The 72,089-nt window shown below is 36.6% G+C and overlaps 3 protein-coding genes and 1 long non-coding RNA gene across 23 annotated transcripts; 2 read left to right on the forward strand and 2 right to left on the reverse strand.

Annotated features, from left to right (window-relative positions):
* The first annotated feature begins 6,024 nt into the window (after positions 1 to 6,024).
* LOC149621458 (uncharacterized) lies at positions 6,025 to 7,634 on the forward strand. The gene has a single exon (XM_089853691.1). The coding sequence runs from the start codon at positions 6,025 to 6,027 to the stop codon at positions 7,300 to 7,302; it is 1,278 nt and encodes a 425-aa protein (XP_089709817.1). The 3' UTR covers positions 7,303 to 7,634.
* Positions 7,635 to 18,638: 11,004 nt separating this feature from the next.
* Positions 18,639 to 46,359, reverse strand: LOC149621459 (uncharacterized). 20 transcript variants are annotated; one of them, XM_089853720.1, is made up of 17 exons: positions 46,094 to 46,335; positions 39,853 to 46,024; positions 39,359 to 39,622; positions 39,196 to 39,289; positions 37,745 to 38,504; positions 37,514 to 37,687; positions 37,342 to 37,433; positions 32,987 to 35,721; positions 21,792 to 23,418; positions 20,993 to 21,037; positions 20,176 to 20,250; positions 19,961 to 20,012; positions 19,780 to 19,890; positions 19,577 to 19,685; positions 19,037 to 19,101; positions 18,842 to 18,936; positions 18,639 to 18,786 (listed from the first exon to the last, which is right to left on the reverse strand). In XM_089853720.1, exons 9-16 carry the CDS (start codon positions 21,931 to 21,933, stop codon positions 18,864 to 18,866), a joined length of 672 nt encoding a protein of 223 aa, XP_089709846.1. In that variant the 5' UTR covers positions 21,934 to 23,418; positions 32,987 to 35,721; positions 37,342 to 37,433; positions 37,514 to 37,687; positions 37,745 to 38,504; positions 39,196 to 39,289; positions 39,359 to 39,622; positions 39,853 to 46,024; positions 46,094 to 46,335; the 3' UTR covers positions 18,639 to 18,786; positions 18,842 to 18,863. The 20 variants fall into 20 exon arrangements, 1 of the variants encoding a protein (XP_089709846.1); XR_016375073.1 differs by lacking the exons at positions 18,639 to 18,786; positions 18,842 to 18,936; positions 19,037 to 19,101; ... (1 more) ...; positions 19,780 to 19,890; positions 19,961 to 20,012 and having other exon boundaries at positions 37,745 to 37,952; positions 38,167 to 38,193; positions 38,332 to 38,504; positions 46,094 to 46,332; XR_016375071.1 differs by lacking the exons at positions 18,639 to 18,786; positions 18,842 to 18,936; positions 19,037 to 19,101; ... (1 more) ...; positions 19,780 to 19,890; positions 19,961 to 20,012 and having other exon boundaries at positions 32,987 to 34,233; positions 34,304 to 34,369; positions 34,441 to 35,721; positions 46,094 to 46,331.
* Positions 27,323 to 30,900, reverse strand: LOC149621460 (zinc finger MYM-type protein 1-like). The gene is made up of 3 exons (XM_089853679.1): positions 30,758 to 30,900; positions 28,815 to 30,667; positions 27,323 to 28,609 (listed from the first exon to the last, which is right to left on the reverse strand). Exons 1-2 carry the CDS (start codon positions 30,898 to 30,900, stop codon positions 30,022 to 30,024), a joined length of 789 nt encoding a protein of 262 aa, XP_089709805.1. The 3' UTR covers positions 27,323 to 28,609; positions 28,815 to 30,021.
* Positions 46,360 to 59,144: 12,785 nt separating the features above from the next.
* Positions 59,145 to 62,333, forward strand: LOC149621461 (uncharacterized). The gene is made up of 3 exons (XR_016375053.1): positions 59,145 to 59,852; positions 59,943 to 60,104; positions 60,165 to 62,333. It is a non-coding gene; the product is annotated as an uncharacterized LOC149621461 (long non-coding RNA).
* The last annotated feature ends 9,756 nt before the right edge of the window (positions 62,334 to 72,089 follow it).

Below are 72,089 nucleotides of genomic sequence, written 5' to 3' on the forward strand. Positions count from 1 at the left end.
AATAATTTTTTTTACGGCCGTGTAGGGCCGCCACTTTTTTACAGAATTACAGAAAGTGCCTACAAGTGCCCTCGGTAGGAAAACTACTATAGCAGTAGTTTTATAGAAAAAGACTTATAATTAAGTTAATTAACGGTGAAACTGGTTCAAAATAGCATATATATAATAAGTAAGCTATGATCTATATTATAAACCATTTTAAAACTTAATTCCGAACTAATTTACTTAAATTTAAGGGTGCTAAAACTATTATCTCACTTAAATTCAGGGTGTCTACAACACACTATTTTACAGAAAATGCTTATATATAAGTTAATTACCGATAAAATTAATTCAAATTACCTACATCTACTAAGAATATTACGCTCTATAATATAAACGCGTTTAAAAATTAATTTCTATCAAATATACGTAAATTTAAAGGTGCATACAGATTTTGTACTCGGGAAAAGATGACTTACAGGAGGCACTATTTTACAGAAAATGCGATTATTGAAGTTAATTATGGGTCAAATTATTTCAAATTTGCAATAAATAATCAGAAACGTGTTTGGTTTAATATACACTACTTAAATAGTTAATAACTAGCTATTATCTCACTTAAATTCAGGGTGTCTACAACACACTATTTTACACAAATTGCGATTATTTAAGTTAATTACGGGTCAAATTAATTCAAATTTACTCTACATAATCAGAAACGTGCTGGGTGTCTACAGCTTTTGAATTTTACATAACCTGCGTGCCTACAAGACACTATTTTACCAAAACGCTTTCATTTCACTTAATTTGGATGGAATTCAATCTAAGTTGGTACATATACATTTATGATTGCGCTGATTAATGTAAACGCGATTTAAAGTTAATTCTGAGCAATTATTCTCAAATATAAGGTGCCTACAACTTTTGAATTTTACATAACCTGGGTGTCTACAACTTTTGAATTTTACATAACCTGGGTGCCTACAAGACACTATTTTACCAAAACGCTTTCATTTAACTTCATTTTGGATGGAATTCAATCTTAGTTGGTACATATACTTTTACGTAATAATTTTTCTGAGTTTGTTAATGGTTTTGATGTTATTTTATCAATTTAAAAGAACAGCACTCTTCCGTTTTGAACCATTAAATTATTAAATAACAAAAGAATTAACACAACTATTATCTCACTATTTAAGTAGTGAATATTAAACCAAACACGTTTCTGATTATGTATAGTAAATTTTAATTAATTTGACCCGTAATTAACTTAAATAATCGCATTTTCTGTAAAATAGTGTGTTGTAGGCAACCTGAATTTAAGTGAGATAATAGCTAGTTATTAACTATTTAAGTAGTGAATATTAAACCAAACACGTTTCTGATTATGTATAGTAAATTTGAATTAATTTGACCCGTAATTAACTTAAATAATCGCAATTTCTGTAAAATAGTGTGTTGTAGGCACCCTGAATTTAAGTGAGATAATAGCTAGTTATTCACTATTTAAGTAGTGTATATTAAACCAAACACGTTTCTGATTATTTATAGCAAATTTGAATTAATTTGACCCGTAATTAACTTAAATAATCGCATTTTCTGTAAGATAGTGCCTCCTGTAAGTCGTCTTTTCCCGAGTACAAAATCTGTATGCACCCTTAAATCCAAGTATATTTGATAGGAATTAATTTTTAAACTTGTTTATATTATAGAGCGTAATATTCTTAGTAGATGTAGGTAGTTTGAATTAATTTGATCGGTAATTTAACTTAAATATAAGCATAAGTTGTCTTAATAGAAAATCCTCAGTGGTCGCGAAAATATCAATTGCCTTAATGTTTTGGCTATAGGGTGTAAATCCCAGGCCTTTAGCTAATATGTTAGTTTCAGTATCGGTAAGCTGGTGTTTTGAAAGGTTGATTACGTTAGAGGTATCAACGGTTACTGGTTTGTTATTTTGAGATTTGATAAGGTCTAGATTTAACCGCTGGAATTTCCGAATCAGTTTTTCTTTGCATTTATTGAACTCACAAGTAAAGTTATCTTCAATCACTTCTAATAGGTAGACAGCAGTGGGATAATCAACGAATTTTAGTAGATCATCTTCAAGGGTGCGGCGTTCGGCATGTAGGGTTTTGTACTTGTAGTGGAGGTCGGCAATAGCCTTGCGGTTTATGGAAAATTCAAGCTGGCGTTGACGATTTTTTATGGTCCTATTCTTCAGTAGTCCGGCACTCAAATTCAATCGTAAGCCTTGGGGTGTGATGCCCGCTGATTTACATCTATGCAGGAACGTCATCTGATTCTTGACCGAGGCTTGTTTTTTCCTGATGTGTCGTAGGCGATAAAATGTTGTAACGTCTCTTCGGTCGTTCAAATGTTCATAAATATTAAACTTTACTTTTGCCATGGTAAAAATATTATAATAGAAGACTAGTTTACGAAGAAATACTCATGGTAAACAATGAAACTTTATTAGGTGTAAAAATTTCTAATAAAGGTGGAGAGCTTTCGACCCGAGGGTCTTCATCAGTCCAAGCCAACTGTTGGCTCTAAATTATCACAGAAATAAAACCTATGACGTCATCTCGGTTTTTTGTTAATCAGATTGCGCCCTCTTACGGCTAAGATGTTTATCATCGATCACACCCCATAGTGTTGATTCACTACTACCCTGATTTAAATTAAGTGTTCCAGATTTTTTGATAAATAGACCTTCGATAAATTTTCTTTTTCGCCAATGTTTTTCATGATATAAAATTTTTGGTTCTTTAAAGTCTATTATGTGACCTTTCGACTCCCAGACGTGTGTAGCTAAGCCATTCTCCTTATCAAAATTTTTTATACATTGTTTATGTCCATTAAATCTATTTTTTAGTGTTACAATAGACGATCCCTATCCGGTGCCACGCATCGAAGATATCATAGATTCCATGGGAAAGCCCAAATATATTACTAAGCTTGATCTAAAGTCCGGTTACTGGCAGGTAGAGATGCACCCGGATGATATTGAGAAAACGGCATTTGTCACAAGGGAAGGGAAATTTGAATGGCTAGTAATGCCCTTCGGGTTAAAGAATGCCCCTTCCACTTTTTCCCGGTTAATGAATAAGGTTTTGAAGTATGCAAGACGATTTGGAGTTGGAGTATACTTGGACGATATTGTTATCGCTAACGCCACCTGGGTGAATCACCTGGAAGCTCTTCGGTATGTGTTTTCGCAGCTGAAACACGCCGGTTTAACACTTAATTTAAGAAAGTCGAGCTTCGGAGTTTCTAAGGTCTCGGTACTCGGCTATGTTGTAAGCGCACAAGGGGTACAAATTGATCCTGAGAAAGTAGAAGTGATTCGGAACTCTCCCAGACCCCGAACCATAAAACAGGTTTCATCCTTCTTGGGAATGTGTGGGTTTCACTCCCGGTTTATCCCTCACTTCGCCGATCTTACGGCCTCGCTTAATCGTCTAAAACGTAAACACCAGCGATGGCGGTGGGGAGATGATGAGGAGAAATCTTTTCAGGGTTTAAAGCAGGCTATAGCAGAAGCAGCTATGCTGCAGGCCCCAACCCCTGGGGGGAAGTTTATTGTTACCACGGATGCTAGTGGCATCGGTATCGGGGGTATGTTAACCCAGATCCAGGGGGATGTTGAGGTACCTCTTGCATATACCACTCGCCTTTTACGACCTACTGAATTAAAATATAGTACCCCGGAACAGGAGGCGCTGGCAGTAGTAGAAGCCGTACGTAAATTCAGGCATTACATTGAAGGGCGAGAGTTTGCAGTTCTATCAGATCACCGGGCTTTATGTTGGTTGTTGAGGTTAAAAGATAAAAAGAGCAGGCTAATGCGAAGGGCTTTGGAACTACAGGAGTTTATGCCGTTTGAAATCTTGCATAAATCCGGCAGGGAAAATGTAGTTGCCGATGCCTTGTCTCGATGCCCGGTATCAGATTTGGACACGGTCATTCCAAAGGTTTTAGAAACGGACGACACAGATCAGTCGCCCGGTCCGGAAGACCAGGAAGTCCGGGTCAATATGGTATCGTGTAACCCGGTAGTGGTAGGTCTCCCGTTAGACGTAGCAACTAAGGCTGATATTAAGCTAGCACAGGCTAGTGATCCGTACTGGCTGTCTGTTAGACAGGACTTGGAACGTGGAAAGGCGTCAAAATTGTATATACTTAAAGAGGATATGTTATACCGGATAGCCCAGGGTTTTCAACCGGAAAAGGTAGTTATTCCAACCGCGATAGTACCCCGGGTATGTCAAGCCTACCATGACCATCCGCTCTCGGGTCATAGAGGTCGCACCGCAACTTATAAACGGGTGCAAGCTAAATACTACCATCCTAAGTTGTATTCCCTGGTTAAAGACTATGTCCGGGGATGCGAAACTTGTCAGAGGTATAAGAGTAGGAACACTAAGAGACCAGGTTTAATGATTCCCTCCCATAAAATCCATCCCGGAGATCTAGTGGGGATTGATATTATGGGTCCTTTACCAGTAACGAAATCCCAGAATAGGTTCTTAGTGGTAATGGTAGATTATTTTACCAAGTATGTAGAGCTATTCCCGGCACGAAGTGTTACCGCCCCTATATTATGTAAGATTCTATTACAGTATGTTTCACGTCATGGTACGATGACTGCTTTATTATCGGACAATGGACCTCAGTTCATATCTGTCTTATGGAAGCGCTTATGTCACATGTTAAAAATTCAGTTAAAATTCACATCCCCTTATCATCCCCAGGCGAATATGACAGAACGAGCAAACAGGGTTATAGGTGAAATAATGAGTATTTATACCGGGAATGTCCATACGAAGTGGGACGAAAGCTTGCCCCTTATTCAGTTGGCCATTAACAGTGCCATACATACTTCCACTGATTCATCTCCGTTTTATTTACATCATGGTTATGAGCCGACGTTACCCTGGGATGAGCGTACATTTGCCGGAGTCCCTGAGGACATAGAAGGAGAAATAAGGGGTTATGAGGATGGGCCACTCCGGGAATGGCAACTGTCCATTGACTTTGCTCAGGAGATGAATGAGCAAGCGAGCGCTAAACAAAAACGCTTTTATGATCGGAACTATTCCGATGGTGAACTAGAAGTGGGGCAGTTAGTATGGAAAGTAGGACATAGCTTGTCGAACACTGCAGCTAAGTTCTCGGCTAAGTTAGCTCCAGCTTGGGAGGGTCCCTATAGAGTAGTCGAAAAGATATCCCCAGTTTCCTATGTTATCATGGATTTAGAGTCAGGCGCCTTGGCCGGTACTTGGCATATCAATCAGTTAAAACTGCTGTTGACCTCGGTGGTTCTAGAAACTCAAGAAGCCACAGAGATAGAAATCCCACCGGTAACACAGGAAATGGAGAACGGCGTCGACCCAGATGAGGGACAGGGACCGGAGATGGTTGTCACGCAAGATGAAAGGTCCTTTGACGAGGCCAATTCCCGGGAAGGACAGGAGAATGTCTGGGATACGGTACCCGTTAGAGTATATGACTTCCGGCCCCGTCAAAGCCAGGCTGAAGGGATCGATGATGGGCCACCAACATCAGACCCGGATATACCCGATCCGAATCATAGCTTTTCGGTAGTAGATGACTTACTTCCCACCCCGACCCCACGGCGGGAATATAACCTCCGTCGCCGGATTCGAGATCTGGAACAGGAACAGGAAGGGGTAGACCTAGCTGTGGCAGGTCCTTCCGGTGAGGGTAGGCGGAAACGTGGTAGTCAAAAGGACCCGGTGCCGGAGATAGCCCCGGAGGATGAGGACAATGTGTTGATGGCTCCTTTTCGGTATGGGTGGAAAAGGGAAATAGTTTTGAGAAATGATACCGGGGTCGCATTGGGGATGTATATTATTATACACCGGAACCAGTTAGGGAGAAGTTACGATCGTACAAACAAATTGCGGCTTTTCTCGGTACTCATCGCGACCAAGCCCGACTCTTGGGCATGCGCAATTTCAGTATGAAGCCCCAGCCGTTTGCGTACCCCCCGTTTGAGATTGTTCGCCATGCCTTATGGTGAAGCACGTGATGAGACTAACTGTCTACAGTCCACTTTTTACTTTTCAGACTATGGCTAGCGCATTCCCAAAAATCTGTTCGGGGCAACTTTTTGGTGACAGGGAGGCGGCGTCAAGTGACGACGATGACGTCCCGGGCCACACCACAACTCAACCGTTGTTAGCAGAAAATATCGAGGCGATTATACAACCAGAAGTAGTTGAAATAATCGAAGAACTTGAGAACGTAGACCTTCCCCAAGCGTCAGCAACGATGTCAACATTGGAAGATGAGATCACCGAGGAAACTGAGGAGGTGGCAGGTGATCAGGCGTTAGGTATCGGATCAACCGAAAATCCGGGTTCGGCGGCCTCCCTTACCCCGGTAGTGGAGGAGCAGGCCTTAGCCCTCCCTACTACAGCTGATCATTCAATGAACGAAGGAGATGAAGAGGGGCTACCTCTACGCTACGTGGATATCTTTTGCTCGCTTCCATGTTACGCATCCCGGACTGGAACGGATTTAAAACATTTTTCCCGGCACGTCCGCACCCTCCCGGAACGTTTCCCGGGAAATTTTAAAGGATGCATATCCCATTTCGGCGCCATTCCGGATGAACTCGATATCGATTTCATTCAATCCGTATTAGCAAACCCCGGGGTTCTCGGTGCAGTGGGCATCCCGCCCCTGTACGCTAAGGCGTACTTGCAGGACGAGCGCATTGAACGCGATTTAATTAAGGCCTTGGCCTTTTCTAAAGTCCGCGCGATTGGCGCGATAGGCTTGGACGCATCCCGGGTCATCGACCTATGTCCCCCGGAGCTTCAATGTCAGGCATTTCGGCGCCAGCTGCGTCTAGCGGCGCTTTATGACTATCCCGTCCTAGTCCAATGCCGAGAAGGACGTCAGGAAAAGGACGTTTTTCGCACATGCTACCGCCTGCTAGGCGAGGAGCTCCCTCCCGGGCACGTTATAATACTGTTGAACTTCTCCGGCGGCCGTGAAGTAGCAAACAAGTTCCTTGCCAGGTTCCCACGCCTATATCTGGCGCTATCCCCGGCCATGGATCCTCAGTTCATGACAATATTCCTGCATGGTATCCCGGTGGAACGCCTGTTGGCGCAGTCAGGGGCGCCAATGTTTTCCCTGGTCCGAGCTTCCCCAGCTGTACCATCCCCTGGATTGGCATTGACTGTAATTAACAGGATTGCGCAGGCCAAGGCGTTACCGGTCGCGGAAGTGGCCACTATTTTGTGGTCCACCTCTCAAAAGTTATTCCGTTATTCAGACTAAGCGTTGTTTTCCCGGATTTTCCGCTTTGTTTTCTTTTCATATTTTGTAACATTCCTTTTTTTTGAGTGGAACCCAGTGTCGTTCCCTCTTTACGTTTAAATAATCAATTTTCCCGTAAAACATGGTTTTTGCCACCATTATTATTACTTAAGACTAACAAAAAAAAAAACAAAAAAAAAACAACGACAACATTAACACATATAGTATTCTTTGTCTGTTTTGGTTATTTGTAGGCCATACTGGCTATTTTCTTGGTTTCCCTCCCCAAAGTGGACATGTCCCCTTTTCCCCCGTTGGGATTCAATAAATATGTTTTTTTCCGTAACTCCTTATCTGTGGTCCACCTGTGTAGTTGAATTCAGTTCCCTGGCTTTGGGTGGGGTTTCCCCTCCCTATATTTCTTTTCAGATACTCCCTGCGGCCTTCCACTGCTGTTTCCCCTTTTACCGGGGGCCGCTGCTTCTTTCTTGCAGAGGGGGAGGATGTAACGGGGAGCCCGTTACCAGGGTTCACCACCAGATGGAGCAAGGTACAATAACCCCAGGGATCCCCGCTAGACGGCGCCCATTCCCGGAGTACTGAACCTTGGACCTGTCGTCTGCTCGAGCCCCGGATTGGACGATCCCCGAGGCCAGAGGGGATAAATTCAAAGGTAGCCCGGGAATCAGGGCAGTTGGAAGATGACCGGCATCAAGATCAATTTAATACCTTTTGTTATATAAATTAACTTTATTTGCTTGTTTATATGTTTTTTATCGGATTGTAATAGATATATATTAACTTTACTAACGGATTGTAAATATAAATTAACCGGCTTGCTATACAAATAAATGATTAATTAACTGAAACTACGTAGTCGTGTGTTTTCTGGACTCAGTGAAAGCGCGCGATTACAATGTTTCGCCTATTCCTAAATATTGTTCTTTATCTTCATGTACGTTTCGAGATAATATTACGCCTTTTCCAAAATATTGTTTGCTATCTTCATTTACTTCCCAAATAATATTTTACCTCTTCCAAAATTTGACATTTTCATTTATTTAGTTTTCTAAATAATATTACGCCTTTTGCAAAATATTGTTGTTTACCTTCATATATTTCCCAAATAATATTACGTCGTTTCCAAAATATTGTTGTTTATCTTCATATATTTCCCAAATAATATTACGCCTTTTACGCCTTTTCCAAAATTTTGTTGTTTATGTTAATTTATTTCCCAAATATTGGTATACCTTTTCCAAAATTTTGATTTATTCATTTGTTTAGTTTCCCAAATATTATTACACCTTTTCCAAAATATTGTTGTTTATCTTTATATATTTCCCAAATAATATTACGCCTTTTCCAAAATATTGTGGTTTATCTTCATTTATTTCCCAAATTTATATTACGCCTTTTCCAAAATATTTTTGTTTATCTTTATTTATTTCCCAAATAATAGTATGCCTTTTCCTAAATATGGATGTTTACCTTAAGTTAGTTTTCCAAATAATATTATGCCTTTTCCAAAATATTGTTATCGTCATTTACGTTTCGAAATAATATTACGTCTCTCCAAAATATTGTTTACTTTTAAAAGTGGAGCTTTCTTCAAATATTTTTCAATCCTGATATGAGAATTGTAAATGTTTCCGCTGGTGTTTAAAATTTCATAGCTATATTTCCGTCGCGAGCCCTTGTTATTATGTTTTTCCCCTAGAAATTGAGTGCAGAACGCGTTTAGGCGGTCAGCGGTCTCAATAAGCAATTTTCAAATTTTTCAAAACTTTTTGACCAACTTGCGGAGGGTTTGGAATGTTTTCACAATTTCTGTCGAACTCCCCGTGGTCTAATTAATCAGAATCAAGTGTTGGTTGGGTTAGAATTCTACCAAAGAGGTACAAGTTGGTATTCTAAAACCCTACACAGAGGGAATTTTTACGCTGAAAAAATTGATTCGGACAGTGGTCGTGAAAGCTTACTTTTCATTGATGAGCAAATGTCAAGTATTGGCTTATTTAAATACAAATCTTTTCGATACTAATCTCATTCACATAAATTTGACGATTTCCTTTCGCCATTAAGGGGGAGGACAACTGACCTAAAGTTCGAGTCTTTTTCAAACGATGGCGCTCAGATCTGCGGGGAATAACACAATTATATCCCCCGTGTAGTAGGTATTATAGTGGATATTTAGAAGTTTTCCTTCTATAAACCATCCCTGTACCGGAATTCAGTTAACCATTTATTATTATTCGACGCTATACTAACGCCGATAGAAATGACTGTCATGAAGGCTTTAATGTATTGAACATTAGGTGAGACGAACCTAATCTCGCATCTTTGAAAATGGGGAATTTTATTTTTTTTTCCAAGCGCGGTTAAGATTACCAGTGAAAAAGAAAGGGCGTGCGTTACTGATCAGGGATAGATAGCGACCTGAACAAGAGGGGATGTTAACCTCGACATTTTTCATTAAGGGGGAAGACCACTGAAGACAACCCAAAAAAGTTCGAGTCCAGTGTTCAAAATAATAGCCCCATACGGATAAAATTTACTCACTTATAGTTTTAACCCTCTCCTAGCGATTAAAATAGTTTTCATTATTTTTAACTCAATATTTAAGTCAGAATATTTTTTCCCGCTGGTGAAGTTTTGGCTTTAGTTATTCAAGACCAGCTCTTACAATTCAATACCTAATTTTTTGCCTAATATGTCATTCGAAAGACAATTTTGAGCTGTATCGATTAAAAAAATTTTCAATTAAATCCGTCCCCCTGACCTGTGAACACCTGAGAATGTTACGGGAATTTTATCTTTGGATAGCACAATTTCTTTCATTGACCACCATTACGCGAGTGGTTTGCCCCTCGCGTGACACCGTTACCCCTTTTTCAATAGAAACGCTTGTAATATCTGTAAAGTTTTTTTTTATTGAAACTACAATACCTATAAAACTAGAGCTGTACTTCTCTTCCCTATTGAAAGTACATTTAGTATAGCTTAGAAAGCACTGAAGTATTCATCTGAAACATGGTGACATTTAAGAGGGTCTGAACTAGGTCTAATGCACAATAAATGTAGCGCTATTCGAAAAAAGGGATAATTTGAGCGTCAGATAAGGTGCGAGTCTTGCTCCTAAAATGTACACGTAGTTTACGGTTAGTGAACCTTTGCATCATTTTAATACAGTAATGGCAGTGCTGCGTATGCAAACGTCATACTCTTCTCTCTTAGCTCAGTGTCATCCCCCTACTGGGCGCGTACAAGAGCGAGCCCGGATGGAGGGATACACAGTCTACGCCCCTCTCTACCGCCGCGTGTGCCATCTCTCCTAGGGTGCTACAAAAATATTAGTCTTAATTTAAATCTACCCATTCTTTGTATCATTTTGATGGAAGTTCTTATTACACGCGAGCGACGCCGCGGATAACAGCTAGTAAATGATATGATTATTCAACCTACGATTGATTTGAGGGCACTCGAATTTTGGATATTAACTTGAAATATATATTGATAGGAAACTCAAGCCCATTGCAAACACACGTCTACCTAAAATTTCATTCACTTCGATATTGAAAAGTATACTATTGCGGAATTTGAATTTATAACTTTAATGGTATTTAAATCAACGTAAATAAAATATTTAAACAGAAACATTTTAACATTATTTTGAATGTTGTCTTTATTTTCACTTTAAAAAAGGGCTGAAAAAAGGCTATTGAGAACCATTCTCCCTTCCCAAGCCTCGATAATACCATTTATTGTGAGCGTATTTAATCTTAAGCCGACCCTACCTAGACAGAACAGATAATATTGGGTTGAGTTCGGTTAATTTCAGTCAGTTTAGGTTTCATTTCCGTTCCACAGTATAGGTTAGTTTTCGATTAATTAGGAGTTTTTGTAGTTTGTAGTCATTGTGCAAACTCAAAATAGAGATCAGAGAAACACTGAATTTGATCATTTTATATTTCTAAAATACTAAACTTTTTAGTCTTAATACGTTTGCCATAGAAAGCGGTGGCAGCCAAACGTTAGAAAGCACCGAAATGACTCAACCGAGAAGCCCTTACACCGAAACAATTTAAACATGGAAATGTACTATTCGTATTCGGTAAAATGCATGTACATAGGAAAAATGTTCATTGACTTTTTTAAACGTTTTTCAGGGGTGAGTTTTAACGAATCATTAAATCTGTTTCCCACTGGCTGCTAGTAATTTGTCACCCAGAACTAGTATAGAGGGAGACCAATTAATGAAACTTCAATCCTGTGTCTGATAAAGCTGCTCCATTTAAATGCCAATAGAAATCAATACTGACATACCTTTGTGGGAATACAATACCTACTTTCCAGTTTATTGCTTGCAAATGCTAATCAATGCATATTATTTAAGTTTCAAAAAAAGGAGAGACAAGAAATCTATCGACTTGCTCCTCGAGATGACACTATACATGTGACAGCGCTATATATTTGACAGAGTCGGTCTTGTTTTATAAAACAAGACTATCATGAACAACAACCATAAAATATATAACCACGATAATGATTCTGGTCGTTAATGGAGCGTACATTAGGAAAATTACCGAATGCACACGATGATGTCTACCATTATCCGCTGGAATAACGATTAGCGTTTGATTACCGTTCTCAGCTAACAAAAATACAATTCACTCTTCTGTTTATCTTCAATATTTCCCGATAATATTAGGTACAGTTTTCAGCCGTTATTGTTAACTGTTTGCTATCGGAACTTACGGTTTAAAAATTAACGATCTACTCGTTCCTCACGAAGGCTTATCCCATTTTAATGAGCGTTATGATGCACTAGTTTGTATTAAAGGAAATTCCAGAATACGATTTTGTCCTATTTTCAAATGAAAATATAAAACCATGAACATTTCAAATTGGAATCGTGCATTAATATTCAATTTAAGAGAAGATTTTTATATTCTTTAGAAAAAAGTAGAATAAATTATAACTTGAAGTTTTATTGATATTTGATTAGAAACATTGTTTTTTGAAATTATATTTTTGGTAAGTTTGACTCTATGGTAACATCTTGAAGAATATCACATTTTTCAGACGTCACTTGCTACCTAACACTACGGGAGCGCACGCATCAAGCTCTAATGAAGCAAACGACCGGTGTTTTTCCAGCAGGTGCAGACGAAAACTGACTTCACGAAATCATAATCCGGCGAGCCTGTGTGATAATAATAATCAATCTTTATTTCGTGTCCATAACACGCAGTGGCCTTTATTTCAATGGGTCACGATTTCAATGCATATAGAGATGGTGGCTAGCCCCTATAATGATCTAAGCTTTGTTTCTGAAGGGATATCCACACTATGCCTGTGGCTTTTTTACAGGTGGGTCCCTTTACAATGCATAGAGGGGTGGTGGCTAGCCCCTATGCCACAGCTAACCTACAGCGCCCTATACTAACTATTACCGTTAACCTCTGCAAGTTTTGATGGAAAGGAGAAACCGGGTTAGACCGCGGAGGAAAACTCCTTTAATCAAGTGGGGAGAGAACTTGCAAACTCGACGCAGAAGAATTTGTTCCCAGATTTTCACCCGGTGCCACAGTCCGGGATCGAACCTGGGATCCTCTTGCTGCGAGGCGAAAGCGCTAACCGCTACGCCACTCCACCTGCTAACCGATAGCGCCCTGTACTATTACCATTAGCCTCGGCAAGTTTTGATGGAAAGGAGAAATGGGTAACAATGCGGAGGAAAACTCCTTTAACAAGTGGGGAGAGAACTTGCAAACTCTACGCAGAAGGCTTTGTAGTTTGTACCCAGGTTTTTCACCCGGTGCCACAGTCCCGGATCGAACCCAAGACCCTCTTACGAGCGATAACTAGTTCACCTTATGATCCGCTTTCATATCATTTCGAATTACAAACTACATTTTAGCAAATTATTGGTTCACTTTTGACATTATATGGTATTTAAAAAAAACAAGGAAGCAAAATTAGAATTATATTTTCAACGATATTTTAAGTACACATGAAATATCGTTGTGAATATTACTTTTTGTATCAAATCCTTCTACCAGTAAAGAGTACCTTACTATGCTTTAATTTTTTGTTTTCTTTTTAAATTTCCAGTATGTGTCATTTGTGTACGGTTTCATTTGTCACTCCTGTTGTTCAAAATTGTTACTAGACTCGTTTTCGGTTTTTCTAATGCATACAGTGTTTAGTTGCAAACTAAAAACTGAGTTTCTCATTCTATATCAACTCGTAACTTTGAAATTTTAAACTGCCCAAACACATTACCTCACTGTGCTTTATAGTTCGAAAGCATCATTATTTCGTTCCTTGTGTAGAAACTTTTCTCCGGCAAACAACGGAAGTTGTGTTCATATAATGTATACAGTATAGTTCAGGCCAGAGTGAACAAGTTGGGAAAACCAAAATTATACCTCTCCGAGTCAGGATGATTACCTAAAATTTAAAGCATAGAGAATCACAGCAAAGCAGACATTTTTCATCCAATAAAGATATGTCTTGTACCCAAGGCAACAGCCAATTGGGAAAAAACAGGAAATGAAGAGTATAAATTTTGGTGAGTTTTATCTTTTTAAAATATTACAATTACTGTGCTGTAGTTGTAAGCGCCACTCTTTCCCTAAATCCGGAATCACTCGATTACTTAAAGTAAATTAAACATATTTATTTCTTGATAACATTGCTCCGATAAATATAATAATATAGAAACATAAATCCGGTTAAATCTTTATAAACTTCTTAATTCTGAATCCGGTCTTCCTGTAACTGTTACGACAGCCCCTGCTCAATTGCCCTGATTCTTGGGTTAGATTTATCCTCTCTGGTCTCCGGGGTTTAGCCAATCCCCGCTCTCGAGCAGACGACTTTTTTAGGTTCTGCCGCTCGATACTGGAGCGTAGTCTAATGGTGATTTTTTGTAACTGGCTCCCCGTTACATGCTTCCTCTCTGTGACGAACAAGCAGAGGCCCCGGGTGAAAAGGGACTTCTAAAATAACGCCGCTGGGATTATCTGTAAGATATACAAACAGGAAAACAAAACCCGGTCCACGGAATCCAAGAGAAAGATACGAAAACCACAGAAAATGAGTGAATGAACTATGTTGTTTAATATGGAAAGGAATCCGGGAGACGTTCCGTGTCTTGATGGAGAATAGACCAAATAACAGAAAAAGAAAAAACACTAATTAAAGCATAGAAGACTAAAATTCTAAATTGAAACGGAGAAAACCAAAGAATATTAAACTTTCAATTGAAAGGAAGAAAACCAAAATTAGGTTGATTTGTTTTCTTGTTTTAGTAAACTATAAATTCGCTTCGGAGCCCATTTTATTCCCCAATTCGGAAGATTTACCATTTTTGACTGTAACATGCAACCAAAATATCTGAAAGGTACCTATAATGAGCTATACAAACAACCTGATTTATTACGGGAATTTCTGTCTCACCTCTGCTTTCCAGCTGTAAGGTAGCTATTTTATGACTCTAGAGTAGCTGAATTTTGTATTTGTATTTGCTGTACTGAGTTTGCCATCAGCAGATATTTTTCCTGCAAAACTTCTAAAATTTTCTGCATTGCTCTCTGGAATGCATCTAAATTTTGTCTAACGTTGACGCTTTTTCATGTTTATTCCAGAATATTCCAGTATATTTGCAATATTTTGCAGATTCTGAATAATCTACTTTTAAGTCGAAATGCAGCCATAAATTTTTGTACGGGCTATCGCAGGCTAAATTAATTTTAATAAAATGTTTAAACTAATGATCGGCTAGTATAAATATCCAGTTAATCGTATTGAAAAATGTAAAGTGCTTATAATAATGAACTATCACTCAAATTGTAAGTGCTTTTCTTGTGCCTTGATATTTATAGTTAGTTTTATATCTTAATTCGTATAAAATGCTTAAAACAATTATCTATCCTCGTTAATATTTCGATTAAGGTTAAGACCATCTAATATATCTATTTTAACATTTATTTAATTTTAAACTACGATTCTAAAATACGAATCGAAAATATTAAGTTAAAAAGTTAAATTAATTTTAATAATATGTTTATGGTTAAAGTATCGATGGTCTTGTGAATATTTACAATAGTTTATCGGCTAATATAATTGGATTCAACATTAATAGTTTCCATTGAATTTTAACTGCGCTTTATAATTAATATGACAAACAATGGTGATACAATTACACAGTCTTTAAAATGATACACAAACCTTTGCAATGTATCTATTTTCCTATTATGTGATATTTTTAGTAAATACAATAATTTTTTAAATCACAAATATTTCACGTGAAAGCTCAATAAGACACAAAAACCTCTTTTCTGAAAACTGCTTATGGAGTTTTCCAAATATTTCAATATAGTTTAAAAAGATTTCGAATTTCTTCGATATAGAATTTTACCATTTGTTGTTTATCTAAGGCAATCCAATATCCAATATGAAACATCTTCTCGCTTTACCGCGCATAACTTGCCAGTGACCTCATTTTTCACAAAATGTATGGATCAAACAATGGCTTCTATCATAAGTTTATGAGATATGTTCCATAAGTATGACCCTACATGTAATGCTAGAGGCTTACTGAGAGGTAGTTCGAAAACGACACGAGAATTGACAACAATAGGTTTTGCCGTCCGTCTTCCTACTTAGTCTATACTAAGCCTTTCACAGCGCCTCACCAGGCGTCGCTTTACGAGAATCTATGACGTTTCACCTACATCACTTCATGACAAGCTCTCAGTAACCATTGGCAAACGTATGGAACTTAACATATGAACTTATGCTTCTATATATAACAAGATATTAAAGCCATACTCCAGTTCTTATTAGGCATTATATTCTATGGAAAACAAACCGTAATTCAACCGTTTTATATCTAAAGAAAAATATCCTTCCTTCAAAATATTCACTTCTGTTATAATTGTAATACAGCGACATGGAACAAAGAATTCCGAGAGTGAAAAGCCCCTTTAATAGTGTTAAAATTAGTCCCGTAACCCTGACCCTTAAAGACGCTGTTGAACAGCTCCTCGATGCGATGAACACCTAACGAGTGAACACTGAACAGCTCCTAGGTGGCCCTAAAAAACTCTTAAGGCGGTAGTCAAGTCAACTCTTAACTGGGTGAAAAGGGTCATTTCCCGTCTCTATTATCTAACGAACCACAAATGTTATTTGTTAGTGGTTTTGAATAATATATAAATCAAAATCTTCTTTAGTTCATGATATATTATTACTATTGATAGCATGAGAGATTAGTCAATATTTATAAAAATAGATCGCCTTGCTTTCGGTGATCCTTTACCTATTATCTCAAGTTCTAATTATGTCAATTACATAAACTTTACTTCTGACGAAGTAAAAATTTCAGACGAAGTTTACGATATTTGGGATTTTGAAGTTTAATTTTTAAATTACTATAAGAAATGTATATTCGAACAGTGTTTTAAGCGTAAGCTCGAAGATGTCGCTACAAACAACCTCGTATTTAAATATCTCAGGTTGGGCATGAACTGGGATTCAGAATTTCATACCCAGTATTAATCCCTCAGCCTGATCAGTCTGAAGTTGAAAATATTTGGTGGTTTTCTGTTGTGTTTTCTGAGTGTGGTGGTGGCTCTGTTTCCGGCAGAAACGAAAAGGTCACCGAGACGCGATAAATCATAAAAAGTCCAGTAGACTTAAAAACTATAGACATATCGAAGCTAGTTTTTGTTAAACGCTCTTATCGTTTTTTTGACCTAAATTTGATCTAAAAACTAACCATATATACTGTGAACCTTAATCTTAAAAGCCACTTGTTCTCTTTCTTCTAATCTTGTAATCTCGGAGTTTTAAATTGTCTTAGTAGCCCTAGTCATTAGCCTCATGTATTAATTTAGTTAAACGTTGTCCAAATGGACAGAAAATAAAGTTATTCGTTTTTAACTCGCAGTCGTGGTACTTTTAGTTAGAGAACACTTACATAAAGCAACATTTCTTGGTGCCGAAACCCGGGAGTGAGTGAGCGGAACGTTGTGTTAAGGAGTCGTGTTGAGAAATACGGTACGTGAGACAAATGGAGAAGTTGCGTGTGGCACGAAGAACTTTACGCGGTAGAACAACTAAAATTATAAACAAGTTGTCGGAGATAGTCGAGGACGAGGAATGGCTAACGGAAGAAGCTGAGCAGCTACTTGATCAACTTACCGAAAAGAAAAGGAAGCTAGATGAATTAGACGAACAAGTCATGAACCTGATTCCTGAGGACAACGAAGACGAAATTGCCAATGAGACTGAGGCAGTTGAGGAGTATGGAGAAGCCGTGATTGCTATCAAGAGAAAGGTTCTTAGACGAATGACTGGTGGCGGAGAAATGAACTCATTAGTATCCGCTGGCCAAATGTTACGAGATTCTTCGAGGGAAGTCGTAGTAAGAGGGTCTAGAGTTCAGAGAGAGGCTAGAGTACGAGTCAACTTACCAAGCAGTCCACGAAAATAATAAATTTCAACTCTGAAATCTATTGACTAAAATGCAGTACTCTGAAATGCAGTCCTCTAAAACTATTAATTTCAACTCTGAAATCTCTTGACTAAAGTGCAGTACTCTGAAAAGCAGTCCACGAAAATAATAAATTTCAACTCTGAAATCGGTTGACTAAAACGCAGTACCCTGAAAAGCAGTCCACGAAAATAATAAATTTCAACTCTGAAATCTATTGACTAAAACGCAGTACTCTGAAATGCAGTCCTCGAAAATTATTATATAAACTCTGAAATCTCTTGACTAAAACGCAGTACTCTGAAATGCAGTCCTCGAATATTATTAATTACAACTCTGAAATCGGTTGACTAAAACGCAGTACTCTGAAATGCAGTCCACGAAAATAATAAATTTCAACTCTGAAATCTTTTGACTAAAACGCAGTACTCTGAAATGCAGTCCTCGAATATTATTAATTTCAACTCTGAAATCGGGTGACTAAAACGCAGTACTCTGAAAAGCAGTCCACGAAAATAATAAATTTCAACTCTGAAATCGGTTGACTAAAACGCAGTACTCTGAAAAGCAGTCCACGAAAATAATAAATTTCAACTCTGATATCTATTGACTAAAACGCAGTACTCTGAAATGCAGTCCTCGTAAACTATTAATTTCAACTCTGAAATCGGGTGACTAAAATGTAGTACTCTGAAAAGCAGTCCACGAAAATAATAAATTTCAACTCTGAAATCGGTTGACTAAAATGCAGTACTCTGAAATGCAGTCCAAAGAATTATATTTTTAACTCTGAAAACGGTTTACTGTCCTCTGAAATGTAATATTAAAAAAGTAATTTTTGCAACTGTCCTTTTGGTATTAGTTTTTATTGCTTCTTTTACAGAACAATTTTTGAAGCTTCCTCGTAAGAAAGGTTTCTTTCTTTAATTAGGTATATAATTAAAAATTCATGCCAGATAATATGTAGAAAATATCTTTCTTGTCTGAGAGCTGGCAATCTGGAATGATCATAAAATTATACGATGTGGAAGTACAATTATTTGACCAACTTACTTCAAGTTCTTTAAGTATTCTCTTAACGCGATTGCTTCGGCGGTATCTGCAGCCTATTTTGTCGAGCATTAAATCCAAATATATAATCTGGGTGTCTTAATAAAGATATTCAAAGTGATAAAAATTGAATAAGCATTACAATTATGTGTCAAGAACTTATCCAAGGCAAAACGTCCTTGATAAAATGCCTCTTACCCACGTGATATAATCTCTGTTTTCATATATTGTTTCCTTAGTTCTTTCATGCTGTATTCTAAAACCTTAAAAGGTTCAATAATTAATATTTTACCTGCTCTGAGATCATTTGCACTCTTGTACATAATACGACATATATAATCTTAAAGAGAGCGATAAGATCATTCACAGATTGCTTTGGATATATAATATGCATCATTTACGGAGCTACTTTATCGTTATTTTTCATTTATTTTTTTTTGCGCCAAAACGCCTAAACAAATTTAGTGACCGATCAATAGTGATATGTCTTTTTCTACAGAGCGCTGGGTATATAGAAAAAGCAATTCCGTGAGCGAGCTGATCTAGCTCTATAATAGGAACACAAAAAGTTTCAGAGCACGGCGAGACCGCCTCAGAGCAGTAAATGGAATTGGCTATTAGTTTGTTATTTATACAGATGGACTATATGAAAGTAAGAACAATTGCTGTAACTATTTGAAGTTGTTCAGAACTTCAGAAGTACTACCACCTTTAAAAGCTGCATATTTATAATAATACCTGACTGTCTAAAGGAACATCCCTGTCAGGTTTAATACTAATATTATGCTTGAACTTCTTGCCTTTCAAATATTTCGCATGTTTAATAAATTCTGGATGATCTCTGTAACTGATTTTGATAGAAAGCATTAGATAAAACTTCCAACACCCCACTTAAATCAATACAAACTTCACTCTTTCGTCAGACAAAAGAGTGAACTTACATAGCATTTGATAAATCGCTTTCTGGTGTATGGTTCATTATGCTCTTTAAGTAGCCAGACTCCTCGCACCATTTTAAAACGGATATAACGCCTTTAATGACTTCAGACTGTCTTTGATATGAAAAACGAGTACTTATTATTGATCCCTGACTATTGCATGATTTTATATTTTATGACTTACTCATCAAATTCTGAATCTTTTTGAGACAAATTAGTCGTACTTCGTTTGGATTCTGTGTAATTTTTTACGGGTATTAGCAAGGCAAATCACTAAGTGTATATCATAAAACCGAAATAAGCCTCAAAAATAGGTTGAATGTATAGCATAGTTAAATATTGAAATTGTACAAATTTTGCCTAATACAAACATATTGAAAACTAGCAAACATTTCTCACCCTTAGTAGGACTACACGTAACAGTTGTATCATCTTCTGACAACGTAACTTCTAAAACATCCCAGGGACGAAATTCTAAGAAATTTTGAAAGTCAAATGTCATTAAGTTATATACTGTATATTTGCACCGATCTAACCGGCAGCGTTTTAGAGGCTTCGTCCTCGCAGAAATTTACCTGAAGGGTGAAATGAAAAAACGAGTGATTTTTTTATCGATTATTCTACTAATTATAAGACCAATCTGCATAGCGAAACATCTAAGAAATAGCGCCGAAGGATTTTAAAATAACAATTAGTTAGAGATTTCATGATTAATGTTAAATAAGGGTCTCTGAACAATCGCGTAACGCCGTGCCTTTTTATTAACAAAATTCTCGTGGCACGCTCGGTTTCGAATGAAATATCGCGAGGTTTGATAGTAATGACGCGCGATGTGAATATCGTGGCGCTAGACATGGAGCGTGCAGGAAGTTACACGCTTGGTGGGAGGTCCTTATTTAAAATAATCCATCCAGATGTATTTTCTGGAGGTTTTACTATGCAGATTGGTAATAATCAATAAAAAATCACTTTATTTTTCATTTTACCCTCCTTTTAAATTGAGATTGTAACAACCAGACAATTTTCGTTATTGCGTTCGATGGGAATAACAATACCAAATGCATTAACTGATTTTATATAAATGACGTATACAATTTTAGGGTGGTAATTCTTTCTACGATTTTATATTTTAAAATATTTAAAAAATACTACGGTATTGTAGTTAATGCATCATTGTTAATGCATTATTTTCGAAAAAAACATCTGATATACTTGCCTGACGCGTCTGGTGAGTTTTTAAACAAGTCAAAATCTTCGAAAACTAAAATAAAAAATAGATATAAATTGAATAGATGATCATAATCAAATACGAACCAGAGATCGTATATTTATGTAAAATGAGGATTTTCTGACTATATAGACCCATTTCATTTGAGCTCGGAATTATTTTCGAATTATTCAGAAATTTATCGTTATGGATATTATGCTACTTAAGAAGAAAACACCAGTGTAATAATCTTTGTGAATGGACAACATTAAAGTAGATAACTGATATCAGTATGACACGCTGTATCCTCTAAATATTTTACTTATGTAACATGATTCTTCCCAACATCACCCTATTTGTTTGCTCACCCGCTCATCAAACTTCTGATGGGAAACGCACCAGGGGTGAATTCTTCAACTGTTCGGTACTAAATCCTAGTCAGCAATCAACCCACAAACCTCGTGTTGAAGTGGGACAAAAATCCACAATCGCGCCTTGGCAAATAGTTAAGCGTGATAGAGTTAACTATTTATCGCGAATGTGATTTTAGTTTACTAGCTTTTCTCACAAATATTCTAATGTTGGAAAGAATCATGTTAAAACCACGCCGGTATGTGGTACACTTCTCTCGAAGAGAAGTATTATATGCTTCCACAGATATGTGCATACAGTTTACGCGAGATCTGATTTGCGTGTTATATGTATCTCTATAGTCTAATACAATGCATCTTTTAAACTTTCTCAAATAGTTTTATATAGGATCTCTATTTTAAAATTCAAAGTAGAGTGTAGCCTGTTCAAAACGTACCTTTTTCATTGTCATAGTCTGGCATAGGCATTGTTTCAAATTTGTCATGAACATCAGGTTTTTGTTTTGCTGAGGAATTTTCTATGCAGCTCTCGATCAATTTTTTCCGTTCTTTATTTTTTAACTTTTTTATCAGCTGCATTAAGATGCTTCGAAGCCACCTTGTTTCGCGATTTACGTGTCAATACGTTCAAGTTAAAAGTTTTTTTACAATCCGGAATTCTTTGCTTCAAGAGCATAAGAACAGACAAAATATGGAAACAAATTGATGGCCCGGACTTACAACTGCATGATAAGTTTCCTTTTTCATCATAGGCTAGAGTGTATGACAATTCACGCTTTGTTGGGTGCCTAATTATAAACACCTTCGATTTCGCATTAATAGAGATCAAGTTTTGATCTAAAACCGTTTTTGCGAGATTGTGCTTATCAAAGTGTGTGTTAACTGGTTTTGGTTCTGAGCTTTCTTTAACATAGTCTTTTAGTAATTCAACTAGAATATCTTCGGAGTAAACTCTTCTCCTCAACGGTAAATGTTTCATTATTTGAGGGCACTTCTTAAATTCGGTTCTTGGGGTAAAAATATCTTCCTCACTCCACGATTTTGCGAAATCTATTAAGCAGTTGATTTGACTTGTATACAACACGAAAGATAACATGTCAACAGGATAATTTTCCCAGATATTTTGGTGTATTATTAACGCATTAAAATAGCTTGAGTTATTAGAGCTACCTAGAATAAAGTTCAATTTGTCTTTGGTCGTTACTGAATATTTAAGTTTATCATATACAATTTTCAGAAATGATTCATAAACCATTTCTTTTTTAGAGTAATGAATCATGAAAAAAACAGGTAGCACTGGATTTTTCTCGAAAGCTATGTTCTTTACGAATAATATCGTTACGAAAAAATTTGAGAACTTCACATTTTTCTCACAAAAAGCGATATCATTAAGCGAATCCTGCTTTTTCAATATTTCGTTTGCCAAAGCTATTGCACCAGCGTCCCCTAATACTACTAAATCAAAGGGTGCCACTTGTAATAAACAAATAAATTCCCCTAAATCGTGATTTTTGGCCATTTCTAAAAGATTGTAAATCTCGGAGCGTTTCATTCTGGTATTGCAGTCAGTTTCACAATTTGTTATGGATAAAGATTCATTGTGTGAATGCAGCGGTCGAGGGATCTCAGGAGTGAGTTTATCGCTCCGTTTATGAATCTTCATATAGTTTTCGGAGTAAACTTCATTATCTCCTAGATAATGTATGATGATAATTTTTATCTCAGAATCAATAGCTTCTGTCACTTCTTTCTTAAAATTGAAATATCTTGGTGTATTTTCTGGATTGCGTAGTTTGTAGTATATCTTTCTAAGGGTGTTTTTCCACAAGTACTTTCCAGTTAGTTCAAAACCTTTATAGCCATCTTTTAAATACTCCATATCACAATCGTTAATGCGCCTATAAAGGTACACTTCGCCGGATTTTGGAAGAATTGGTGGTCGATTAGCGATGTATTTAGATATTTTCAAAGATGAAGATTTGTTTATGTATTTTTCAGCTTTTGTAAAGTGCAGTGCCTCATTACGGTGTTTAAAAACAATATTACATCTATTTTCGTTCAAATCTAGAAAGAAATTGTATTTTCCAGTTAAGCTTCATGTTGGCGATTTCAAATTCAAACCAGATTTATGACCCCTGACGCTAATCTTTCTGTCCTTAAATGAATCATTTCCCGTCCCACATTAGTGTATTCTTCAAAGCAAACGTCACTGTGGCACCCTTTTAACATGGGTGTGTCAAAGAAAAAGCAAAAATAGACAACGCGTTTTAAATAGTCCCTTAATGTTTCATATTTTTTCCAAATAATATCAAAAACCAAGAAGAGAAAATAGGCCTACCCATTTAGATAAAACCACTTCGGCAGCAACTCTAGTTTCTGTGGCATTTTCTAAACTTAAAATGAAGTCTATATTCGTATTAAGCTCCGCCACCATCAAAATAGCCAGAGTAATCAGTCATTTAGTTGGAAAAGTTCTTGAATAGCAAAATATTGAAACGAAAATTGCTCACACAAATTACGTAACGTAAAACAATACGGATTTTGACCCCTCTTCGTCACATGTATCTAAACCCTCACGCTAAAAATACGCAATCTCCATAAAATTAAACTAGCCCTTTAAGTAAATCAAATGTGAAATTTTCCCAAAATATCTAGATTTTTTATATGCACATAATTTTTATACATAGTCTTGTTAATTAGAATTTGAATAGCACTTATAGTCTGTCAGTAGTAAACGTGACTGTGGTTGCAATTTTTTTTTTGGTTTTTAATTTAGCAAAACTCGAATACACCCTTCTCCTGACTGAAGCCCTTTTATGATTTTATGAACTTTCCCTAACAGCATGATCTTAAAATACTAACCTACCAAAGCAACCCAATATAAGTTCCAGGCGGGCAATTTCCAAGAATACCACCCACCTCTTGGATATTATTTTCGTTTGGTTTCTTTATAAGTATATGAGGTAAAAACCAAACGAAATTAAAATCCGAGAGGTGGGTGGTATTCTGGGAAATAGCCGTAATGGGCCTTGCATTAGTTACATCCGAATAAAGGTTTAAGGCTCATTACCAGCGTATATATTAAATCAGTAGGTGCGATAGTACCGAAATCAAAACGTTTTACCTTCCATATCTTAATCCTTCGTTTTTTTCTCTCAAAAATGAAGAAAATTCTATTCAACTCATTGGAAATTATAAAAAAAACGTCTTGGTTTGGACCAAGGCCGAAAAAACAAACGATATGTGTGAGGTTTATCAATTGGCTGAAGTTTCAGATATTGAAATTGTTTTAGTTATTTTTATCCATTTAATCCTTAATCAATATTAAATTCAATCAACTGATTTTACTGTTAATCGATCTATTCCCTCTAAATTAATTGAAAAAATTACATATCTACGCTTTTTCAAGAACAATTACATTTTCCGAAAACATTTTATCATGAAATTAATTATTTTGAAGGGAGTACGTGTTGAGAGATCAATATTGAATATATGAAATACTGTGTCTAAAAAGACCAAGCGAACTTTGACATAATTCGAAAGGAAAATGTAAATATTTAATAGTGGATGCCAAACCAGGGTGTTGCACGAATTTATACATTTAATTTCGTATATCGAAATGCTACATTTCTAATGTCGCGACTATGAAAGAAAGGTTGCACTGCAATTTCCCTCTTCGTACTTTAGACTTTCTTGGGGGGGGGGGTTAAGTTAAGTGTGACCTTCTTCGTTTAACTGGTAATGAATGGAAATAAATATAACAAGCCATTGGTACTGAAACGTATTTCTTTTTATGTAATCTTTACCTATACCTTTGGTTATATTTATACCGATATCATATTTTTCCAGTGCAACAGATGGCTACCTACTAACAAAAACCACACAGAATAAACGATGTTGCTTTGTCTTAAGTATACGGCATTTGTTTATTAACGAGTCTGAACAAAATAAATTTAAATTATCATATTTTTTTTAACATCAGTCTTCTTAGCAACTTACCGCTTTAATTTTTTTTTTTGATGCAAACTTGAAAATTTGTCAAGCCAGCAACAATTAAAACTATGTCCGTCAAGGTGCTTACACGAAATCCCTTCAAAATAATTAATTTCATGATAAAATGTTTTCGGAAAATGTAATTGTTCTTGAAAAAGCGGAGATATGCTATTTTTTGAATAAATTTAGAGGGAATAGATCGATTAAGAGTAAAATCAGTTGATTGAATTTAATATTGATTTAACTAAAAAAATTGCAATATCTGAAACTTCAGCCAATTGATAAACCTCACACATATCGTTTGTTTTTTCGGCCTTGGTCCAAACCAAGACGTTTTTTTATAATATCTGTCACTTCAGTCTTAATGTAATTAAATTTTGAATAATTATGTTTGCTTTACCGTCATACATTTGGGGTTGATCTATTTCTAATTGCTTAAAGAAGTACTTCAGTATCGTTAATTACATTTAACTTATATCCAATAACATTGATTTCGATAAGCATATAATGTTGCACTTTATTTATGAAAGAAGCTTAAAAACGACGGTATTTCAAATATGGAAGAAAAATATTTGTTTCGTACACTGTACACTGTATACATATACAGTGGTGTCGAGATCAGACCAACAGCTTCCTTTATGTACAACCCCCAATACTGCCAACGGGTGATGTCATACTAAATTATACAGGGTGTAAATAAATGTTTAGAACTCATGTTTTATTGTATGCAAGTGACAACGAGAATACTGGAGAATGCAACAAACTATTTTAAAGCACTGTCCTACGATTAGTCTTAGAACGTAGGCCTCAAATTACAACCTCTTAACTGTTTGGTAAACACCTCAACGTAAATATTCGACGTTTCTACCATTGTGGTTTAGGCACTCTTCCAGACGACTGTCCATGTCTTGCAATACATTTGCAAGCAGTAAACTCATGACGCATAGTAAGACTAATGGTATTGCCGTCTTGGGAAATCCTCGTCCGTTAAGGCTTGATGTAGGGGGTATGATAATGCCGGTAATGATGCCCTTGTAAACTGGCACAAACAGTAGAATGGCTTAGTGCAACTTCTTGTTCCACCGCTCTACTATTAGCATGAATTGGCTTCAAAACGTGCTACGATGTCAAAATCTATATCCTCATTACAGACTATACAGTCTCTTCTACGTTCACGATCTTGCACTACCGAAATCACGAAGGTGCTCGCCAATGTTGGAAAAGGTGCTTCGCACCGGAAGTTGTCGGTGTGGAAACCGTTCGGCATAAAGCACTGCCTTTAGTTGAACGTTACTGCGACCTTCACCCAAAATAAACATCCTGTCAAATTTGTCCTGGTTGGAATAGGTTGGCATTTTGCTAGGAAACGAGACTGACTACTGTAATTCTACTACTTAAAGGGCTCCTTCGGACCCTTAGACACATGGCCCCGCGGATTTCCGAACCCCTCTACCTAGCCAGAGAGAGGGAGAGTACTGAGGAAGATCGTCTATGAAGAGGGGATGGAAATCCGCGGGGCCATGTGTCTAAGGGTCCGAAGGAGCCCTTTAACTCCCACACTGAAGACCATGTATTTGAAAAGGGACCGGAAGTACCTCAAAGTTGAGTTTTCAAAGATTGTCAGATTGAGCAGGTCATGGGATTTAAAGTGATGAAGGTCGCTTTAACGTTCAACAAGTGACACCGCGGTATGTTTTTGGTGCTCCAATGTCCTCAACTGATAGGTCCAAACAATTACCATCCCGTTTTTTCGGCCCAGCGTTGAGGTATTGCCGGTCCCATTAGAAATACAAGGTCTGTACTGTTACAATTGTAACAATACTCCTGTTAAAAAGGCACACATACTGTACCCCTCCCCCTAAAAACACTTTTAAATTTCGCGCCTATTCAATAGCTCTCTTTTCAATATGGGAAAAATGATTTTAAAAGACAATTTATTTAAGTGTAAGAATTAAACAGGAAAATGGAGGCTGAGTGAAAGATAAGTGTAGTTTTAATTATAATTTGTTAGTTTAATTATAAGGTATCCATGAATTTACCAAAAACATTCCTGTTTTGGGTTAATTTCACATTAATTATACTTGATTAAGTTTAATTTAACGGTTTATCTAGTGTGGATTTAGTTTATAATACAAGTTTCAATGAAATAATAACTTTAATTGCAATTACTCTAAAATATGTATGCGCTTTTGATGCATTTTTATGATGAATTAAATTAATTCGAAAGTGAAATAGGAAACATCTGTGGCTGTGCGAAAAACTTGTGTTGTTTTAATCTTAATTTGAGCGCAGTTCGGGAGAGTCGATTAAGCTTAAAAGTATAATTTATTGGAATTTTTTACCCTAATTGGAACGTTTTGTGCAGTTTAACATTTTTGCCACAGTCATTATTTTACCCTAAACTTTTGAATTTCGCGCCAATTAATGTACTTTAAACATAGTTGAAATTAACTGAAGTGTGAAATAGAAAACATCGGGATTTACCAACGGCTTGGGTAGTTTTAATCTTAATTAAACAGTTTATTTAAAAGTTATTTGAGCTTTTAATCCAAAAAATGAATATTTTTGGTTTAATTTCACGTTAATTATATTTAATTGATTTAAAATTAACGTAGGATTGTGTTTCGGCAGTGTACATTTAGGTTATAAATGACTTTCAATATATACTTAACCTTAATTGCAATTTTTAGTGGGTTTTGACTCTTATTTTACCTTAAACTTTCGAATTTCGCGCCTATTAATGTACTTTAAAGATAATTTAAATTAACTAAGTATGAGATAGAAAACATGGGGCTATACTAACAGCTTGTGCAGTTTTAATCTTAATTTAGTATTTTCTTTCAAAGTTACTCGAGTTCTCATCCAAATATGTATATTTCATGTTTAAATTCACGTTAATTATACATAATTAAGTTGAAATTAATGAAGGATTGAGGTTTGGCAGTGTTGATTTAGCTTATAAAATGAGTTTCAAATCACCTTAATTGTAAAGTTTAGAAGAGTTTTTCATTCTTGCCAACACAATGTGTTCAATTTTTATCATACTACGTGCTAAATTTGCGGTAACATAAAGATCATCTATAACATATGTTAATGAATGATGTGATTCTATAGTTTAGCAACTTTGGCTTCAATAACAGTAATTAAATTAAATACCTAAACAATTCATAGCAATTTAGACAAATAAACAAACGGCAATGTGAACTGTGGAGATAGCCAACAACGTAACCCTCCGTTGCTGACGTGGTTACGTTGGAAAAATCTGCGCCAATGAAAACATGGAAATTATTTGACTAATTAAATTACATAACGACACTGTCCTCCTGGATTAATCAGCACCACTGTTACTTATATTTATGAATTAACAAAATCCACTGTTGGTAACAAACAGTTAAACTGCGCTAACGTAAACACCACGACTCTTTAACTGCCGTAACGAAAACATATTAAACTTTTTGTCATCTTACCAGTAGTATTTTGAACTTTTCGATCTTTTCACAGGGTGTAAAGCACTATCTTTATTTCAACACGTTAATAATTTGAATAGGTATGCCATTTTTTACATCAAATTGGAAGCGCAACGGTAAATACAGCATAAAAAACCTAGGGTTAACCCGGTTAGGCCATGTTTCTAGCATAAAATTGAGCAGACTATACATATACAGGATTCCAAAACAAATGAGAGCCGGAAATCAGCCTTTTTAATAATCTTCAAAGAAAGAGGAAAGACACTATATGAGACTATAATTACATAGAGTAACTAAAATAGGGTAATGGCAGCCCTCTGCCTTCGACTGTATTAAGCTCTATGAGGAAATAACATGGGGTGCCATTAGTCTATACAACTTAAGCCTTGGCCGTAAAGAACGTCGAAAAGCTTACTTTAAATGATATAAAAACTTCTATTAACTGTAATTATTTACCTGAATTACTTTTCTAGACGAAAATTCGACCTGATGACGACGTATTTCTTATTAAGGGTGCTACAGTTAATTAGAAAATACATATAAAGGTGCTCAAGCTCGGATGAAATACCAGCGTCTACTGCTAAGAAATTAGGAAAATCAGCAAGAAACCCAACATTTGAAATTTGTCAACGTAACTTGTTAGCACCCACAAACCTAGGCCCTTCTAGTTGTCAACGAGAACGAAATGAAGAAATAGGTTTAAGAGCGCTATAAGGTTAGGCTGACATCTGACCCAAAAGTAATTTTTTGACGTACTATCTTAATTAGTTAAATTACAAAAATTAGAATTCATTAACTAAAAATCGAAACAGGGAAGTTTCTCATTTAAGAAATGCTTGTTAATTTAGAAGTATTCCGAAAACTAACTTCGCTATACTTTTTCCGTATGTCCTATGACCATTTCGTTAATTAAACGAAAATTTTTTAATGCTTTTTCTATGGGACGCTAACCCTAAAAACTGTGAATTTTCCTTTAACATTACGGAAGGGTGTCATGTCATATCTACAAGGGCCTACCGGCCCTGTAGAATAAGAGCATCAATTGTTGTTCTCTCGGCCTCTTGGTCTGTTGTTGGAGTAATTACAACGTTGGCATAAATTGATTTTCTTTTGGAAGATTCCAGAATAATATTTGAAACATCTTTAACTGTTGTCAGCGCGTCGTTTGCCAAATCGCATTTTCGGCCACATTCTTGCAGTACCAAATCTAACGCGTGTTGCAGCAGTGCACATAAATGGATTTTGGCTGCTCTTGTTCCACTTTCATTTTTAAACCATTAATAGATCCCGACATATTTGCAGCTCCATCAAAACAATGCCCTCTGAGATTATCAAGATTAAGAGAAATTCGAAGTAACACATCCTTTATCACCGCGAATAGAGTAGCAGCCTTCGAATCTGGCGCGTACATGCCAATAAAATCTTCGAATGCTTGCAAGGATTTTGTGTCAACCCAGCGAATGCATAGGGTAAACTGTTCCTTACCTGAGATGCCAGTTGTTCCATCGGCAATTATCGAAAAAAATGGACTGTTTTTGATTCTGTCGACTATGTCTCGCTGAACACGCAACGCCATTAACTCCAAAATTTCGTTTTGTATGTCAGCGCTTAACCACTTGTCCCTTTTAGTTAGCCAGATTTTAAGAGCTGGCACGTCTTCTGCACGCTCACGAAGATGTTCGTGTAAATTTCCTTCCTCATTATCATGACCCCTTATTGCTTGACCGGTCCGAGCTAAATAACGAAGTGAACTTATAATAACCCGAAGCACTTGCCTATTAGTTGCTTGTTCTTTTTTTGGATTGTGTACTGATAAGTTCGACAACAGAAGTTGAACTTGAAACACTGGCAGCCTTTAAGTGGTAAGCACTTTTCTCGTGTATTTTAAATTTCTCGATTGCCCGTTTCCAGTTTCTGAATCCAGTATTGAGAAACGCTAGTGCCTGACCTTCATCATGCCGACCTTTTCCCCATTCTTTAAATGCTTTTGCGCAGGAAAAGCAGAGAACAACATCACGCCTACTATCATAATGAAGCCACTGATATGTCTTAAACCAACTACTTTGGCAAGATCTGCTTGATTCATTTTTTTGGAAAACAAAAACTTGTGTCGGGTGCATTTCTCAAAGTGGGTAGTTCTGCGGCTAACTGAGGCTCCGGCGCCAAGGTTGAAGTTGAAGAAGTTGAAGTTTTGTCAGCTTCCTTTATTACGGTTTCATTTGAACATGATGCACTGGTTCCAAGTTTAGTTTCATGTATATTAACCAGGCTGGTTACTTTCAATATTTTGTTGTTACTTGTTAGTTGAAATATTTGTTGAATCTGTTCGTTTCGTTAGCCAATCAAGAACAGATTTATTCTTTGACTTTTTGGACATGGTTTAGTTCCGATAATGATTCCGCAAAGAATTACAGGAGTCACAGGACGACGTTCACCGCGCATCAACTATTTTAACAACTTAATATGCCCGATCGGCGAACGAGTCACGACCGGCCTGTTTTGTAAAAGTAATAAAACACAAACATCTTGCGGAGGGGCCGTTCACAAAATACGTAACGTGGACACAGATGGAAGAGAGTTTGAATAAATGTTAGTAATTGTTATTGAGAGATGGAGTGGGTCATGGAAAACGTTACGTAGGAAATCAACCTCAAAGACTAATTGAAGATAGTCTTCATTAAATTTTCCAAAAGCCCATTTTGGATTTTCAGTATGAGTATTGCCTTAAATAAGGATTTATATTCGATAATATTCCCTTCTCTGAGCATAGTTTCGACTATTTTTCTACCCTTTTTTAGGGAAACAAAAAAAACGAGATAGCTTTATACTCTTAAAATGCTAGTACATGTGGTCATTGGGTTAACCGTGTTTGTTTCGTAATTAAGGCGTATCATACTTTCCGATTGTTACTTTGACTCAAAGGGAGAGAAGTGTCAAAATTGGACGATTTTTGCCTTAGACAATTTGTGAATCGCCCCCAGTGAGAGTGTGAGAAAAAGTAAGCTATTCTATTCGGATTTTGGATCGGGCCCATTTAGGAAAGAGGGGTTGTTCATATTGTCTTGGCAGTGGGAGATCTATTATAGGCGTAACTCTCTCGAGAGTAACAAAAATATTTTTGATTCGAGGCCTAGCACGTGTCGAGAGGGTGGCATTTTATGCCTTTTTATGTTTTTGAGCTGAATGGTAGATTATTTTTAGGAGTTTTATCAACATTTTACATTAACTTTACTACTTTTTTGGCCTAAATTCAGAGGGGGCTCAGCCGCCCAGACTCAAAAATCGAGGGGGCTTGAGCCCACCCTGCCCCCGGCTTCCGACGCCCCTGCCCGAGGGGATCGTTAGCGATACCGTAGTTTTACTTCCCCGGTACCATGCAGCCCTCGGCACGATGCCTCAACACCTTGGCTTGAGAAGGAACTACTCTCACTAAGGGGAGGTGTTTATCCCAAAGATGGTGATCGTTCCCAATATATGTAGCCAATAGTCAACCTATCACTTGGTTGTATCTTTCAGTTAGATTGGCTTGGGGGTGGTAAATACTTGTGTAACTGTGTTTAATACCAAGTATTCAAAAGCATGATACCATGTTTGTTAAATGCACATTACCAAATGGATCGTTTTACGGAAAAAATAAAACTTTTGTAAAGCATATCCCTGTTTGTGCTTGTGAGGCAAACAGTTGCGTTTGCCAAATTACGTACTACCTAATTCTTCAAAAATTTAAAATATCCACCCCTTTCAAAACAGGTCCTGTTGAGAAATACGATGTGAACCATATCAAAAAATTGAAGACATATTAAGAGTGATAGCTGTAAACATTAAACACTGTCGTTTAGTTCCATGCTTTTATACACAATTGGAACAAGAAGAAACTATTTTTATCGTGGAACCGGCAAACACTATTGAAGCAAGCTAGCATTAGTTTCCCCAATTTTGCATTTTATCTTTAAAAACGATGCTGTTGATCTCTGCGCATTTCCATTTCCTCTTACCACACGACTTAATAAGAAAGCATCTGAAATAAATGCTATTTTTATAAACAAAACATAAAACTATCAATACGTTTCATTTAAGTTGCTTGAATATTCCATCTCTAATTCTTGGAAAAGAAAAACGGACCTAGAGAAACGTTAATAACAAAAATTATCATTAACAAATATTCGTTATACCTTTATTCTCTTTCGTTGAACTCTTTTCCAGGCAAGCCAAAGAAGACAAAGAAAGTACGTGGGGCAAAGTTGAGAAACCAACTACAACGTACGTAAATCGTAAGCGTTTGTGACGCTAATATGGATGAAGGATGCGCATGAAAATAGAATACAAAAAGATGCGTGTTACAAGCGACCGCGAAGATATTTGATCCCATTGGTTTCTTATCACCGTTCCTGATACGAGCCAAGTGTCTTTTCCAGAAGCTCTGGATTGAAGGCGTAGACTGGGACACAGTTATAATTGAGCCTTAGTCAAGAATGGAGCTGTCGAAACTACGAAATGTTGCAATTCCTCGTTCGTACTACGAAGCGTCAGGAGAAGAAATTATCTCGAAGGATAAACACGTCTTCTGCGATGCTAGTAAACACGCCTATGGAGCAGTCACTTACCTGAGATAGTAGATTAAAAATGGAGAAGTTACCTAAAAGACGAGAGTCTCGCCTATTAAAGAGGTAAAGATATCACGTCTTGAACTGATGGCCGCAATCATAGGATCCCGCCTGCTTAAGTATACCTTGGATGTATTTGAAGGAGAAATCACCACGTATTATTGCTGGTCTGACTCCACTATAGTCATACAGTGGATTCAATCAATGGCGCGAGAATGGAATCCGTTCGTAGCCAACCGGGTGGCCGAGATCCACAAATTAATGGAGCCGTCATCGTGGGGTCACTTCAATACATTCCTTTCCTGCAAGGACTCCTCAGAGTGGACTTCAAAACTGAACTTTAGAGTTTCAAGTCAAACACCATTATCTTCTACCATCGAGGCAAAAGTTGGCAGCACTAATGGTGATGGAAAGTCACTTCACCACGATGCATGGAGGCCTAAACAGCACGTTAACTTAACTCAGGGAGGAAGTTTGGGTATTGCAAGGACGTCAAATGGTGAAAAGAGTATTCGGCAACTGTATCGTTTGTCGGCGTTTCAAAGTCAAACAAGGGGTCCAAGTCACCGCACCCTTGCCACTGGACCGAATCACCTCCGTTCATCGTCACAGGAATCGACTTTGCCGGGCCTCTATACGCACGAGCAGGAAAGGTACCACTACACTGTATATAGCATTTTTACGTGTGGAGTCAAAAAATCCATCCACCTGGAGTTAGTCATCGACCTCAATGCAGAGAAATTCATGCTTTCGTTCAGAAGATTCGTGCCTCGAAGGAAAATGCGCTGCACAATATATTCCCACAATGCGAAGACCTTCAAGAGAACAGGTCAAGACCTCAAAAGACTGTATCAAGAAGAAGAAGACAAGCCCTTCCTGGAGTACCTGGGAAATCAACGAATACGATGGAAATACATCGTAGAACGAGCCGCCTGGTGATTCTGGGAAAGGCTAGTCCGTTCCGTAAAGATGTGCCATAAGAAAACCTTGGTTAAAAATAGCCTATCCTATGAGGAACTCACAACGAGTTTGACGGAGATCGAGGCCGTGATTAATTCAAGGCCATTGACGAACAACGAGACCGACCCAGAGGAGTTATCACCACTGACCCCATCTCACTTCCTAATTGGTCAACGAGTTACCAAAGTTTCGGATCTAATCTTCCAATGCACTCCCTTTGGTGCGGAAGGGACGAATCACCCAGACGTATCCCGGACGCTACGGTAAAATAAGAGCCTGCAGCCTAAGACTACTTGCAGGCGTAGAAGTCAGGAGAGCGGTTCAGTCGCTAAACAACCTGGGAGATGACAAGGGATGAACATCGGGCGGAGGATGTTGCGGCTAAAAACTGTGGACGTCATTTAATTAAGACATTACTTTTGACCTAATCTGATAGTGTTTCTTGGCTTCTAAATATATAAATAAAAGCCAGTGTAAAGTCGCAGTTACTATCAAGATCCAGGCAGTTATAATAATAATAATATTAATCATCTAAGCTTTGTCTATGAAGGGATTTCCAAAACTAAGCCTGTGGCTTATTTACAGGTGGGTCCCTTTACATTGCATAGAGGGATGATGGCTAGCCCCTATGCCACAGCTGACCTACAGCGCCCTATACTAACTATTACCGTTAACCTCTGCAAGTTTTGAAGGAAAGGAGAAACCGGGTTAGACCGCGGAGGAAAACTCCTTTTAACAAGCGGGGAGAGAACTTGCAAACTCTACGCAGAAGGATTTGCTTCGAGATTCTCACCCGGTGCCACAGTCCGGGATCGAACCCGGGATCCTCATGCTGCGAGGCGAAAGCGCTAACCGCTACGCCACCCCACCTATTACATTATGATACAGTTGTAGTCCCAGGTCTCGCGCTTTTACCCTTCTATCATTTTAATGCTAGTTAGTTTTAAGGAATGTAAGCAACTCTTAATGAGTTCGGTTCTTTTCCATCACTACTAAATGCCATCACGGCAATTAAATTTTAAGCTTCAATTCTCGACTCAATTCTTCACCCCGACCCAACCATCGTATCCGGAAAGCAGTAATAGCCCGAGAGAAGTGATGACTGTACCAGAGTACTCACTGGAATTGGGTTCACGTGGTATTAAGAAGTCCATCGTTCTTCGAAGTGACCACTCCTTTCCTAATTTCACTCTATGAAAATTCTCTTGAGAATCACGTGATTGAAGCAGAACTGGAAGCGACGCCGACAAAAAGCAAAAGCGAAGCGTGCCGGCGGTGGATTGTGCGGCGAACGTTCTTGAACGGTACGTGGTTCGTGACTGTGTTTTCGGACCTGAAGTTTCCTAAAACAGTTTAAAACAACAAATCGTGTTTTAAACAATTTATTTTATTTTTTAAACAAAAACTATATTTTTTCCAAACCCTGGCTCAAAATTTTAATTAGGCAATTTGCTGCTAGGCGTTCATAGATATAATGAACTCTTTATTTCAAGCAGTGGCAGAGACGTTTTTTGAAATTGAGAAAGTTCGACAATCTTGAAAGGGATATTGTAATTTTTTATATTGGTTTATTAAAAGGTAATAATTGACAATTATCGCCACCAACGAAAATGAAACTCGCATATTAATCCCTTTGCGCGGTCCTACACTGAAAAAAAGGTTCAGCTTAGGAGGGAAAGGGGTTCTTAACCCATGTCCCCTATTTTCAACCTTATTTTGACTCACTTAAAACCATTTCATAAGAGTTTTTTCTGGAACCTTAGAAGGTTTATTTCATAACCATATTAGGTTCATAATAAAACCATGGAACATTTTAGTTAAATCTGTCCATAGTTCTAATTTTAATCACGTTTTATTTTTAATCCCGGTAGGTTCTATATTTAAACCCGGTAGGTTTTAATTTCAATCCCAGTGGGTTTTAATTTCAATCCCAGTAGGTTTTAACTTCAATCCCAGTAGGTTTTAATTTCAATCCCAATAGGTTCTAGTTTTAATCTGAGTAGGTTTTAATTTGAATACCAATAGGTTTTAGTTTTAATCTCAGTAGGTTTAAATTTTAATCCCAATAGGTTCTAATTTTAATCCCAATAGGTTCTTATTTTAATCCCAATAGGGTCTTATTTTAATCCCAATAGGTTCTTATTTTAATCCCAATAGGGTCTTATTTTAATCCCAATAGGGTCTTATTTTAATCCCAATAGGTTCTTATTTTAATCCCAATAGGTTCTTATTTTAATCCCAATAGGTTCTTATTTTAATCCCAGTAGGTTCTTATTTTAATCCCAATAGGTTCTTATTTTAATCCCAGTAGGTTCTTATTTTAATCCCAGTAGGTTCTTATTTTAATTCCAGGTTCCAATTTTAATCCCAGTAGGTTTTAATTTTAAGCTCAATTTGTCGTAGTTTTATTCCCAATTGGTTTATTTTCCCATAACAACATATTCTGTTTCTAACACGGAAGGGTTTTTTCGAAACTACAAAAGTGATTTTAAATCAAAATACAAAAGCGACTTTAAATCAAAATACAAAAGCGACTTTAAATCAAAATACAAAAGCGACTTTAAATCAAAATACAAGAGTGATTTCAAATCAAATCAAATCACGAAATTTACTGCTAAACCAACTTGTTCACAAGATTTGCAACAGAAATCGATATTTTCTTGGAATCAAATTTAAAAATTACTTTTTAAAAATATTCCAGTGTTCTAGAGCGTTTTGCTGCATATTTTAAATTGAAAGTGTAATAAGTACTGAACAAGCACAGAACCGCTTTTCGAATACAAGTGCAATAGATAGTAGTGGTTTTTTAAATTTTCAACACTACTGATAAAAAGAAATCCTCATCTAAGAAGAGTATTGTGGGTGTAGGAAACTCCGATTCGGTCTGGAAAACGTGTGGTTTATCTTATCTGGAAACCTTTTGAAGCAAGGAACTGGAATTTAAAAAATTACTATTAACTTACCCCATGACTGTAGAAGTATTTAGGATTTTCTGAAAGAAGAAGGCATAACAGCAGTATCGCGGCATCCATTCGATTCCTGTTTCGATAATAGACTATCAAAAATTACAATTAACCATTTACAAATTTCTAGAACCCGTCACCCAACGGAATGATTTTAAAAACAAATAAATACCTTCAAACTCGCTTTACAGTAAAATTTCCAAAAAATGCATGATATTTTTGGCGTTAGATTTTGATTTTGCTTGATCTAGAACCTTCTTTTTATTTGCATAAAATGGCTTACAAAAGTGTGCATAAGGTCAGCGCCATTTGTTTTGCCGCAAATTCTGGCTAGCTCGTCAATTAACTAAAACATATAAAAAGAAACTCAAACATTTTTCTCGAAATTAGTAAAATATATTACCTCAATTTCCATCAACAGCCCAGGAAACTTTTCTTAAACTGCTGAAATCATATTTTTGAAGCAAAATTCCCGTCTGAAAGCAAAGGTTTTATCCATTTTTTCTTTTATAACATTTTCATCAGGCTTCCCTTTCTTCAATTCTTTGTTCATCACTTCGATGTGAAAATTCAATGCTATGTGCATCTTCACCATCATATGATTTTTTTTCCTGAAAATTGCAAGAGCCATTAAATCGACGTTGTTCTTTTGTGCAATAAACTCGATTTTAGGGCTTCACGGCTTCATCTTAAAAAATTATAATATAAAGCCTAGTTTCCATTTGGAGAATTTTTTCAATCTTTCTCATGAGACAAATGCATAGATTTATTCTGGCTCATGAGGTCGCAAGAACTTTAACATAACTTTCAAATGTTCTTAATTACCTTTAAGATGTCTTTAGGCATTTAGTACTGTGCAACAAAGCACCATAATCAAAATATGTAATGATAGATTACGGTTATTGAATAAAATTTAATTTATAGTGCAGCATCAAATAAATATACTCAAATTTCCCTTAAACTAGTTAAAACCAAATTTGTTTTCTCTACCTGTATTTGCCTTGGCTTGGGTAATTTCTCCAAAACCTCCGTCACCACACTTTTTCTCCTACCACACTTTTCAGTAGATTTGTATTTTTGTTTCATTTCCAATACTTTCTTCTCTTTGTCAAAGGCATGCGCTCGTGTTTGAACTTTTGCTTTAAAGACACCACCCAATTTGCCTAAAAATATTTTTATACATCTATTATTTTCTTTCGGTAAAACGACAAGGCTTGAATATTATATACAGAATCACTAATAATAGCAATAGATTATTATGTGACAGGGAATTATTTCGCTGAAAGATAGAAATTGTGGGTGGAGTTTGTATTAAATTATTTTATTGGTGCCATGTTGACCTAAGCTTACGGAGCTCGATGATTTTCATTTAAGCTAACTATTCTTGTAAGGCAGTGGATTCTGGCTGGTAAGCATTATTTGTGTCACGTAAAAATTCGAGATGATAAGTATAGACTATAGACTGTCATGTCGCTCTCTAAATGTGGTATTAATAATCCTCTAACCATCTTCCTCAACCACAAACAGAAAGAGCATTTTCTTACTTTTCATTCAGTTCGTGTTTAATGAGATTGTAATAAGCTGGTTAAGTGTGAATTAATAACTAAAAATTTCAGGCACTTCTATAATTTTCGACGTCACATTATGGTAGCGATGGACCGATACCAGTTTTAACCGATACCGATACATCAGTTTAGCCACATATTGGTACCGATAACGATATGGATTTAGAATTGTCATATCTCTATGTATGATCCGATACCGGTTTAAAACGATACCGATATATCGGCCCATCTCTGGGTTAAAATGGCCTATATTTTTGACAAACTCTGCTTAACAATAATATGCACTCACGTATTTTGAACGTTATGAAACTTTATCAGCCAGAAAAGGGTATTTTTGCACAAGCTTCATCGCAACCATTTTATATTCATCTGACGTGGGGTATCTTAAGAAAACTTTTAGGTTGTAAAAAGTGTCTATTATAATTTTGTTATACAGTTGCAGAGATACGTACAGCACATATGATCTCATATCCTCGTATAGAGTTGAAAGAATTTTTCCTCGGTATTTTTTCCCAAATATTGAAATATCTTTATTCTTAATCAAATTTTCTACTTCCGCCGTAAACTTGGGAATAGAGTAATTGATAGGTAGCTCTCCATCACAAACATCTCTATCGTTTGTTGTCTCAAAATCTTCTTCTGTGTCATTAGATCCACAGGCCGATGTATTGGATGATTGTGCGCTTTTAGAACTAGCGCTAGTTTCAAAGTTGCAACTAGAAATCCAAAATAGAAAAGCACATTTATTTTAATAAATCCTAATTACTACTAAAATGGCCAATTAATTTTTAAACTTATTTATAAAGTTTTTTAGTTTTTACAGAGGAATGCTGCTCAATATAAAAAAATCCGCTTCTAAATAAAATAACTCTGCTAATGAAGTTTTAATGACGCCAGTTTTAAGAAAAAAGGAATTGATGAAATTAAAAGGCGTTATTTATCTTACCTTGGTGAACTAGCAATTTCGAAGCTTGATGAAATCGAAGTGGGTAATGGCACAGCGCGCAGTTTTGATTTATTTGGAGGAATGTTTCCATATGGTTCAATATTGATCCAATCATTCCATGAATCTTCATAGACTTGTAGAAATTTCAAGTCTTTTCCGAAGATGATTGAGATTTTTTCTTTGAGGTCATTTACGGAAATGTCCGATGCCACTTCAACTACTTGTTTACTTTCATCAAATGTGACATGGTATTTAAAAACACAATCGTTCTCATCCACACTAGAAATTTGAAATAAAATGATGGACAGCCTAACAAAGCCAGTGTTCTAATTTAAGATATTCTTCTCCGCGAGATTTGAATGAATGCAAGGGAGGGTGATAAACATGATGCAAGGTAAATCTATTAGGATCCAACATTTTCCATGCGTTTAATTCTTTGACTGAATAAGCTGCCCTATGTTTACAGTAACTTAGTGTTTGATAGATTCTAATACAAATAATCTAATCATGTTGAATTTTCAAAACATAAATAACCTTGCCATAAATAGGAATATCTTCACCCTCCATAAGTCCGAGAACGAAAAAAAAATGGTTGCGAATTTAATACTTCTAGTTATCAAGTACTTAGTCTTTATAATGAAGTCATCATTTTTGAGATGAAATTTAAAAATTATTGTTTCCCTTAAACTCTTCGGTATTCTTTTAGTTTTTTTTTCTGTGCATTTTCCTACATCATTATCTTGTTCAAAACTATTTCCTGCACTTTGCAACCAACAAAGAAGTTTCTGATGCCGCATAGATATAGTTTTAACAATATTTTTAAAATTTCTTGATTTTGCAGCCATCACTTTAAAATATTGATGTTTGGCTTCAAATCGCATGCACCATAACTTAACAAGGGGACCATATTCATCTATTAATCTAGTGTAATGTATTAAGAAGTGAACTTTGGGAACAAAAGCGGTGGGAAAAAGATGCTTTAGTGCTTCACAAAAATCTGTTATTTTATATTTTAGGTATGGCAGCCAATCTTTTGATATAATTGGTGACATAATAATTTGCAAAATCTCGGTTAAAAACATTAAAAGTTCCCAATGCTTATCAAGATCAGATATAACATCTCCTAGAATAAGTGGTAAAATATGAAAAAGGCATTTCTTTTGCGAAGCACTTCCACAGATTCTACCTCCTTCCGTGAGGATTCTTTAATGGACCGAAACGGGCTTGTTCTTACGATTTAAGGGAAAGATTCAATTCAAGAATTAAGATAGTCCAAAGAAAAGATTCCGGACTTAATAAAAACGCTTATAATTAATTTCAAAACAATTGGTACTATTCCTTCTAATAAATCGTGCATTATGTCAGGGGGGAATGATTCCGTTATCTTAAAGTTAGGTATTGTACTGAAGGAGCAAGCCCTATCAACACCGTAAATGGTTGCATTGCCCTTATTTTTTTCCACTTCTCTTATGTGATATTTATGTACAACTTCAGTTCTTAACTCAAAGTCGTTTTCATTGAACATCTCACCAATATCTTCTTTACGAGCCATGCACACCCGACAGATACGGTTATGAGTGAAGTTTTGCGTAAAACCACCGAACGAATGAGCAGAAAGATTATCAGCAGAAATGACTGCTATTGCACCCTTAACTACTGTGCTGTGTTTTTCAATTAAAATACCCTCGTTTTGGAGGGATATAAGGTCGTCAATAACTGGTTGTAATATCTTGTCATAGCCATATTTAGAGACGTGACTGTATTTAAATGCCGCTAGTAGATATATTTGACTTAACTTGCTTCATCTATGGTCAGTAACATTTAAAATTGTAAAATAAAACAAGGTAACTTTGTTTGTGCCTTTTTTCCCACCCAGTGGATTACATAGCTCAATTTCGTCTAAGTACAAGTTAAGTCTTAAAATAACATTATTTGTTTTAGTGTTAAAGAAACTATTCCTCTTGAATATTTCCCCATCTGTAAAATCTGATAATACATCACTATTTTTCCCCACTTTCATATCTACATTTGTTTTATCCTCTATTATTTCTTTCCAAATATCATCATGGTCCAATAGCATTTTTAAAACTCTCTTAATTGGCACTACTAGAACAGTGTCTTTTATTTCTCGATGTCCAAAATATTTAACTCCTTGTACGTACTCTTCAGGCTCAACAAGGTTCAGTGTTTTTTTGCAAAACGCGTGGAGAGTGTGCTCACCTTTAACTAACCCAGTTATGGAAGTTGTCAGATCTGGATTATCTGATAGAATTTCTTTCGGCAGATCCAAACAACTTTCTAAAATTAAATTGAAATCATTGGCTATATTCTGGGCAACTGATGTAGGAAGTTGATGCTGTTCCCTTATTTTTAACAAAAAGAGTGCTACATTTTTTCTCAGCCTATGCAATTCCGTTTCCCCGGCACCGTGAATAATCTGCTCATTTTCGAAAATGTTATCGTTATAATTTGGAACGATACTTTCATTTTCGATTAAATCAGGCTGGAAATTAACTTCACTGTTTTCGCGAATTAGTCCACAGTCTAATCTAGCATTTGACTTTACTAGTTCGGCATGTTTTCTGTATACATGCTTTTTTAAAGACTGAAAATTTTTAAAAGTGTTATTACAATTTTGAACTGGACACGACACTTGAAATCTTGTTTGTGGTGAATGGAGAATTCTAATATGGGATAGAGACTTTAGTAAAATCGTCCTTTTAGTTCCGCAAATGGAGCATTGGTACATGCTTTGTGTCGCCATTGTCTTTAACCAATTTCAAAAATGTAGAACTCATTTACTGTCGGTTAAGCTCACATTAAATCTACTTTAATATGAAAAGTTTTATAGACCGAAGTATTAAACGGGCGATACGCGCTAGTGGTCTTAATTCATATTATTTAACCATAAGCTTTTATGTAAGTGTTATTCGCACAAAAACGGCCAGTTTTGCACTTGCGAAAACGTTGTTTATACTGTTATCTTCGACTTAACGAACTGCCGAGGATCCTTAATAAACTTTTAGCCTCAACATTGTGAACCAGAGTTAACGAACCCACGCTAGATGAGGAGTCTTTGTTCATTGCTAACCATTAGAAACCCCGAATGTTTTGTTTAGGCACGATCTTGAAATGTCACACTTTTCTCTCTCCAACCTCGGTGTCACACCCTACAGCATTCTCCGCGGGTTTACCTTATAAGTGCATTTTCCAGAAAAAAGGCATCTTGAATATAGATAACATGTTTAAAGTGAGGGTGAAATCGAAAATCAATTGATTTTTAATTCACTCTACAGTCAAATAAAAAGCAATTCATTTTCCACTTCATCCTCCCTTTAAGAAAATAAGATTGAGGTTAATATGTTTCGCCTTGAGTGGCCCGAGTGCGCACGAACCGCAAAATATCAAGCAGGCAAAATTCAACAAGTTGGCCCAAGGGTTGTTCATATAATACAAGCCACATCGTACCGTACTTAACATGCGTAGGGAAATATATGTGAATAGCCCCTTGATGCGCTATCTTAAAGTGTGCTAAAATGATTACTTGTAATCCTAATTTCAATTTATTTACTCCTGCTATAATTATATAAGTGCGACACAAATAGAAAACATGAGTGATTACCCCCATGAGGCGAAGCTATTAACTGTGATAAAACGATTAATTGTGACGCATAAGTATACCCATAATTGAAGCACAGAAAGAATGGTTAGCCTTTCGATGCGCTATTTTTACTGTGCTAAAATGATTACCCATAATGTTTACTTGAATAATTAACCCTCCTTTATAATTGTAATAATGTGACACAAACAGAAAACTTGAGAGAGTAGCCCCTCGATGCGCAACCTTTAACAATACTCAAATTATTACCCGTAATCCATACTTCAATAATAGTACTACTTGAATGAGTAGCCCCACGCCACGAAGCCTTTAACAATGCAAACCTAACCCTAGTACACTTCCCGGGGTCACGAGCATTCAATAAATTTGCTTATGCTATAATTTTTATATTCCAGTGCCTTAAGACCATTCTAAAAATAACCTCAGTATACTTGCTATTGCTTTAAATATTCCCCTCGATTTCTTTGAATGTTGAAATAGGGAGCGGTTTTGAAAGCGTGAAATCATTATTGTCGACGGGTGAGAGGAATTTTAAAGGCAGAGTGTATAGCTTAATCTTACTATCCCTTCTTTTTAAGTAAGAAACGAAAAATGTCACTTCACCACAATTCTCTCCCTTTCACATTCCTTTCAATGGCGAACGAAAAGTTTTATACAGGCAAAGGCGCTACTCTTTCACGTCTACGAGTACCAAAAATTTGACAACCTATACTGGGGGTCTTTTTCCAGAAACTTCTTTTTTCTTGAATGACAACTTAACACACCCCTCACCTGGTGTTAAGTAATTGTGTAAATAATTCACGCGAAATAATCAATTTGTAAACTATGTAAAATTTAATGTCAAATCCAAAATTTTTGTAAACATGTATTCAAACCTTAAAAAATAAGAGAAAAACAAAATTCCCAATCCCTTAGAAGCCAACCCCAATACGAAAACCACATCAAACTTTTCCTAAAACGCCAAGACCCCTTCAAAACCACCCAACGTAAAACTCCAAATTTTCCCCAAAACCCCTGATAAACATCATTGACGTCATGAGCCAAAAAGCGGTACCCCAAAACTTTCCAAAAACCGCACCAGCATCTCGCCTGCGAGGCAAAGGTGAAAGCCCCCGTAAGACGATGACGTCAATGATGCCTTCTATAAAGGCTTGGCGAGAAAGGGAAAGTATGTGCATTCCATTCGTAGCTCTCTGACCAAAGGGTCTCCACCTTATAGGGAGAGGGCAAACCCATTCTTGCGACGTCATAGGCTTATATCTCTTACCTCGATTCCATCCCCCTAACGGGGGAATTTCAGTATCGCGCCTACAAACGCTCCCCTAAGTAGAGGTATAAAATGACGTCGGATGTTCTTTCCCTCCCTGACTAACGCCCTCTCCCTATAGTACCCTTATAAATTTTTGAACTAGCAACTCCCTAGTAAAACTTTAAATAATTTTTTAGTGTAAATAAAATAACTTTTTTTGAAATACAACTAAAAGTTTCCACCTCCTTGCACTATTAAATTCAAGTTCGAAATGATGTGTCTTAATTTTAAATAGCAACACTAAAAATAATTTTATGCACTAAATTTTAAGACACAACAGCTAGCTAGGATTTGTAGGAACGATGTACACGTTTGCGGTTTGAATTCTTAAACTCTCTAGTAAAACAGAAGAGACAACCCGCTACAACAACACTAACTTTCGGAAACCTATACTACAAATCATGATTTTTTCCACACCGTATGTGCTTTTAGTCGTGTTTCTTATAATATGCTCTCAATCCTTCCCAGCTCAAATTTACAAAGCCTTTTACAAAAATTCTTTAAGCTTCCTCAAATCAGCGCTCACTCGCCTACATTTTAGCATGAAAAATATTGGCTGATACAATAAAATACCACAAGAACTGTTAAAATAAGCCCAAAACATTTGAATAACTCACTCAAAACGTTCGCGTTTATTTAAAATTAATTGCAATAGTATGCATTTCAGCTCGCTAAGCCTAACTCCATTTTCCCAAAACATTTACATGGAATTTTTTTAGAACGAGAAAATAATCTAGCCAATCAGCGACCATTCATCGTATTCAATTAAAATTCATCGTTTCACTCACGCAAGCATACAAAATAGTAATTCCCTCTAAATAATTATTTAAAGTGCATAAGACACTCAAATAGAAAAATTTGGGATTTACTCGTTTTCATAGTTATGTTATTATCCTTAACATTTAAACTTAGCAGTATTTACGCGGGAATACAGAAATAAAATCTTTGATAAACCTTGAACTGTTTGTGCCTTGAGAGTAAGTTACGTAACTGGCTTAAACCCAGGATCAAAACAATCATAATCTTAACATTAAGTAAACTAAGTCGTACGGGTTCAATAATAAATAATTATTGCTAGTGTAATTGATAGTTGGAAGCAGTATTAGATAAACTCATCATTTGTGAAATATATTTACCGTATACATTCACTAGCGAGTCTAACTTTAGTTAGCAAAACCATATTTAATAAAAAGTTAAACCACTTACTTTCTTCAAAGTCAAATTAATAAATTCAGCCAAATTATCTACAAAAATATTAATATTAGACGCTCATAATGAATATAAAAAATATTTTTTCAAAAGCTCATACATACTTTCAATTTTTAACTTTTGCTGCCGTTAAGACTTTTTCGAAAAATCCGCAGCACCACGACCGAAGTTGACATTCAAATGAAAGAAACTTCGCGAACTATCTACCTAGTTTCCCATCTCTAGCACTGGAGTAACGCGAGATTTTGTCCCTGCGATTCCAAGAAGTGAATGCTACCTAGCGTGATCTTACCAGTTCCCTTTTGTATGTGCAAAGGATTATTTTCTTTTCAAAAGATCCAAAAGATTAGGCCTAGTAGGAGACCACAAAATGTTTCCTAAAATCAGAGGGGCTAGCCACTCTTAAAATACGGAGTACAAGTTAAATGGCAAAATTTGAAATCACAATTACGCGAATAACTTTCACGCGAAGCGAAGCATATTGGATTCAGTGGAAATTGTATCGAAATCTATCGAAGGCACCCAAAAAATCACCGAAAATATGATAAAAATCATTAAACAGTTATTCTATTATTGACTTTAAAGCAAAAATAAAATCGGTTGCTTCGCATTCTTTATATTTTCAGAGGTTTAATTTTTTGTAACCAATGTTGCTCGTGGATCACCATGAAATGGTGCACTTAACGCCTGAAAGTGAAATTTGTTAAAGATGAAGTAAATAATTTATGAAATACAATACACATGAGTGACATGATAGACGTTCAAGGTCTGTGGTTGGATTTAACATAAAAGTGAATTAAGTTAATTTGATAATGTAAAGTAACATTAATACATTCCCCATTTCAAATTAATGCTTTTCTTGAAGAGTGGGAAAAGACATACCTATCGCTTCCCTCATCTTTGAGGTATCTACTGTAAGCGCTCAGATGGTGTGCTACACAGGCTTTTAGGCCCAATAATTCCGAAGTGGTATTTATAAGGTGGTAAATGTATGGTAAATAATGTTATGGTATAAAATAGTAAATAATGATATATATAAAATAGTAAGCAATGATAGATATTGAATAGTAATTAATGATTCATATTAAATAGTAAATAACGATAGTTGTAAAATAGTTAATAATGACGGATATGAAAATGTAAATAATGACATATAAATTTAAGAATCTATTCCATAAATGTAGGTAATTATTTACATGGATAATATATTGAAATATTATACTTTTAAATGTTTATTGGTCATCAGACTGTCGAAGTAAATTTGTAAGAATTTATATTTCCTTCATCTTCTACGCACAGATAAAAAACCACATCATAAAACTATATATACCTATGTCCACGAGTTATTAATATACTAGCTCTTTATATACTCAGGCTGGTATAAAGTTACCCGACGAATTACTCCGGAAGTACGGTGAGGTAAGAGTGAGAACTTTTCTACACGAACCATAACAAAGGCTCATAGGGTCCCTAAGCTAATGACGCGAAAGCAAAAGATGGACACATTATTCTTACCGGCCTGAGTAAGAGGTAGCTTGTATATTATAAAGTCATGATATAACCTATTTCAGGATGTTTACATTTCCAAACCTAAAATCTAGACTATCTCCATTTCATTACATAGTTTGGATGCGTAGAGAATTTCAATTTGAGAAGCTCAAACTCAAAGGAGAGAAGATATTTAAAAATTGAATCTTGATTTTATACTAAGACACTTCCACGCTATTTCAAAACTATGTTCGACAAGAAAAGTGTGAAAGGGTCCTATATGCAAAATTACATAGTGAGAAACGTCTTTTACTCTAGCACTCCGTCCAGTTCTAACCAAGTTACTATCACCCCATATAAGAATCAAACAAACCCCAAACCAGCCAAATATGACCTGACGAAACCTTCGGAGATCGGTTCAAGGACATGGTTGGAAACTACAGTATTCGGAGCCCTAGTTATCTCTTCCTAACATCGAATTTTCAACCATCGAAGATAGAAAAAATAAATCGTGGGGTTCAACACTAAATTGAGAGGGCAATAGAAAGGAACGTTTGGTTTTATGAGCAAATTACGAAGTTACACCTTCCATTTATAATTCCTTGGGGAAATTTAGAGATAATGGTAATCGTAAAAAATTTAGTTCTGTTTCAATAGGACTTGTAGCAGATTAATTGTCTTAGAGCCGTACGCAAAAAACAACTCCGTCGTAAACAAACAAAAATGATAAACTTTATTCCCAAAAATATTTTCCGGGAAACCGTACACGTTTTCTCTCCAAGATATCCACGATGTTTTCAAGATTACCCCTTTTTCTAGTTACCCCCAAAAGCGTTTACCTTTACTGGTGCAATCCCTTCCCTCCTCTAGCCCGTATACAGAATATCTGTAAATTCCACTACCTATCGATCGGCTAGTTAACAAAGGACAGGGGACACAATACTTCTAGAGGGAGAGAAAGTCAACACGTGTACATGTACCTTAAAAATGTACCAAAATACCAAAATTTCAAAATTCCTTATTCCCCTCTACATCAAGACTAGCTTCTTGATACAGTTACTCGACAGTAATGGTTTAGTTATGAATGCTTGGTTTTCGAAAAGTATATTAATGTTCGCGTAAAAACCTATATATAGCACTAAATCTGACTAAACACATTCTACTGAAATAAAAGTAATTTTTTAAATTTAGTATCATGCTCTACATACAAACAAATAATAATGCGAGAACCTTGTGACGCGTTGAAGGCTTTTTTTTTGGAAATAAAAGCAGGGCACCAACTCTTTTAGAGATTTTTTAATTGAAAAAAAAAATAGGATTCCCTTCGCCAAATTATAGGATTTGATAGGACCAGATTCATCAAATTATAAGATTATAACGTTATAAGATAAACTCTTTCCATTCAAAGGGGAACCCTAACGTTCTAAGATAAACTCTTTCCATTCGAAATGGAACCCTAACGATCTTTTCTAAACTCTATCCATTCAAAATTGAACCCAAACGCTCTAAGGTAAACTCTTTCCATTCAAAATGCAACCCTAACGTTCTAAGATGAACTCTTTCCATTCAATATGGAACCCTTACGTCCTAAGATAAATTTCTTCCATTAAATATGGAACCCTTACGTTCTAAGATAAATTTCTTCCATTCAATATGGAACCCTTACGTTCTAAGATAAATTTCTTCCATTCAATATGGAGCCTTTACGTTCTAAGATAAATTTCTTCCATTCAATATGGAACCCTAACGTTCTAAGATAAACTCTTTGTATTCGAAATAGAACCCTAACGTTTTAAGATAAACTCTTTCCATTCAAAATTGAACCATAACGAACTTTTCTAAACTCTTTCCATTCAATATGGAACCCTAACGTTCTAAGATAAACTCTTTCCATTCAATATGGAACCCTAACGTTCCAAGATAAACTCTTTCCATTCAATATGGAACCCTAACGTTCCAAGATAAACTCTTTCCATTCAATATGGAACCCTAACGTTCTAAGATAAACTCTTTCCATTCAATATGGAACCCTAACGCTCTAAGATAAACTCTTTCCATTCAATATGGAACCCTAACGTTCTAAGATAAACTCTTTCCATTCAATATGGAACCCTAACGTTCTAAGATAAACTCTTTCCATTCAATATGGAACCCTAACGTTCTAAGATAAACTTTAAACGTTAAATTTAGAACCCAAGATTCTAGAAACAACTTTAACGTTACATAAAGAACCTTAATTCACACTCCAGAACCCTTAAGGTTCTAACTAGAAATGTTGGGTTCTAGGAAAAACCATCAAAGAACCTTTTTTTCTAAGAGTGTGCTTAGTGAGTTTAAAACCACATATTTTCCTGTTAGTTTTACAGCAGCAGACATTTTATGTAACTGTGATTTATTGGTAGTAAAACAGCATATATTGCTGGTTTTTTCATTGACCCCTTCAATGTAATCAACGGTTAAGACTGTCTTTGAAACAATCTCTGAAGCGGTTACTTTAAAAGCTACGAACGCCCCTGAATACACGAACAATTAATTCTTAAAACTGTTAGTTCCACTGTTTAGAAAAACAGTATTGTTGACGGTATTAAAAACAGGGAGGATGCGCAATTAAATTAAGATATTGTTTATTTTACAGCATTTTTATTCTGTGTGTACAGTAGACAATATTTTAACTTAGGAAAAGCCACGAACAACAGATTGGTGTCTTATAATCAGAAAATCAAAGGAATTTGCAAAAGAAACGCTGCGCTAGACGATTTCTACAATGATTTAAAGATTTTTCGTTCCTACGTCGAGACACTTAATGACAACAAAAAATTTGAAGCAAAAACTAAAAACACATTTTCTCGAAACATTTTCGAAAATGAAGAAGTATGAGATCTGGCCCAAGACATTTACGACAAAGTGGTTCCATTGTTTGCGGGAATAATTGTCCAAAACCTTCTAAAGTCTTTGACTTACAAAATTAGCTGTACAACAGTCGATAATTACGATTCCTTCATCATAAAAGTAGACAACCATCCGGAAGTAATCGCAAGTGACATTAAATGTTCCTGTTCTACTTTTGTTACAAAAGAAATTCAAACACTTGGAAAAGACACTTTTCATGGACAAAATTTTGCCCAAAAGGCTCTCAAAATCATTCTGGGTGGAATTGTTGAATTCAAAAAGCGTTCACAATAAAAGAGTACTATTTCAAACTCGTCATCCAGCAAAACCCCAGAAGTGCAAGACTTCTCAAGAAAAGTATAGAGAAGCTGATGACGAGGGAGATGACAAGTATCAGGAAAATAAAGGAAAGGAACGTGGGGCCGAGGAAAGTGACAGTAGTGTGGCAAATGAAGGAAAGGATGATGACATGGAAAGTGACGTACGTCATGCAAATGAAGACAACGATAGTGGTGACGTAGGAAATCCGGTGATTGAGAAAACTGACGAAGAAGAGTATCAGCTCAAGGGTTTAGAGGGGTTTATTAATGATGGAAAGCATAATGTTGAAAGCAAAGCAGATTTAAAAGGATGTTTGACTTTACCAGAAGTAAAAGAACCACCGAAATTGAGTGTTGTGGGAAGGCGGAAAGGCGTATTCCAAACCGTTATTGGTCTTATGAGAAACCGTCTTAGAAGAAAAATTCAAGGAAACGTCGAAAACATTCCTAAAAGGGAAAAATAACAGGCATTCACTAACGCCTGTAAAAATTCAAAATGAAGACTATCCGGATCCCCCCAAGACGTATAAGAAATGGATGTTTGGCTGAGTAAACCCATTACCTTAACCAAAGAACACAAAATGGGAATATTATCAAGAACATACATGCATTGTGAGGTGATGGACGCTGCTCAGCTGATCTTAAAAACTTAATTTAAAAACATCAGTGCTGGATTAAATTCCTTATTCAGAACAAATATTGACTATGGAAAACATCGAATTACGTTCATCCAGAACACAGTGCCCAACGAAGGCTATTTCGTCCAGATTTATAATATCGAGAAGCATTTGATTTGTTGCGCTGGGTTTTACAAAGAAGAATATGCCAACATCTCCATTTACGATTCCCTTTTATACTTATCTCGCTAGAACAACGATATTCCAGATTGCCACAATTGATATCACTGTTAAGCGCTCAATTCAAAAATACTAATGTCGAGAAATTCCATCTCAGATTCTTAAATGTTACCGAGCAAGAAGAAGTGGAGTGCGGTGCTCATGCTGTGGCCAATGCTCTAAATGCTTGCTTACACGCTGAGCCTGGATGTATCATATACAACACGAGCTAAAACACTATGAGGAAGCATCTCCATGATTGTCTTGAAAAGAATCATTTATCCTCATTTCCAAACAAAGAAAAGAATCCTAGAACTTTAAAGGTGTACCATGAAAGTACACGCAGCCTAGTTTATTGTATCTGCAGAAAAGAATACGATGGCAGCAAGATGATACAATGTGACAGGTGTTCAGAATGGTTCCATCAAACCTGTGTCAATGACTCGAAAAAGCATCCAAAAAAAGGATACGAATGGTTATGCGAATTCCAATGTGCTCCAGACACAATTGAATTACCTTAATCACGGAAATTTTAAGCGCAAACATTAGTTTGAATATTTTTTGAAGATATTTTTTGAAATTAAGCGTGAAAACAGGTGGTTTTAACGCTCTACAAATAAATATTTTTTTTTAATTTTTCTTTGAGTAAAAAAATGTTTCCATACGTTTATCATTTTATTTTAAGCGACTCGTGTAATAGGCCTTGCAATAATTTGCTATGTGGCCGTATATATTTTAAACAAGTTGACAAACCTACAGTTGAGCAGTTGTTTTAAAGCAGTGGAAACCGTTAAGCTTCCTCTCTATGTTGATGCCCCGTCAAAATCAAATAGTACTATCATAATGTTTCTGTTTAGGGAATTGGCTCTTTTTATTTTTCCGATTCAATAAAAGGATGTCTAGTTAGGGGATAATCATAAAACTAAAATTTTTTCTGAACCTCAGTTTTGGCTTGGCGAAGGCTAGTGGTCGGGATTTATTAGTGTTCTTAAAAATCCGGCCCACAAATTCCTTTTTTTTTGCCCTGCTAAATCTAGATTTTGTGGGGAAAGTCGAGGGGATAATTACTCAAACTCTCTGTTCTTCTATTCCCCGGAATATTGCAATTATAGCATAAATAAATTTATACTTGTAATAATTTTATCACTGTTTAGAGTAGAGCATCGAGGGACTATTCACTCTGATTTTACGTACGGTAAATTATTTAAGCATTGTAACAGATAGCGCTATTCACTAATTAGGTAGCGCATCGAAGGTATATTCACTCATTAGGGTAAGGTATAGAGGGGATATTTACTCATAAGGGCAAGGTATAGAGGGGCTATTCACTCAAGGTAAGGTATAGAGGGGATATTCACTCATTAGGGTAAGGTATAGAGGGGCTATTCACTCAGGGTAAGGTATAGAGGGGATATTCACTCATTAGGGTAAGGTATAGATGGGATATTCACTCATTAGGGTAAAGTATAGAGGGGATATTCACTCATTAGGGTAAGGCATAGAGGGGATATTCACTCATTAGGGTAAGGCATAGAGGGGCTATTCACTCATTAAAGTAAGGTATAGAGGGGCTATTCACTCATTAGGGTAAGGTATAGGGGGGCCATTCACTCAACTTGTCAGTACGCCTGTTAAGTACGGTACAATGAGGCTACTATTACGAACTGAGACCCTGGGTCGTCTTTTTTTATTCCAGAGGAAAAGGTAGGTTCCAAGGGCGAAAAGGGGAAGGTGTTCAGTAGTTCCAAATTAAGCGACTATTTCTTAGGCTCATAGAACCTTAGACAAATGGTCCACTAAGGAAGATTAGGGCAAGTTAAAATTGCTAACTTACATTTTCTTTGAAATTCTGTGCAATTTCGTTGACACTGCAAAATTCCCAATGAAATTGCACTCGATTTGGCGAGTATTTTCTTAAACTCATAGTACATTGGAAGGCGGAAGTCATTTGATTGAAAACGTCGCCATTTTTCCAATTATTAATCAAAATCTAAAGCATTGGGTCCTAAGATAAGAAAACAGGCTAAAATAGTCCAACCCGCGCGGCCATGACTATATTAGCCTATACAAAATCAAGGTCCGAAAAACAGGCGAAAATAGTCTACAATTATAGGCTGCCAAATTTGGCCTTGAATTTCGTAAGCCTGAAAAACAGGCCAAAATAGTGCGGGCCGCGCGGACAATGCTATTTCAGCCCGAAAATTCCGACGCCTGAAAAACTGGTCAAAATAGCTTAGGAATAAATTGACGATAATTTCGCCTGAAAAGTCAGAAACCGAAAAACAGGCCAAAATAGCTGGCTCGCGATTGGGAACTATTTTGGCCTGTTTTTCGGGCCTAAATAGCAGCGCCTCATCGGGCCAGCTATTTACGCCTGAAAAACAGGCCAAAATAGTGTCAGACTATTTCGGCCCGAAAAACAGGCCAAAATAGCAACGGCCAAAATAATATGCCTTTTCCAAAATAATATGCCATTTCCAAAATAGTATTGGTTATATTCATTGACTTCCCAAAATAATATGCCGTTTTCAAAATATTGTTGTTTATCTTCATTCACTTTCCAAAATAATATGCTTTTTCCAAAAAATTACCTTTTAAATTTACTTCCGATATAACGATACTCCTTTTTGCAAAATATTTTCCTATATTTTGTATACTTAATATAATAGAGATTTTCCTCCCTATCAATTGCCGTTTGGGGGAATTTGACCTGGGGCTGGGGGGGATTGGACCTGGGGCCGGGGGGAATTTGTCCTAGACATTCATTCGGGGGAAATTGTCCGGGGGATTTTATCGCATACGTGATTGGATTATGTCCATTTCTTCCCTGATGGGGGATTTTGGCCGGGGGATTATGTCCAGGGGGGATTATGTCCTACATTCAAATTCAACACAGTAGAAAACTTACGCCCCTTAGCGTTAGCAAAACTAATCCTTTAAGGATGCTAACCTTGCTGGGGAAAAATTTTACTACAAAAAGGTACTGGATGCCTTCTTCGCCGATTTAAATTGGAGTCTCGGAGCTTGAGTTTCTACCAAATTGGCTAAATCTCGAGCCTGGTTGTCCCTCTTTGAAGGGGTGAACACCATGCTTCCTTCGTGGTCTAGTTCTTCTTCTTAAGTGTGTGTTCTTTTTCTTTTTGGACCATGACCCTTGACTGTCCTTTTCGCAGGACTATTCTCCTAAACCAATAAGGTAGCGGGTCCCTGTCTGATTTGTATAAGTTCGCCGAACTCAAGTAAGGACGAAGGTCACGCGCGAGAGAGCTATTTCATCGGCTCAAAGGCGACCCGAGAGAGCAATAATAATAATGAAATGAAATGAAAAGATTGTTTATTGTGTATACAAAAAACCGCGAGGGTTCACGAGAATATACACATAGGGCTTATACAAGTTACATACAGTGCAGTACAATGAAAAGAAAAAAATGGCAATAGTGCCGAAACATAACTACATACCTTGTTAAGATAGTTTACTTTGTTACAAAATAGTTTGTTATTTCAAAATTGTATAATAGATATCAACATATGTTATATTTATTTATCGAATATCTTTATAATGCATGCAAAACAAGTCGAAAGTGCTGCCAAAAGAATTATAATGTCGTTGCATACGTTGCATGGGATCGAGTTTGCGGTTCTTGACATAAAACGTCTGGGTCCGTCGCAGACTTTTAGGGACTAGAAAATTTAGTTTGACTAACAATGCACTCAATGGTATAAAATTACGAACTAACTTGAATAAAAATTTAACATCGTTAATTTTCATGGTGTATTCCAAAGACTTAAGGTTTAGTTCATTTAAAAGAGATTCGTAAATATATGGTAAATGACTTAGAAAAAAACTATGAACGTACTCGATAAACTTTCTTTGTATTCCTTCTATTCGATATAGAAGGTACAGACTACACCCTCCCCATACCAGAGAACCATACAGGGCACGAGAGTGCACTAGACTAAGGTACAAAATTCTAAAATGACGTAATGACTTAAGTGAGCGAGATAGTTTATAACAGACAGCTAGCGTCCGCCTACATCGATTTACACAACTGGCTATTTGCTCGCGAAAAAATAGTCCCCTATCAAAAATAACTCCCAAGTCATTTACTTGCAATTTTTGCGGAATTACCGCGCCAGCTACACTATATGTGGAATGCACCTCGCGGCAAAACCTTCTTGTGAAAGTCACGTGTATGGACTTGGAAGGGTTTATCGCTAGGTTGTTGCGAGTGCACCAATGGGCAACGGCATGCAAATCTTCCTGCAGCTTCGCAGAATCGTCAGGTGTATTTATAATATGACAAACTTTGTTGTCATCCGCAAATTGGAATAGGGTACAATGCTTAACCGAGAATTGCAAGTCATACAGATATATATTAAAAAGCAATGGTCCTAGCGAGGATCCTTGCGGTACCCCGCAATTCACCCTATAAGACACATCTGTAAGTTGACCGTTACATTTTAACACATTAACACGGTCTGATAAATAGCTGCGTAACCAACCAAGAGATTCACCGCCAATGCCCAGAAAATGAAGTTTTTGTAGAAGGACTCCGTGGGAGATGCGGTCAAACGCCTTAGCCAAATCGAGATAAATGACATCGACCTGGCCCTGCCCCTCGACCACAGGTCCCGCGAAGTCCAAAAAACACGTCAGATTAGTGTCAACGCTTTTCCCCGGTAGAAAACCATGTTGGCAATCATTGGGAAAAACGCTGAACCAACTCTGCAAACAAGAGTGCATAACCATATCAAAAAGTTTTGCAAAGACGTTAAGTAGTGAAACAGGTCTGTAATTCTTTGCCTCACATGCCGGCCCGCTCTTGTAGATATATAATAATATAATAATAATTATAATAATAATAATAATCTAAGCTTTGACTATGAAGGGATTTCCACACTAAGCCTGTGGCTTATTTACAGGTGGGTCCCTTTACAATGCATAGAGGGGTGGTGGCTAGCCCCTATGCCACAGCTAACCTACAGCGCCCTATACTAACTATTACCGTTAACCTCTGCAAGTTTTGATGGAAAGGAGAAACCGGGTTAGACCGCGGAGGAAAACTCCTTTTAACAAGCGGGGAGAGAACTTGCAAACTCTACGCAGAAGGATTTGTTCCCAGATTTTCACCCGGTGCCACAGTCCGGGATCGAACCCGGGATCCTCTTGCTGCGAGGCGAAAGCGCTAGCCGCTACGCCACCCCCAATAAGGGAATAGTATTCCCGATGCCATTAAGTGGCGACCCTAGGACGCAAATATTCTGGAACCATTAAGTGGCGACCTTATGACGCAAATAGTCTGGTACCAATGCCATCAAGTGGCGACCTTAAGTTGCGAACCGTCTGAACACAATAAATGTTTAGAATATAACAAAATATAAAAATCAAAGTTCAAATGGCCTAAGCCGCCTAAATACAAAAATAGTTTCTTAACCCTTATATACCCAAAACCCTTCACTTGGACATTTTTGTAATACAAAGAGATAGGAGGATGATAAATGACTGTCAGATGCAAGGCTTTACAAGTAGCCAAAACCTACAGAACCACCGGTAACCTTTTGGGAATAATTAACCAAAAATCGGAGAATTGATAGAGATAAAGCTTAAAGAAAGTTCTTATTCAGAAAAATATTAAGGATCTAACAATCTGCTCCAACAGAAAGGATACTCGTGCGTGATATGTAAGATATTAAAAAAGTGAAACAATAGGGGCTATATTAGCGAGCATGAGATAAAAATTTCTTACCTTGACGCCAAACCTCCAGTAATGAGCGAGACCAAAGAATTTGGAACGTATAAGCCCCCTAGAATTACACAGCCACGCTCGAATTTTTCACTTTCCAAGCCCACTTTTTTTAAACGATGACTTTATCATTCGTTGGTGGCGCCATCTATAATGCTTGAGACCAAATAATTATCAGTCGTCTGCAGTGCTGAAGCTGAATTTGGTTCATTTTCTTATGAATTTAGGCGCATAGAGGCGGTAATGAAAATGTTTTCAAATATCGTGTTTCTACAAATTATTTATTGTGAATAATATTAAGACTCATTCCTATTTATAGTGGGAAATGTTTTAGTAGGATAGAAGTAAAATAGTAGTATTCCCCCTACGTGGAAAGCCAAAACCTATTCTGGAGAAAATAGTATGAATTGCTACATTGTGCCCACTAACCATAAATTACCGCCTTTTCCATAATATTGCTATTTTACTGTCTTTTATCCGTGAAAAGAGGCGCATGCTTAGCCTTTCGTGAATAAACAGGAAAATATAAATGGGATAATATATTGGTCTTTTAACTAGGCGTTTTAAGTGGCCTAATTGCGAGGCCAGTTCAGATATAATAATAATAATCTAAGCTTTGTCTACGAAGGGATTTCCACACTACGCCTGTGGCTTATTTACAGGTGGGTCCCTTTACAATGCATAGAGGGGTGGTGGCTAGCCCCTACACTACAGCTTACCTACAGCGCCCTATACTAACTATTACCGTTAACCTCTGCAAGTTTTGGTGGAAAGGAGAAACCGGGTTAGACCGCGGAGGAAAACTCCTTTTAACAAGCGGGGAGAGAACTTGCAAACTCTACGCAGAAGGATTTGTACCGAGATTCTCACCCGGTGCCACAGTCCGGGATCCTCTTGCTGCGAGGCGAAAGCGCTAACCGCTACGCCATCCCAACATGCGACGCGAAACCATGGACAATTACACGGGCCTCTTGTGGTGGCCTACTTGAGACTCCAGTAGAGAATACATATGCAAAAATAAACGAGGGATAAATGAAAACAAGAAGTGGAGCTGTGAAAAGAAACTAATTAAAGCAATGTATAAAAGAAGAATTAGTAAAATATATTTACTATAAGAGATATACTGGAAATATTAAAATAGATATTCCAACTGATCACATTTGAATGGTTTTTCCCCAGTGTGAATGCGTTGATTCACTTTTCAAAGTTCAGGAATATCTGATATTGCTATAATGTATTGATAACTGAGAGTCTTATATACTACAACATGACAGTAATGGCGGCAGACGGGGTATGCTCGGATTCAAACCATAATATTAATTAATGCGCGATTCAAATCAGAACGGTATTGGTTTATTACGGTGTAACGTATCTTATTCCATACATTTGTTGAGCAAAATATATAATTTTAATCATATCAATTTAAATATTCAAGAAGAGGTGGTCAAAATAATACCCCAAAATTATTTATTTGCATCCTTATCCGTACCATAAGAAATTTTTTTACCTCTCCGAGTGACGTATGTCACGGAAAGGTTCTAATTTCGACGTATCTGTTTCAAGTTACAACCCAGGGGACCGCGTTCGCAGTTTGCGTATCGGAGCAAATGTGTTCTCAATTTCCGTACAGCATTTACAGTTCCCGGAAATTTGGAAAATTGTATTCCTTTTACAATGGATATTGGTCCAATGTCTGTCTATCATCACCATCCTCTGGTCTATCCCAAGCGGACACGAGTCAGTATATACTTGCTAATTAATACCACCATCATCATGTTTTTGTCCATCCCACATTGACACCATGCTCGTCAATTGAATGGAGCGCAAAAAAAGAAAAAATATTTTTATTTTTCCGTGTAATTTTACATTCCTCAATTGAACATTTTTGCCCATTTTGTACTTGCACACTTTGAAATTAGCACAAGAAAGTGTTTTTCTCAACAAAAAAATATAGAAAATTCTAGTTATGCGCCACAAACATAGATGGCGCCACCGACGAAAGATAAAGAACACTTGTTGAAAAAACCGGGCGCGCGAAGCGTAGATTTGATGTGTAATTCTAGGGGGCTTATATGTTCCAAGTTTTTTGAGCGAGACTAGTTAATATTAACAGTAGAACTCGCAGCAGACAACTTTTCTTCTAAAGACTTAAGCAGAGTGAGAAATAAGGAAAAAGGCCAAAAATTGCGCTAAGTTTGCTACGTTCGCTACGCTCGCCAATCAAGCCGAGAAAACCAGCTGTTGCACTTCAAAATTTTCCGCGCTCAGCGTACTCGACGAAGCTGGCGAGAGAGAGAGAACGAAGTTGAAAATGTTCAACTTTTTGCGTCGGTCTCGCAAGCGAACGCGACGCACATCCAATCAGCGACCTTATCTTGGTCACGTGACTGATGTCGTAGAAGTCCTTCCTAAAAATGGCGTCTGACATGGAAAAACACCATTTACCACGAGAAATTAACGATCAATTATTAATTAATGAGGTTAGGAAAAGGCCCGAATTGTGGAATATTTCTCTCCAAAGCTACAGGATGACGAAAATGAAAGAAATCTCCTGGATGAAAATAGCCGCAACGATGGGATGCTCCAGTACGTTTATACATTTAAGCCTTGGCTTTGTTTACATTATCCATAATCGGAAATTATCCACAGTAGTTTTCATATTATATCCATAATCAGGTAATAAAGCAAAGAATCGTTGGAAATCAATTCGAGATAAGTACACAAGAGAGAAAAGCAGATTAATAAAATTAAAACTAGTGGATCTGGGAGGACGAACAAAAAGGGTTGGGAATTAATGGATTCCCTATCGTTTTTGAGCGACAATGTTCAACTTAGAGCGTAAGAAAAGTTTAATCATGCATCATTGCTACTTAGTTACCATCGTGATTTTTTACATAGGACCACAAGGAGTCTGTCAAGTGAAACGTGCTTAGTTGCTGAACAAGTGACCAACACAACCGAAGACAATTTGACAAATACTAGTGGAGAAAACGTAACAATAACTACGGATGCTCGGGAGTTTATCATTAGCACCGAGGACCTATGTGATGCATCAACATCTAGTTCTACCAAGACAAACATGCCAGAAAGAGCCTCTGACAAAGATACTGACGCCGACCTCCAACCTAAAGAATAGAGGAAGGTCGTAGAGATACCACTGAAGCTGCGCTTCTTCAGATGATGAAGATCAATAATGAAATAATAGCTAAAATTGAATGTTGTGATACCAAAAAATACTGAAAACTTTGGTCTGTTTCCTCGATGTCCTTATCACTTTGGTCTGTTTTCGAATACTTTCCCATTCTTTTGATCCGACCAAGGTTGGGTCAATAAGTTAATGATATTTTTTTCTTATCAAAAATAATTCTTTACTTGACGTTGAAGCCACATCGCATAAGGTCTTTACGTAAGGGAAAAGTTCCGAATATCTTTGTTGACATCCACGTGATTTTGGTGCTGTATTTTGCTTGTTCTTTTATAAGAAAACTTGTTAGCTTACTAGAATAGCTGCTTTCGATGCAATTCCCTCTACCCATCTCTTTTTGCAAAGGCGAGGAGTAACCATTTCTTGACTAAACAGCTCTTTGTTTTGTTGTTTTCTCACGCAAAATATATGAATACATGGTATTTGTAGCATCGTGAAACTTGAACACCAACAAGTATTACCGTCAGAGACAGCATCAGCGTGGCCTTTGCTTTTAACGATGAAGTTTCTACTATTGTCAATTGAGTAGCAATCGGCAATAGTGACGCCTTTTAATAATTTTTTTTTGTTCTTCTATCCACCATCTGCGGTACACACAATTCAGCAATTACTTTACTGGCGTGGCGGACGTCTTTGTCGTTCGTGTCTATTTCTTGAAATTTTGTCTTGGTTTCAGCTTTGAATTTTTCGAAATCATGCTGGTTTTCAATAAAATGATACAGGAGTTTCAGATCGCTGTAGAACTCGTCTAGGGGTGCGTTTCTACGGCGTACGCTTTTAATTTTCAGATTAAGCGATTCCCGGCTTTTATTTGTAGTATCTCCGAAATTAAAGTGTTGTCTTCGGTAGAACATCACCCACATTTCCTTTATAGACAACAAGTCGTCCTGAAGATACTTGACGAACGCTGATACAGTTGCAAACCGTTCATCACGGAGCATGCACTCAACGTTTTCTCTGTAAATGTTTGCCGTGAATGAATAAGCAATTAACAGATTGTGACGTTTCCCTATCCAGAGCCACAATTTCACTCACTGGATTCCCATCCACAATCACGATTATGTACAACGGCATTTTACAAAGGTTCAGAGAATATGTGGCGTCGCAAAGGAGAAGTTCTGGGTATCTTTCAAAAGTGTCGAGCATTCTTCCGGTTTGCCAATATACAAAGTCAAGTTCGTTTGAGTCGCAATCAACACTAACTCCAACAACCTATAAATATATAATTGATTTGTTACTATCAATTAGCTAGGGATACCAATATGTAACGGTTAAAGAACCAAAATGGAAGTATTGTTACGCGAGCATTGTCAGTTAAAGGTGACTAACTTTGTACCATAATGGGTAAACAAGAAATACCAGTGATATTGTTATCTTAATCGCAGAGTAGAAAGCAAAATATAATGATTTTTTTTAAAGATTGCTATAGCAATTATTCTAGAGCGTAAAAAGAATTCACTCTCCATACATAAGCGCAAATCTCGGCGTAGCTCCCGAATTACTTCAAAAACGCATACCGTTTAAAACAAGAGCGACTCGTGACGAAATTTTGCTTTGAAACCGTGACTTACAATAAAACTATGAGTCGCATTCGTTAAATAAACGGAACCGTGGGAAGTGGTGGCTAGATCTTTAATGAAGCTAAACCCAAGCTGCGTGCCGAGAGATAGGACAATAGATATTGATCGGTGAATTCGAGCTACAAGTATTTATATTCCTAATTTTTAGAGTCTAGTCCCACATATACTTTTTATGTCAACCCTTGGCTCATGCTGACAAACTAGCGAAAAATTTAATAAGTATCCCTTCCCGCAAATATCTTTTGTAAAGGCCAAATTTTACGATGCTCAAGGTTCAAGTGTGTGTAATAAAACAGTGCTGATTAAATTCTGTTCAACTGATCAAAAGGGCACACTAAGTATAAAACGTTAAGAACAGTGAAATTTTATTTTCATTCTCGCTACAATACACGGTGTTTGAGCGGTTCCGAAATAATTGAATAAAATTAAATATTCATAAAAATTTACAGTAACTGTTATTTAGAGCAAACCCATATTGTACGTACACTAAACAATAAGCTATGAAATATAGCTTTCACGTAATCTTATTTTAATTAAAAAATAGAAACTTCAGTTCCCCTTAGAGATTGACCTCGCTTTATTTGTTCGTTTAGTTCCCCTTTCGATTTCGACTTATAAATTGTTTTCAGACTAGGAGGATACATAAAATTTGCACAGAAGGTCATGTGACTTGGTGGAAAAAAGCGCTGCATTGACAACTCTATTGGTCTGTAAACGTGGAACCAATTTTTTTTAAACTCAATGAAACTGAAATATTAATCAATCATCTACTGAAAGAGGTATTAACCTATTTTTTTTCAAAAGAAGGTAAATATGGATTAGATGGCTTGCTGCTTCAAACAAGATTTTTAATCATGAGGAGAATATTTTGTTAATTTTAGTCAAATTTAGATAATCGGTAATCGTGTTGATATGAATAAAACCCTTTTTGCCCATGTCAATTTTAAACTTTGATCACAGGTTTCGCTTACTGTTTCACAAGCATACTAAACACTACTGAAGGACGCAAATCTATCTGTGATCGGTAACGGTGACAATATAGCAATTTTCCCAATTAATCGGTTTCAACTTCATTTGCACATTTCTATTCGTTAATTTGAAATGTTGCGAGAAATTTGAATGGAATATTAGTAGATATCTCTTTTAGTAGATAATTTTTGATGTATGTATCTCAATTAAGCTTTGATATCAACATCGGTTAATTTACGATATGGGCTCATGATGATAGTCTGTTTATAAGATTAAATCGTTACTTCAAGTGTCACTAGACAGTATCTACCTCCAAAAAAGGTAGTAACTTTAAAACAATCTCCTCGTCACAGGATATCCAAGGGTGAATTTATTATATCATTGATATGTGATAATCTGACGAAGGCTCACTATAGATGAGTCGACCAATTCCATTTAAAGCATAGATCATATAGTGTTCACCCTTCATTTTTATTTCGCAAAACACGTTGCATTTGTAGACCTCGACGTGCACCACGAGTAGAAGCATAAAAATGCAAAAACAACACATTGACGACATACATTTTTAGTAAGTAGCTTTTCTCACTACAGCTGTTTTCGGGGCTGAAGCGACCTAAAACAAATAGAGGGCGATAAAGAAAAAACCACCGGCCGGTTAAAGGGGGTAGTATTGAGGGAAGGAAATTCAGATGCAAGGCGCGTCCCTTCAACAAGGAAACAATTAATTCGTATATACGTACGTTTTGCGCAATTGTAATATTGAAATTTTCTACAATTATGTAATATTTGAGAAAACAAGGCACTCATTTTAAAGTCTAAATTTTAAAAATACGACGCAACGAGATGGCCAAGTAACGGAGCTTAAAAAGAGGGGAAAAATTATTTTTTAATAAATGCCAAAAATCAAAGGTAAGGCTTAGCGTAATTTCACCTTCTTAAAAAAAGTGCCAAGTTTAGAAATAGATTGTGGGACGATGAAAAGGTGGAAAATTATGAAATTAGGCTTGAAACCTACAATTATATTTAAAATCTAGCCACGTGCAATTCCTCAAAAAATATGAAAATTACAACGAAAAAGGACCCACTCTCATTTTTTTTTTCCCTCAAATAGAAACGGGGTGAAAAAGGCGAAAAGTGACGATTTGGCCGGTCATAAAAATATTTGGGAACAGGACAATTTGGTCTCGCCGATTTGGTCGCGGAACTAATTGGTCTCACCGATTTGGTCTCGGGACTATTTGGTATCGTGATTTTTTGGTCTCGGGACTATTAGGTATCGTGATTATTTGGTATCGGGACTATTTGGTCTCGGGACTGTTTGGTCTCGGGACTATTTGGTATCGTGAATATTTGGTCTCGGGACTATTCGGTCTCGGGACTATTTGGTATCGTGAATATTTGGTATCGGGACTATTTGGTCTCGGGACTGTTTGGTCTCGGGACCATTTGGTATCGGGACTATTTGGTCTCGGGACTATTTGGTCTCGGGACTATTTGGTCTCGGGACTATTTGGTATCGTGAATATTTGGTATCGGGACTATTTGGTCTCGGGACTATTTGGTATCGTGATTATTTGGTCACCTAATTAGTTGCCTCCTTTTCCAAAGCAATGGTCCCAATAATTCGTTGCCTCCTTTTCCAAAGCAATGGTCCCAATAATTTGTTGCCACCTTTTCCAAAACAATGGTTCTGATAATTCGTTGCCACTTTTTCCAAAATATTCTCCTATTAATTAGTTGCCACCTTTTCCTAAATATTCCCCTATTAATTACCTGCCTCTTTTTCCAAAATATTCTGCTATTAATTAGCTGCCACCTTTTCCAAAATATTCTCCGACTAATTAGTTTCCACCTTTTCCTAAATATTCTTCTATTAATTAGTTGCCTCCTTTTCCAAAATATTCTCCCATTAATTTCTGACACCTTTTCCAATATATTTCTATTATTGCTAATAAATTGTTCGTGGCAAGAGGCGGGCTTTTAATACTCATTTAAATAATCTTCTTACCTCCAAACAAGGTTGGGTTGGGTTAGGTCCCGAGACCCAATTGTCCCGAGACCCAATTGCCTTGAGACCCAATTGCTTCTAGACCCAATTGTCCTGAGACCCATTTGTCCCGAGACCAAATCGGCAAGACCATAACGGCGAGACCAAATCGTCGCGGACCGAAATATTTCAGGATATTTAAAAATAAGTTAGGATTTATAAAAATTATTTACGATTTTTAACAATAATTCAGGAATTATAATTCAAAATTTTTAAAAATAAATAAATAAATTAAATTATAAATCCCGGTTTATTTTCATAAATCCTGATTTGATTTATTTTATAAATCTTGAATTATTTTTATCAATCCTGAAAACGTTTTATAAATCCTGAATTGTATTTAAACGTTAAAGCTGAATTATGTCCTGTTCGGCGTGCCATACACTTGATTTAATGAAATACGTTTAAACATTCATTTCAATGAGATGCTTTGAAAAGGTTTATGAAAAATGAGAACCATTTTTCATTATGGAAAACACAGTTGTCTTTCAACATTGTAAATTATTTCAATAAAATGAATGTTTTGAGGTGTGAAGTAGATACACATTCGAACGTAGGCACCTCAATGGTTAAATTGCACTGGAAGGTATCCAGAAGCCTTGACACACAAACCCAACCTAAAAGGTAAAAGAATATATGTCCTTTACTTTAGGATACCTCAAAGAAAAACAAACAAAGGAAAAGTGTACAAATTGGTAATCAAATCAAGTTTAAACATTAAACTTCATATTTTTTTCAAAAATCATTTGCATGATTTGACATCGGAGTATGTCGGCATCTTTTGATTCCAAAAGTCTCATTTGGCTTGCCACAAAAGTTCCAAAAATATCATGCTCGTCATTAACCTTTGCCTTTTCAATAGGCTGCGACGGTGTTTTAAGGCACGACAGTGCTTCTCCCAAAAAAATCATCAGTAATGGGTTTGAGGGTAGTTTGTTTCCTTTTCTTTCGTTCAAAAGTGGCGTACTCAGAATGCATACTTGCTCGTGAACTTTCTCCACCAATTTGTAATTAGCAAGGGAGTCTTGTGGTGCTTTCGTTATCAGGTTCATCATAATCAGAATCTATTTCAAGAGGCCCAATAATTTCATCACTAGAAAATGTTGGCCTGTTGTTTTCTTCCGTGTGAACTGGTTTCACACCCTTCGGAAGAAGTACGTCGAGACTAGAACGAGCTTTTCTGGGTTGCAAAGATGATTTTAAAAACAACAAGCCCGAAGAACATAAAATATCCATAACGCCAACAATTTACACGTTTTAACAAACAAAGGTATAAATACAGAATGAAAAAAACAGAACAGCCGAATAAAGTAGATGCGTCTTCAAAACCTTTATCTCTCAGGCCCGTTTTCTTATAGTCCACATGTTTCGAATTGAAAAAAAAAAAACTGTTGCGATTGAATAAATTCTATCAAACGTCGGCTATCGGAGCTCCCCCAAGTAAACTTCTACAAATAATTAAACGCATTATAAAATGCATGCACAACAAATAAATATCGTAACATTACCGTTTTATTCTTCGTAGCCATCATCACACTCGTTAAGCCTAGGTCTAAACTCGAGGAGTGTCGTCTGCGATCCAAAAGCTCGTTAGTCACGTGATTCTGACGACATAATCTGTCGTGCTGTGATTTGTTATTGAGCTACCCGGTTTTTGTCAGCCCGAATTTAATTAGGTCCCAGCCGGGAGTGTGGCACACTCCTGTAAGCCAAGCTTCTGGGCGGCAAAGTTTGAGGGAATAAGACACATGTCGGCGGTCCTACCCTATAGGTGCCGACTGCCCCGTGTCCGTCGGAGGTGACTTGACCCCCACACCCCGTCCGTCACCTCCCAAGTTAACCTCATTTCCTTCCCCTGCTTACACATATATTGAAACCTGAATAATCACATCCTTGCCGCGGTCCTCAGACCCACTTCGCATTGAAACCTCAAAAAAATATTAATTAGGTCCCTAGGTGATTAAAAACGGGTCCCCGACATGACTAAAATCAGGTCATACGGTATATTCACACCAACAGTTTTGTCCGACAGACTAGTCGGAGCACAATTGTCAGAGGACAAAAGTTGGGTAATCTGAATGCGCCTTAACCGAGTTCAGGGTGGGTTGAGGTACTAAACAGTTCCTTTTAAGCTCAAATCTGACGGTAACGAAGTGAAAACTCCTGCCACAACTACTACTTATTCTATTACGGCTCGGGTCAAACTAAAAGCCTCTCGTATAATACGATGTGGCTGAAAATGAATAAAAAAGCGGGAACGGCCAAGGTCGTTAATTTTTTTCAATAGGTTTATTAAAAATCACAAAAGACCGAATGGCCTCGAGTGTTCCCAAATTCGCAGTCCCCATTTCTCCCCCCGATGCTATTACTTAACGAGACTCGGTTTGTACAGCGTAGGACTGGCGTTTTCCGGTGTCTTTAGAGATCCAGCGTTCATGCACAGACTAACCATGAAAATTTATAAGGTAATTCTCGCAGAGATGGAAACTAAAAGGAACAAGCTTGTCCAGCAAAAGCGTAAAATTTTTGAACACCTAATAAATTTATAGAACATTGGTCCAGTAAGGCAGTGACCCGGCCCTATAGGTGTCTCAAAGTTATCTTATTTCCGTCCTTGCTAAGAAGAAAACCAACATAATAGGCAGGGTTCACACAACATTTGGAAATTAAATTTCCCTGAGATTTCCAGGTTTTTCCCGTATATGAAGTATCCTATGGAGCAAATATTAACGAAGCAGGAGGGGTAAAAAGGACTATTACATAATCAAAGGGCATCCCCGTATCTCTAATATAACCCGAGTTATGGGCCTCCAAAGTATAGTGTAACGTTATTTCTACGGAGGGGATGTTTATGAACATTTTGCATAATTACTTGGCACTATTTTTACGCAAACGTCCCTGATTTCCCTGAATTTTACTAAAAATTCTAAATTTCCCTGAGTTTTCCCTGTTTCCAGGTTTGTATGAACCCTGATAACTCTCAGCAAGACAAAGTTGAAAAGGGGCGAAATACTTTCAGCCTCCAGGAAATTCGCGAGAGTGGAAATAAGCAAAACACGTCAAAACTATCCAGGGACACTATTCTCTAAAATTTTAAATGATTAGAAACCCAAATTTATACAATAGGGTTGGGTCCATTTGGAGAGGGTGCTTTTCTAACCCGAATCCAAATCGACATTTTAATCCCCCGCCAAACATTTGTACGTCACTTCCTCTTTCATTGCGTAACTTTATTTCAGCATAGATTACTCTAAGGTAATAAATTAATTATCTACGATAAATTAATTGAAAATAAGAATTTTACTCATTATAAAACTAAGCTTTTCCTAAAGGTTTTGAACCGTTTAATTGAAATTATTTAAACTATTAGTGATGATCAATTGGCCAATATCGTAAAAATTAACCGATGTCAATAACAATTTGTTTAAAATCAATGAAACTAAAATATCAATATCAAACAATTATCTACTGGGAAATATATCAAGCTATTCTTTAACTTTAATATCTCATGTTAGAATTTAAATACAGATAAATTTTACTATTTTCTGACACAAAAATTGGCAGCTTCTTTGCTTAATTCCCGAAATTTTTTCAAGTCCAAAATATAAAGTTCAACGTTTTGTGATATTAAAGTAGAAATATATAATTTTCGTTTTATTTGAACTAGTTTCTATAGAGGAACTTAAATCAAATGGCCTTTTGTACGAGTACACTTGCCGACAATTAATTTTACTAATCGAGACAATTACTGCGTCTTTTAATTAATATTTCATAAATACTACCTGAATATTTTTTAAATTAATATTATATTGTTATTCATTCATTGAGTTAAAATTATTGGTTAAGCTTTGATATTGACATCGGTTAATTTACAATATTGGCTAATGATGCTAATCTGTTTATAAAATTATATCGGAACTTCAAGTGTGACAAGACATTAGATAACTTCAAAACAATCTCAACAGAAGATCCGAGTTATCATAACATGTGATAATGTAAGATAATGTGACTAAGCGGCTCAGTGGACGTTGTGCAATGGCCTCATACTATTTGCTTGACCATCGTCAATGGTCAAGCTAAAATTCATCTTAAAGTAGTAAATAAACAACACTTGACGCAATCTTCTATGGAGCTATTAGTAAAACAATATATTACGAACAAAATGGTCTCACTTATATCACAAAAATTATACTTAGCTTGAAAATTTAATATTTAAATCAAAGTAGAAAATTCAGTTTAGCAAAGGCTTAGAGCATTGCCGTCGTCAGTCGGCAATGAAAATATTAGCTTCCCGCGTACATTAATATAAGACTCCCGTCTCCCTGTAAAGGTGAGGCGCCCCCTAATAGCGCGCGGTCTTCTTCAAAGCTGCAATCTCCCTTTAGTTTATTCTCAGTAATCATCTTAAGCTTAAAATACGAGGTTACCTACGTACATAATATCGAATCGCCGTGATAGCGAGGCGCCTAGACGAAGGTCGAACATTGCGAGCCCAGAACATCGATCGAGGGATCAGGCAACTAGCGTAATACGCTTCCCTTCGTACACCCTCAGAAACACTTTATTACGGAGTGGCTTTCCTCTCGTCAACGAGAAAACAACGTCGTCGTCCGAGGGATCAGCCACTGGCGTATTCTCCCAGTATTACCTCTTTGGAAGTTTTAATGCCGTAAATTCGGGCGATATGCCTACAATCCGTTCTAATATTGAAATAATATTATTTCACAACAGTTATTAAACACTGGCTACTTACGACTCTCGCCACGGGAAGGCTGGTATGATTGTTACGGAACAAATCCGTTGGGAGTCATTAGATAGGTTGAATAAGTGCTAGAGATAGTGTCATCATACCGTATATGAACTTCTGGGTCAATGTAAATCTATTGTGCTTCATCTGTTATTCTATTTAAATTTTAGGCACATTGACCCCTCTCTCTTATTCAACCTTCCTAACCATGGAATATCACTATGTAAATCGTCGCTGCCCAAATTCAAATGACGTAATTCCGTGTACCAAATGCCGTTGTTATAAATTATACCAATTTGATTTCTATTTTACAAAAACATTTGAAAAAATTAATTTTATTTCAGATTTATTTAAATTTCTAGAATTTTTAGTAATACTTGATGTCAAAGAATTAGATGCATTTAGGCAACGTGTTTTTAATACCGGACTACTTAAAAGGAATCACTTTCCCAAACAAAAACTTGGTACATTTTGAACATTTTCATGTTGAAATTATACCACTCTCAATTTCACTTTTATAAATTTCTTAACATTGCAGAACGTCTTTTTCTGCCTTTTTTCTACCCGGATAGTTGACGATGACCCACGTAGCGTACAAACATGTAATTGGACCGGAGTCCCACAGGTTTCTTTCTGGTTGTGGTGGAAAATCGTCGCCAGCCTGTTTAATGCTCCATTCTTGTTTACAATTACCAGAAGCTAGTCTCAAAGCGTTTGCAATTTCGTTTGCTTCTTTCATGTGTCGTACGATTTGCGATTTTATCGTCATGGAGTCGTACACAGTGAGCTCAAATAGTACTGACTCATCTCGTACTCCTAAATATTTTATAGCAAACATGAAGAAATGCAAATCTCTTGTCTTGATAATTAATAACCTTTTGCATGATAGTATTTTTTCTTACACTCGCTCCAACCACTGTACATTGAAAAAGGAACTTGATTTAACACGCGAAATAAGTGTCTGTAAAAGTCGTTAGATTCATACTCAAAGCACGGATAATTTGATTTTAGCAAAAAGAAATAATGTATCAACATTTGATCGGCCAAAAATTGTTTCCCTAATAAAATTTTCGTATGTGACTCTGTCAACTTATTATAAGCATTCGAATTGGAGTTGATTTTACTACTTTCCTGATTCCCCCTAACACCAGCTGGTTGGAACAGTGTACGTTTCAATTGGTTCGACGCTTAAACTTTTGGCGTTACTTTGGGACTGAATTTTATTTTTTTTAAACGGAGGTTGTTGGTATATCCCCCTGGTTCTAATAGACGCATCTTCCTGGACTAGAGGTTTGGTTTTCTTAAATTTCTCTTCAAGTAATTTTAATTGTTTTTGTCTTTTTTGATTTGGTATATGCTTATAAGCGTTAAGCAAAGCTCGTTTAAACAACTTCTTGTTTAATTCGTACAAATGTTTTATGGCTAAATCTAACCTAGGTTTTTTGTCGTATAGGGCTTGTTCTTTAACGAGTCTGTTGAAACTTTCAACATGACCCTGAGTCGGTGCCTCTTGATCAAAATAATTCACTAATCCGTCTTTAAAATTAACCCTAGGCTGGTAAGATGCTGGAACCACTTCAAAATGTCTGCTTAAATCACCCGAGAGAAGCCTAGTCCACAGAGGCTATGTGGGATAATAGTTTTTTTGCCTGTATGCTAGAAGGTTGGGACCATATAATTCGTTTCTAGAAAGCAATGAAGGAAAGGATTCTTCGCGGGCTACATCTTGTTTAACTTTATCAATAATTTTATCTGCGATGTCTTTAAAAAAAGTATTACCATCCCCAGCTATGCTTCAATTCTTCTAATAGTGAACTGTTTATTAGAACACTTATCATAAACATTCCAAATTTATGTTTATTGGGTGAAGTACTATAAATTTTTTTCATAAGTCTGCTACCATCTTTCATCATGTGGCAAATGCCACACTGAATAAGAGTAAAATTTAAGTCATCTCCACTAGCAACTCCCTCCGTAATTCTCCGGCAAACGCCCAAGTACTGATTTAAACTCATTCCATTAAATACCTTCAAAGCAGCAGTGATCAGAACGAGACTTTGATCGCTGGAAATAACTGCTGGGTATACAACATTACGTTTCCCCGCTATTGTTTTTTGCGCTTGAAAGAAGTGATAAAGAAAATTGGTTCATGTCTCCGCGCTTTGATCCTCCGTTATTAACTCCGCAACTGGCACAGGTATAGATTTCTTATCAATTTCTGGACACCTCATGACTATGGGGTAATACATAAAACGTTTAACGTTTTCAGTGGCCA

The sequence above is a fragment of the Phalangium opilio genome, unplaced genomic scaffold, assembly GCF_054372755.1.
Source record: "Phalangium opilio isolate 3A_F unplaced genomic scaffold, DU_Popi_V2 ptg000204l_1, whole genome shotgun sequence".
In the NCBI taxonomy this organism is placed as follows: domain Eukaryota; kingdom Metazoa; phylum Arthropoda; class Arachnida; order Opiliones; family Phalangiidae; genus Phalangium; species Phalangium opilio.

Bases quoted from the DNA above. Each gene is read 5' to 3' on its own strand.
- LOC149621458 (XM_089853691.1), top strand. From the start codon at position 6,025: ATGGTGAAGCACGTGATGAGACTAACTGTCTACAGTCCACTTTTTACT.
- LOC149621459 (XM_089853720.1), bottom strand. From the start codon at position 21,933: ATGCAGCTGATAAAAAAGTTAAAAAATAAAGAACGGAAAAAATTGATC. The intron at 21,038-21,791 runs GTACGTTTTGAA...TTTTTATTTTAG, and splicing joins AGACTATGACAATGAAAAAG to TTTTCGAAGATTTTGACTTG. The intron at 18,937-19,036 runs GTAAGAGGCATT...ATCTTTATTAAG, and splicing joins ACAGAGATTATATCACGTGG to ACACCCAGATTATATATTTG.
- LOC149621460 (XM_089853679.1), bottom strand. From the start codon at position 30,900: ATGAATCAAGCAGATCTTGCCAAAGTAGTTGGTTTAAGACATATCAGT. The intron at 30,668-30,757 runs GCACTAGCGTTT...TACCACTTAAAG, and splicing joins GTCGGCATGATGAAGGTCAG to GCTGCCAGTGTTTCAAGTTC.